The 71,601-nt window shown below is 47.0% G+C and overlaps 1 protein-coding gene across 4 annotated transcripts; it reads right to left on the bottom strand.

Moving 5' to 3' along the window:
* Positions 1 to 32,054: 32,054 nt before the first annotated feature.
* NCAPH (non-SMC condensin I complex subunit H) lies at positions 32,055 to 71,365 on the bottom strand. 4 transcript variants are annotated; one of them, XM_082642657.1, is made up of 18 exons: positions 71,271 to 71,365; positions 62,033 to 62,252; positions 61,777 to 61,867; positions 60,758 to 60,850; positions 60,296 to 60,431; positions 59,689 to 59,813; positions 49,354 to 49,543; positions 48,165 to 48,256; positions 47,194 to 47,417; positions 43,260 to 43,408; positions 42,536 to 42,642; positions 41,834 to 41,956; positions 39,284 to 39,394; positions 37,911 to 38,078; positions 36,829 to 36,942; positions 35,550 to 35,638; positions 35,003 to 35,078; positions 32,055 to 32,546 (listed from the first exon to the last, which is right to left on the bottom strand). In XM_082642657.1, exons 1-18 carry the CDS (start codon positions 71,287 to 71,289, stop codon positions 32,487 to 32,489), a joined length of 2,187 nt encoding a protein of 728 aa, XP_082498783.1. In that variant the 5' UTR covers positions 71,290 to 71,365; the 3' UTR covers positions 32,055 to 32,486. The 4 variants fall into 4 exon arrangements, with proteins under 4 accessions (XP_082498783.1, XP_082498782.1, XP_082498781.1 ...); XM_082642656.1 differs by having other exon boundaries at positions 62,033 to 62,276; positions 71,271 to 71,349; XM_082642655.1 differs by lacking the exon at positions 32,055 to 32,546 and adding an exon at positions 32,597 to 33,274.
* Positions 71,366 to 71,601: the final 236 nt, after the last annotated feature.

Here is a 71,601-nt window from a genome sequence, read left to right as displayed (position 1 = left end):
TCCCCAGGTACGCAGCTAAGTACCCCAAATGGTACTTCCTCTCCCATAGGCTTAAGGGAGGCATGTGCTTTCTGTGATCCAATTTATTTCCGATCGCTACAGCGTACCCTACGGACTGCCTGCTGGACATTACTGTGCACAGGGGAGCACCGGGTCCCTGCCCTGCGTCTGTGCTAAGTCCGGTGCTCTGGCTACAGAGGAAGTGTCCAGCTGGAGGATAGGGGCCTCAGGGAGGTGGGGCCCAGAGTGCATGAGGCTTAAACCGGCAGCGATGGCGGGAAGGCCTGGCCTCGAAGTACACATGCCCACTGGGTCGTTCCATAAGGTTGTTATGGAGGCCACTGCTGTGTGCCCGGCACTGGGCAGCAAGGACACCTGAGACTGGAGCTTGGCCAGCAGGAGGCTGGCCAGGGACCCGATGTAGTGAGGCAGAACCCTCGGCAGAAGCTGCTCTGGAAGGGCAGCCAAGGCGATAGGGCCCAGGAACCAGGGACTCAGATGACAGGGTAGCGGAGGGAACTGCGTTATGGGCTGGGGAGGGGGTGACGAGCCCTCAGGAGCATGGGAATGAAATGAGAGTGAACAGGTACAAAGAGAAGGTGGTCCTGACGTCCTGGAGGGAGGTACTCATGTTACCGCCTCGGGTCCTTGAACTCTGTAATCGATAGAAATTGATGAGGCCAGCAGAGAAATTCAGGCAAGGCTTTATTTACTGAGACTCATGCTGCTGCAGCACGAGGGAGCGAAAGCAAGTAACAGGTGCCCTTGCTCGCTCGTTGAGGGGGTGGGGTGAGCTGGTCTCTTAAATGGGGTGAGGGTGGGGGTGGATTGGTGGGTGGGGCTTGATGAGGTGGGTGGGGCTTAGGTGGTCTGCCCACCCCCTTGGTGGTGCTGTGTGCAGGGATCATGCGCAGTTCCCTGCTTTTGCTCCCCGTACCTCAGAAGAGGCAGTTGAGTTTTGGCCTTTTGCATTGTATTATTCATTATTGCCACAACTGCACGTGTGTGCAGTTATTTTTAGTCCCTTATCGTTTCTTTGTATTCTGTTGCTGGAGGGGGCATTTGTCCAGGTGTAAGTGCTCCAGTGAAGAGTCCCAGGTCACAGCCTGTCTCATCAAGAGGAACACTGACTTGCCTAAGGTCGCAGGGCTCAACAGGACTCCTTGAAGCAGACAGTCCAGATGCCCCCTTAGTCCAACAGTCCACCTAATGGGTTTAATTCTGCAGCCACGTGCGATAATAATATATCCAGCATTTCCTGAACACTTACAATGAGCCGGACACTGAGTCAGCCATGTCCTCACAGTCCTGTGATGTACATATGGTTATTAGCATCTTCCTGTTACAGCTGAGGGCACTGAGGTCAGTGAGGAAAGTGTCCAAGGTCACACAGCTAGGAAATGGAAGATCTGGGATTGCCAGCCATGTAGCTTAGCCTTGTTACTTAGCCTTTCTGAGGTTCAGCGTTCTCAAATGAAAATAAAGATTATAGGAGGGCCTAAGCCTTGGGGATATTGTGAGGGTTCACAAGTTAATAATGTGAAAATTCTAAGAACAGGGACTTCCCTGGTGGTGCAGTGGTTGAGAATCCGCCTGCCAACGCAGGGGACACAGGTTCGATCCCTGGTCCGGGAAGATCCCACATGCCATGGAGCAACTAAGCTCGTGCACCACAACTGCTGAGCCTGCGCTCTAGAGCCCATGAGCCACAACTACTGAGCCCGCACACCTAGACCCTGTGCTCCGCAACAAGAGAAGCCACTGCAATGAGAAGCCCGCGCACCACAACGAAGAGTAGCCCCCACTAGCCGCAACTAGAGAAAGCCCACGCGCAGCAAACAAAGACCCAGTGCAGCCAAAAATAAATTAATAAATAAATTTAAAAAAAATTCTAAGAACAGGCATAGAGATGAGATAGGCTGGGACCTGGGACCCTTTGCTGCAGTACTTGCACCTGGACAAACATCTCCTCAAGCAACAGAGTACAAAGAAACTATAAGGGACTAAAAATAACTGCACACATGCACAGTTGGGGCAATTATGAACAATAAGATGCAAAAAGGCCACAAACCAACTGCCACTTCTGAGGTGCCGGGAGCAAAAGCAGGGTCCTGAGCATGATTCTGGCACACAGTGTTACCAAACTCAGGTTTGGCTGCTCACCCCTTGAAAGCCAGTACTCAAGAGGCAAGTGTTGGTAGAAAGGAAAGTTGCTTTAACCAGAAAGCTGGCAATCTGGGGGGAAGACTGACCCGTGTCCCCAAAACCAACTCTCAAGATTCTGCTCAGCCGTGGTAGTTTTTAAAGGGAAAAGGGGGAAAGAATCTCAGTGAATCATCAAGGCAGGAGGTCAAACTCTGCGTCATTTTCCATTGCATGCAGGCTGGCTGATTTCTCTTGCTTTAGATGTTATCTTGTCTGTGTGGTCTGACTGCAGGATTGCTAAGGGGGCTGCTGGGGGTAGAGAGCTAGTCATCCTTTAACTACTTAATTCTTCATTCCTACTTCTTTTAATCTAAGAAAAGAATCAACAGGTTAGGTGAGGCATTGTGTGCACTGAATAGAGCATAAGTCAGGAATTAGCTTAAATGTTACCTAGTGATCTCATTTTTATAATTAAGGTTTAAGGGGAATAGAAATAGGCAAACGGGAAAGGGGCAAAAGAGCTGCTTACAAATGCCCACTTGCCAGACATTGTTCCATTTCTGTGGGGTTAGGGGCAAAAGTTCATCTTCTGTCATTTCTTCATGCTGACATAGGGCACCATATTCTCAGAGTGGAAGATGTGGACATGGGTCTGTTGCACCTGTCTGTTGACAATTTAAGTTGCCTGCTTACATATACAGGCAGAGCCAACTACAGTTATTTTGATGGCCACAAAAATACAGATTATTATGAGCGGTAATGTTAATTCCATTCTCTTGAGGCCAGTTCTTGGAACTGTGCCAGCAGTGGATTCAGCATTGCTGAGGAGGGAACAGCTCGTGTCATGGCTGTAGCCTGGTCATCATGCAGATAACTTTTTCCCTCTGGTGGCAGTTGTAGCATCTGTAAAACAACTCAGGAATGTGCATCAGACACTGAAAGATTCTGTGACTCTATTGTCCTAATCATTAGCTACTTGAACCCGCTCTTTCGTGACTCAGGGAGGCCTGGGAGACTTCAGCTTTTCTACAAACAAGAGGCAGGGGACAGGGAGGGGCCTTTGTGCTTGGGGGAGGGGTGGTACAGGGTTCTGCTTGGTTCCAACAGCACCACCTAAGCCCCCCCTCTGGCCCCACCCATAGATCCGCCCCTACCCTCGCCCCATTTAAGCTCGCCCCTCACCCTCAGGGAACGAGCAGGGGCACCTGTTACTTGTTTTCACTCCGTCATGCTGCAGCACGAGTTCCCAGTAAAGCCTTGCCTGAATTTCTCGTCTGGCCTCTTATCAATTTCTATTGATTAAAGAGTCCAAGGACCCAGGTAGGTAACAGAATCAAGCCAAACCACGGTTAGCTGTTGTTAGCTATTATGCAGATGCATTTCTGAATTTCAAACACTGACATCACTGAGCCCTTGAAATTGAACTTCAAGGAGGCAGTGCCTGGAGATGGAGCAAAAGGAGGCTTCGGAGGCATGTTTTCCAGCACAGGAGGCTTCCATGACCAACAGGACTATTTATCTGTACCTGAACTCATTTCTTTGCAAGTCTAGTTGACTTGCTTAAAACCAATCAGTGGAGACTTACAGGCTTCCAAGAGTAAGAGGAACTAGATTAGATTACCCTCCTGGATGAAACAACTGAAAAGAAAAAAGACAGAATATATAGAATATGGTTTTTCAAGATGTTGGACAGCAGACAATGAAAGACAGTAACCCCTGAGAAATGGAAAACAAAAGATGTAGCCTTACTGGCCACTAGAGCCAGGCAGTCAAGGGGCAGCCCCTGGGCAGAAGCTGCAAAGACCAGGGCTCCAGACAAGGATACCAGCTCCTTTTTGGGAGATGCGAGTCACCTGGAGAGAGGCAGAGGGAGCGCGCAAAGATGGTGCCCACCTGCCCCCGTCTTTGCAGACTGTTTCTGTTGGCCCCAGGTGTGTGTTATATTAGATGCCCGCCCCTCAGGCCAGAGCTTTAAGATCAGCAAATAAGACTCTTTCACAGCAAGTCTGAGCGCTTTTCAGTCGGCTGCCTCTTCTCTGCCCCTCCGGGCTGGTGAGTCCACACATGCTCCCTTTTAGAACTGTTTCTCTGCTATAACCGTGCAGGGCTTGTGATATAAGTCCCGTGGGCTTTTAAAACTAGATGTTTGGGGGGCTTGTCTCTCAGGGGCAGGTCTTAAAAGTTGGGGCACCAGGTGTGAGGTTCAAGCCCTTTGCTCCTCAGGGAGAAGCTCTGGGTTTTGACCTCCTGCTCGTGGGTCACGGTGTAGGAAGCGGGGTTATCACAAGATTGCGTCCCAGCCTTTCCTTCCGGCTTCCAAGTGAATTTTTTTTCTCATTTATCCTATGTGTAGGAGTTGGGTTTCTCTCAGAAGAAAATGTTTCCTATGTGGCTGCAGATTCAGTGTTTCTATGGGAGGGGGTGAGTTCAGGATCCTCCCACACGGCCATCTTGAACCAGAACCCGTTTGGCATTTTGTTGAAAAGTTAGACATACGCATCATGTCCAGCTATTCCACTCCTCCCTGTTTACTCCAGAGGAGGAAAGCAGATGCCCACACAGAGACTTGTGCAAGAATACTCATAGCAGCTTCATTTGTAATTGCCCCAAATTGGAAATAATTCACAGGTCCATCTACAGGTGAACAGGTAGACACATTAAGGAATATCCACACATGGGAATGATACTGGGCAAAAAAAAAAAAAAAAAACTATTATAAAAGCAACCACAGGGGGCTTCCCTGGTGGCGCAGTGGCTGAGAGTCCGCCTGCCAATGCAGGGGACATGGGTTCGTGCCCCGGTCCAGGAAGATCCCACATGCCGCGGAGTGGCTGGGCCCGTGAGCCATGGCTGCTGAGCCTGTGCGTCCGGAGCCTGTGCTCCGCAACAGGAGAGGCCACAACAGTGAGAGGCCTGCGTACCGCAAAAAAAAAAAAAAAAAAGCAACCACAGGGATGAATCTCTAATAATGGCAAGTGAAAGAAAACAGACAAAAATTTCTAAAAAATGGAAACAAACCTGTGAGGGGTGAGGAGAGGCAGAAGGGAACCTGGGGGAGTAATTGCTATGTTCATGACCTTGATGGTGGTAATAGTTTTACAGGCGTATATGTATGGCAAAATTTGTCAGATTGCACGATATAAATATACACAGTGAACTGTATGTCAATTATACCTCAAAGCTGTTTCTGAAAATCCAACAGTGAGTATTCCTCACCTGAGGGGAAGCTGCAGCCTGGGTAAGAATGAGCCTGCCCTGGGCCACTCCCAGCCAGGGACCGAGGTGGAGAACCCTTGGCCATGGGCCTCAGCTCAGAATGCCATTCCATACACTGCACTGCCACCCTCTGGCCAGGGCCAGGCTTCAGTGCTGGGCAGGCAGGGTGGCCTGACAGGGAGGCCACGGGGCTTAGAAACGTCTACCCAGGGGAACATCTCCTTAAGGATCGTGGGTGCTGCTGTCCTAACCAGGGCCCCAGCTATAGCAGCAAACTCAGGTGCCACAAGGGCCAGGTGGGCAGTGCAGCTGAGTGGGGATGTCAGGTAGGGAGCCAGGGGTGATGGGGGGACTGTGGGGACACTGAGGGCAGCCACTGCTCAGCTCCACACACTTGTTGCCAGAATCAGGGCCCAGTGTTGCCAAGTCTTTTTTTTTTTTTTAAAGAAAAGCTAGAAGTCCAGGTTTATATGGAAAACCTTCCAATGTTTTAATGGCAAATTTATTCACTGCTTGCGCTTGTGCAGACCTATCAAAACATGTCTATGGGCCAGAATCAGCCTGGGGGTTGCCAGTTTGCAACCTCCGAGCAAACGCCTTGGATTTTCTTCCCAGGAGCCAAGCCGTGAGGCAGGAAGCTGTGCTCACTCTTGTAAGACCCAGAGGGGGAGCCCAGGGCCGGGAGAGCAAGACATCCACGTATCTATCAAAATGTTACCCACTTGGGTTCGTTAATCAATAGAAATTGATGAGGCTGGACTAGGAGCTGAGCCAAGGCTTTATTGGGATTCATGCTGCAGCACGAGGGAGTGAAGACAAGTAACGGGAGCCCTTGCTCGCTCCCTGAGAGGGGCTAAAATTGCTTTATAGGGGCCCTTCTCCTTTGGCAATAGTTGGTCTTCAGGAGACCCTTTTTTTCCAGGTTTTAAGAAGAACTTGGTCCCCAGGGTTTATTTGTGAAGGAACTGCCAGTCTTCCCCCAGGTATGTCCCTCGACATTGAACTGGCCTGAGTAGCGAAGGGAGGATTGGATGGGCCTGTGGGTTATTACCGGCACGCAAATCACAGGCAAGCGTTACTTCTTTTACTGTCCTTTTGAGCCCCTTCCCTGAGGCCCTTTCCTTTTGCATCAAGTCCCATGGTGCACCCCTCCCGTAGTGGGTGGCATCACGTAAGCTCTTAACAAGTTTCCATTGTTGGACCTCAGTGGTTAGAACCGTGTTATCCTTTTAATACCAGCCTGTGCTTCCTTCTCATAGCCCTATTTCTCAGCATTTTCTTGTTCTATGGGGAATACTGGGGGAGGCTAGGGAGTTCAGGGGGGCCAATCACTAGGGCCATAACTTGCTCAGGCTTCTGCAGTCAAGCTGCTGTTTTGCAGTTCAAACACCATTTCTCTTCCCGTGGCTCACAAAAGATCCATCCCTCTGATAGTCCCTAGAGTGTATTACTGCCAGCTGGGTCGGGAGCTGCCCTGCTTTTTTTTTTTTTTTTTTTGCGGTACGCGGGCCTCTCACTGTTGTGGCCTCTCCTGTTGCGGAGCACAGGCTCCGGACGCACAGGCTCAGCGGCCATGGCTCACGGGCCCAGCCTCTCCGCGGCATGTGGGATCCTCCTGGACCGGGGTACGAACCTGCGTCCCCTGCATTGGCAGGCGGACTCTCAACCACTGAACCACCAGGGAAGCCCTGCCCTGCTTTTAAAAGTCAAGAATTCAATCTTTGTTTTATGGGAGAATTTTTAGCAGTTAACGTTCCTCTTTCTTTCCAAATGGCAGCATGAGCATGTGGAGCCCATATTTAGAGGCAGTAAAAATACCTGATTTCTTATCCTTCCCTAATTGTAAAGCTGTCATCTCTGCAATTAGTTCGGCCCTCTGGGCCGACGTCTGTGGTGGCAGGTCCTCAGCTTCTATGACTTCATCTAGACTCAGGCATACCCCACCTTTTGGGTTTCCATTTCCATAAAACTCCCATCAGTAAACCATCCGACCTCAGGGCTGTCAAGAGGCTCATCTAGAAGATGAGGAGTAAGTTTGTTCTCTGGTCTCTACACACTGATGCAGTAAGTCTGCACTCCTGACACCTGGAAGCAGAGTTGCTGGGTTCAGGGTTTGGTGCACCTTTAAGGTAAAGTCAGGGTGTCCATCAGGAGGGCCTGATATCTTGTTAACCTTCCCCCTGTCAACCAATGATGTTCTTTGACCTCCAGCACAGATTGTACCTGATGAGGGGTCAACACATCTAGGTGTTGTCCCAGGGTGAGCTTGGGAGACTCATTAACCAACAGGGTTGTGTCTTCTACTGCCCGCAGGCAGCTTGGCCATTCCAGGGCTATTGAATTCAGATGTGATGAAAGGTAAACCACTGGTGTCTGATCCAGTCCCAGCTTTCGGGTCAGGACTCCTAGTGATGTCCCTGACCTCTCGTGAACATACAGGGTGAAGGGCTTGTCCAAATGTGGAAGCCCCCTTGCTGGTGCTGTGCTCAACTCAGTCTTCAGAATCTCAAAGGCCCTCTGGTGGTCCTTATTCCATTGAAGGGGCTCCGTTTCTTTTTCATTTAGAGCCTCATATAGGGGTCTGACTCTAAGGCCATAATTTGGAATCCAGATATGTCAGAACCGAGCCATCCTGAGAAAGCCTCAGAGCTGCCTCCTTGTGGTTAGAGATGGTAATGCACCCATTGCTGTTCTTCAGTCTATGGCCAGGGCTCGTGCCCCTGGGGTCAAAATACTTCCTAAACACTGAACCCGTTGCTGTGAGATCTGAGCCTTGGTTGGAGAGATTTAATATCCCCTTTCTGTCAGAAAATTGAGGACCTTAACAGTATTCTGATATGAATCTTTCTTTGTCTCACTACTTAATAAATCATCAACATATTATAGCAGAGTTCCCTTTTCAAGGCTCACTTCCCTCAGCTCCCTTGCTAACACGTTTCCAAAAAGATGGGGCCTGTCCCTAAAACCCTGTGGCAGCACTGTCCCAGTATATTGGGTAGCCTCCAGGGTGTCAGGGTCCCTCTATTTAAAGGTATTGAGAGTCTAGGGGCTTCCCTGGTGGCGCAGTGGTTGAGAGTCCGCCTGCCGATGCAGGGGACACGGGTTCGTGCCCCGATCCCGGAAGATCCCACATGCCGCGGAGCGGCTGGGCCCGCGAGCCATGGCCGCGGAGCCTGTGTGTCCGGAGCCTGTGCTCCGCAACGGGAGAGGCCACAGCAGTGAGAGGCCCGCGTACAGCAAAAAAAAAAAAAAAAAAAAAAAAGGTATTGAGAGTCTAGATGTGGGGAAATACAGAAAAATGCATCTCTGAGGTCCAACAGAACGACTGAGTGCTGTCTGGCATTTGGGCGAGGAGGGTATATGGGTTTGGTACCAATGGGTGAATAGGGCTGATGGCCTCATTTGCTGCTTGTAAGTCTTGCTTCAACTGATATTCCCTGTTAGGCTTGTGAACGGGGAAAATCGGTCTGTTGCAAGGGGATTGGCAGGGCCTAATGAGTCTGTGTTCTAGGAATTTGCTGAGTAGCGTTGGATCCCCCTCAGAGCCTCAGGCTTTAAAGGATATTGTCATTTTCAGGCGTACCTTTCCCCAGGCCTTAATCTTATTTCTATCGGGGGAACACGTTTTGACCTTCCTGGCACTGAATTATCCCAAATTGCAGGATCTACCTGTTCTCTAATTTCTTGGGGGATGTCTTGGGGAATATTTTGATGACCAGCAGGCGGGTCATCTGGGGCTACTAATAGATGCATTCTCTGTTTGAATTCTCTACCTTCTTGGACTTCACCCTGTCCTAAGACTATACTAGCTCCTAATTTATTTAGCAGATCTCTTCCAAGGAGGGTGACAGGGCATTCTGGCCTTTACAAAGAGGAGTGAATAATAATAATGGACCCGACTCCGCAGAAAAGGGGGCATGTAAATCGCCTTCCGTTTGGCTGTCCATCGACTCTAGCCACAGCACAGTCTTGGTTGGAAAGGGGGCCGGCCGGCCAAGTCAGAGCAGAGCAGGCAGCTCCGGTGTCTACAAGAAATTCACTTCTCCTGTCTGACACATGGAGGGTGACCCAAGGCTCTGCTTTTCTTTATTAGCCTCTTATCCTTCTTGGCCTCCTGTTAAGTCTCGGTGATTATGGACCTTGAAGGCCTCCTCTGCCGAGGTTGACAGTGGGGTTTGGGGCCCAGCCTCAAGCTTTTGTAATTTTCCCCTGGTATCTGCAGCGGACTAGGTGATAGATGCACAGCCGAGAGCCACCTCCCTTCTGCAGACTCAGGGTCTGTACTGGTGTCCTTCCTAAATGCCTCTGTCACCCAGCTCAGGAAGACCGTCAAGTTTTCATCTTTCTTCCTTTGTCACTGCTTGGACCTTCTCATAATTTACAGGCTTCACCATATGCCTTTTCATTCCTTCCGATAGATAAGTAATGTAATGTCTCATCCTGGCCTGGCCTACAAGAGCTTCCTAGCCCCAGTGTGAGTCATACTCTGGGAACGTGTCGCCACCTGCTTGATAGATTTGGTGGTGCGGGTGGGTAGCCAGTAGGCTATCTGTGTGTTCCTCGGCCTTTTTCCGTACATGCTCCTTTTCATCCAGGGTGCAACAGTGGGCCAGAATAACCATGATGTCCTGCCAGGTCAGGGAGAACATCAACCCCAGCCTGATACATTCGTCCCTAAACTTGTCAGGGTTCTCTGAGACCCTGCCAAACCCCTCCTTACAGGTTCCTAGGTCCCCCACCGAAAAGGGGACATGTACTCCAGTCATCTCTCTGTTCTCATCAGTTACCTTCCGGAGCGGGTAAAGGCCTTGTGGGGCAGAAGTGGGCGCTCACTTTGAACCTGATTGGAGCCCCACTGGGGAAAGCACTGGGGGCTCCAACTTTGGGATTTCTGATTTGACAGGGTAAGCTGGGGGTCCCAGGGGCTGAAGATGATGGTGGTGGGGAGGAAACGGGCCTGAGAAGGAGGCTCAGCGTGCCAGGGGGTAGTTGGCAGTTGAAAGAGGGGGGTCCGTGAGAAGGTCTGGCTCTGACTCTTTTGGGGGTGACACAGGAATAGAGGCTACACAGACACGACAGAAATCCCTAGGATTGGGGTCTCAATAAAGTTTCATAAAGGCCTGCACATACGGCACCTCTCCCCATTTTGGGGACTGCTTATAAAATAGGTCCAGTTGTAAAATGATGTTAAAGTGAAGGGATCCGGGGGACTTCGCTGGCGGTCCAGTAGTTAGGACTCCAAGCTTCCACTCTGAGCAGGGGGCCTGGGTTCCATCCCTGGTCGGGGAACTAAGATCCTGCAAGCCATAAGCACAGCCCTAAATAAATAAATTAATTAATTAAAGTTAAGAGATTCATTCTCTGGCCACTTCTCCTGGTCACCCAAGGCATATTGGGGTCAGGCTGTGTTGCAAAAGAAAATCAGCTATTCCTTTTTGAACCGTCTAATTTAAATTGTCCCCATTTGTTAGGAATGCCACACAGAGGAGAATCTCTGGGGATTCCCTGAGTGTTTTCCATGTTAACAAATAAATCTGGGGGCTAACAACTAGAAAACGGGGTGGGGAGGTGTGGATGGGTTGAAGCCTAGCATAAAGACAAAGGGGGTCACAGAATTCCCTCCCCAGAGTTCGTGACACAAACAAGGAGTCTCCAGGATGAAAGGGACGGGAGTGTAGGTATGAGGGCCAGGAGAGAAGTAAGGGGAGGAGGAACAGAAAAGACAGACAGAAAGAAAGAGATTGCTGGTTCAACCTGCCCCCCATGGGTGTCTATTCCAGCACCAGTCTGCGCGCTTCCAGAAAGATCCAGTGAATGAGGGAGCACCCTGTCCACTGCCCACCGGGGTGATCAAGCCTGGCAACCAGCCAGTTGTACGTCGTCTGTGAGACTGCAGCCCACAGGTGGGACCCTCACCCACGAGTATATAAGTCTGTGGGACTTGAACTCACAGGTTTATATAGAAATCTGCTGCTTCAGCCAGTTTTTTAACAGGACTTCTCTTGGCGGCAGAGAAATAAAGGTGAGAGTGCGATGATGATCGGGGTTGCAGCCACTACAAGATTTGAAGGTTGAAGCTCTATCACTCTCAGAAATCTCCCGTCAGGGAGAGCCCGATGGATGGATCAGGGTCTGCACGGTGTGAGGTGAGCCTCTCCCATCTCTGCTTATCACCCGTCAAGGATGGGCCGTTGCCAGTTGAGATTTCCAGAGGCTGGGCTCGAGGATGGGAGTGGCAGTCCAACGAATTTCTTGGTCTTCAGTGTGATTGACCTTGGTGATGGCAGTGGTGATGTGGTGAGGTTTCTGAGTGGCCCACACAGCAGCAGGCGTGAAGGTGGTTTCTTTGAAGTTTCTATCAAGTCATCCAGCCTGGTTTGCAGGGCTTCGGGAAAAGGGCAGTTTTAGTTCTCAGTGATGCCAGGTCAGGAGGGTGGGAGAAAAATTGGAAACGTTAGTTTGGAGAGTTGTAGCCAGATATTGGGGGAAAGTAGAAAAATTAAGAACTTGGTTAGAACTGGCAAAATGTGCAAGGTGGAATCCACAAGGGTGCGCTCTAGTTTTCCATTAAAACAGTGGTCCCCAACCTTTTTAACACCAGAGACCGGTTTCATGGAAGACAGTTTTTCCATGGACTGGGGGATGGGGGAGGATGGTTTTAGGATGATTAAAGCGCATTACATTTGTTGTGCACTTTGTTTCTATTATTATTACATTGTAATATATAATGAGATAATTATACAACTCACCATAAGGCAGAATCAGTGGGAGTCCTGAGCTTGTTTCCACTTGCCACTCACTGATAGGGTTTTTTTTTACAATTTTTTTTTAAATTAATTAATTTTATTTTTGGCTGCATTGGGTCTTCATTGCTGCGCGCAGACTTTCTCTAGTAGTGGCGAGCGGGGGCTACTCTTCATTGTGGTGCACGGGCTTCTCATTGCAGTGGCTTCTCTTTGTTGCAGAGCACGGGCTCTAGGCGCGTGGGCTCAGTAGTTGTGGCTCGCGGGCTCTAGAGCACAGGCTCAGTAGTTGTGGCACACGGGCTTAGTTGCTCCGCGGCATGTGGGATCTTCCCGGACCAGGGCGAGAGCCCGTGTCCCCTGCATTGGCAGGCAGATTCTTGACCATTGCGCCACCAGGGAAGCCCCCACTGATAGGGTTTTGATACGTGTCTGCAAGCGATTTATTATGGTCTCTGCACAGTCAAACCTCTCTGCTAAGGATAATCTGTATTTGCAGCCGCTCCCCAGCGCTAGCACCACCGCCTCAGCTCCACCTCAGATCACCAGGCATTAGATTCTCATAAGGAGGGCGCAACCTAGGTCCCTCGCATGCGCAGTTCACAGTAGGGTTCACGCTCCTATGAGAATCTAATGCGGCCGCTGATCTGACAGGAGGCGGAGCTCAGGCCGTAACGTGCGCGATGCGGAGCAGCTGTAAATACAGATGAAGCTTTGCTGGCTTGCCCGCTGCCACTCACCTCCTTCTGTGTGGCCTGGTTCCTAACAGGCCACGGACCGCTACTGGTCCGTGGCCCGGGGGTTGGTGACCCCTGCATTAAAGCATAAAAATTCCTCTACAGTTACCCCCTTTTGATCCTTCTTTACCCAATGAGCCTGGTCTCGTTAGATTTGGTTTGATTGTTTACATACGTGCAGCAAGAATGATAATTGGCCACATAAGCAGTTTTGAGTTTGCTTTGCTGGAACTTTTCATGAGGAATCTCAGATTAAACTTTTAAAACCCTCTGGTGGCTAGGAAGCCAGTCTAGGAACTCTCCAGCAGATTTCCCTTGCAGTACCTATAGATTTGGATGTAATCCTCCCTTCTCAAGTCCCCAAGGTATCCTGAGGTTCCTGGGCCCCTCAGGAAGGGACCTTCCTTACTCACCTGTAAACAAGGCATCAAGCCAATTTTTCTAAGAGGCCTTTGTAAGCCTTGACTCCACAGTCAACCTTGGTTCCTTAGAACTGTCTGGTCATATCTGATTCTATGCACCATTCTGAAATATGACACTTCACTCAAAACCTTGGTGCTTTAACCAGTGTTTCCAATTATGCCCCGTTAAAAGGAGAACAGCTTTTCAGGAAAGACTATTGCCCTGCGTTTGCAGTGCTTGCATCCGCTTGGGAATCTAAATAACTTGATTTGGGGAGAGAAGAGGGTCCTCACCTAACTTCTTTGCAGTTAACATTTAATGCTTTCGGGTCCTCTGTTTGGCAGGGAGAGTTGGTAATAGTAATACGCTCTTTTTGGAAGATAAGCCTGGACAGCTTGAAAATGTTAGGTACGGGCATGGTATTTAACCCTGGAACTGCACCTTAAAAACCAGCAGAGTAATAGAATGTTCTGTTGCCTGGGTGCCCATTGAAATTTATAAGAAGTTCCAGAAGACACTTGAGGGTGGGCAGGTCTGCTAAGACAGTATAGTCTCATGACTGGGGTGCCCAGGGACCCTTTCACATTTCCTATGAGGTGAAGACTTGTCATAATGACACTAAGATACTGGCTTTTTTTTTTTTAAACCATTCTCAAGTAAACGATGGATTTTTTTTAAAAGATTTTTTTCATGTGGGCCATTTCTTTTAAAGTCTTTATTGAATTTGTTACAATATTGCTTCTGTTTTATGTTTTTTGGCCACGAGGCATGTGGTATCTTAGCTCCCCAACCAGGGATCAAACCCGCACCCTCTGCACTGGAAGACAAAGTCTTAACCACTGGACCGCCAGGGAAAGTCCCCAGCAGTGGATTTTTCTAACGAGTAGAAAGCAAATGCCCATGAGAATCTAGATCCATGTCAGTTTCTTATATATTCATGAATTATAATAAAGATGACTATATACATAAAAAAGAGAACAGATTCTTATTGAACTTATGCAAATAATTATATTGCCATGGAAATAAGAATGTTCAGTAAGAGTTTCTAAGTTCTGGAGGGATCAGGTAGGGAGAAAAGATAAGTGTTTTATTTCTGTTAACAAAAGTATAAGCTAGGACTTCCCTGGTGGCACAGCGGTTAAGACTCTGAGCTCCCGATGCAGGGGGCCTGGGTTTGATCCCTGGTCCGGGAACTAGATCCCACATGCGTGCCACAACTAAGAGTTCACATGGCACAACTAAGGAGCCCGCCTGCTGCAACTAAGGAGCTCATGTGCTGAAACCAAGGAGTCTGCCTGCTGCAACTAAGACCTGATGCAACCAAAAAAAAAAAAAAAATATATATATATATATATATATATATATATATATAAGCTACTAAACTCTTATAAGTTATAGATAGCCTAAGTGAGAGGGATTCCTTATGTCTGAAAAATAGAACTTTAAAGAACCAGCAATGTTCCAAAACAATAACCCTAAACATCCTTGATCAGCTTATTCAGTCCCATGTAATCAGCTCTTGTTCCACTTGATTCTGGCTTAGCAGTTTCTTGATCCCATCAGCTTCTAAATAGCTGATAAAGAGTCTATTTGACAAGAAAATTTGGTTGTTTCTATGACACACAATAAAATTAATAACCAGAAGTATGAATGATAGCATTATACCAGGACATACCATGTGGATGGTAGGGTATTAACAAATTTCTGTGAACTTTATACAACTTCTGAAATAGTTATAGTAATAACGTTTGCACGTACAGATATAACCTAGGAAAGCTGAAAGCATCTCTTCTTATTTAATAATGCCTTTCCATGCAATTTAACGTGTCAAACAAACCTACTTAGTTTAACAGCTCTCCTTTAACAAGGTGAAAGGACAAAGCCTTTGAGATTTTCCAGGAACCCTCTGCGAAATCCCAAAGTTAGCTCAAGGCCAAAAAACTTCATTTCAGATTTTATTTGGGAAGACAAAATTGTGAAAAATGTAAAAACCCTTAGCTCTTTTAAAAGTGAGAAGTCTCGGGTCTCTTTAATAATTGAGTACATGAAAAAGATTAGCATAAAGCGTGGGAAGTTATTCTGAAAAGACATAAGATCTTGGTGTCGTAGGCACGTTACTCGAAAGGTAAAGAAAAGATCTTTTACAATCTCTTATTAAGAGCAGACCAATAATCCAAGAAAACGTTGTCATTCTGACAAGAAGACTAAATTCTAGTTTTGCACCAGCGTACTTTTGCTATTAAGGCTCATTTAAAAAAAAAACTTTTAGTGAAGTATAGTCGATTTACAATGTTGTGTTTAATTTCTGCTGTACAGCAAAGTGATTCAGTTATACATATATATTATTTTCCATATTTTTTCCATTATGGTTTATCACAGAATATTGAATCTAGTTCCCTGTGCTCTACAGTAGGACCTTGTTGTTGTTTATCCCTCCTATTTATAATAGTTTGCATCTGCTAATCCCACACTCTGAATCCTTCCCTCCCCCAGTTCTCCTCCCCCTTGGCAACTACAAGTCTATTCTCTATATTTGTGAGTCTGTTTCTGTTTCATAGATATATTCATTTGTGTTGTATTTTAGATTCCACATATAAGTGATATCATATGGTATTTGTCTTTCTCTTTCTGACTTACTTCACTTAGTATGATAATCTCTAGGTCCATCCATGTTGCAGCAAATGGCATTATTTCATTCTTTTTAATGGCTGAGCAGTATTCCATTGTGTATGTATATACCACATCGTCTTTATCCATTCCTCCGTCGATGGACGTTTAGGTTGTTTCCATGTCTTGGCTATTGTGAATAGTGCTGCTGTGAACATTGGGGTGCATGTATCTTTTCAGATTATAGTTTTGTCTGCATATTTGCCCAGGAGTGGGATTGCTGGATCATATGGCAACTCTATTTTTAGTTTTGTGAGGAACCTCTGTACTGTTTTCGATAGTGGCTGCACCAATTTACATTCCTTCCAACAGTGTAAGAGGGTTCCCTTTTCTCTACACTCTCTCCAGCATTTATTATTTGTAGACTTTTTAATGATGGCCATTCTGACTGGTGTGAGGTGATACCTCATTGTAGTTTTTGTTTGTTTTTTGTTTTTTGCGGTACGTGGGCCTCTCACTGTTGTGGCCTCTCCCATTGCGGAGCACAGGCTCCGGACATGCAGGCTCAGCGGCCATGGCTCACGGACCCAGCCGCTCCGCGGCATGTGGGATCTTCCCAGACCGGGGCACGAACCCGTGTCCCCTGCATTGGCAGGCGGACTCTCAACCACTGCGCCACCAGGGAAGCCCCCTCATTGTAGTTTTGATTTGTATTTCTCTAATAATTAGCGATGGTGAGCATCTTTTCATGTGCCTATTGGCTATCTGTATGTCTTCTTTGGAGAAATGTCTATTTACGTCTTCTGCATATTTTTCAACTGGGTTGTTTGTTTTTTTGTTATTGAATTGTAGGAACTGTTTTTATATTTTGGAAATTAAGCCCTTGTCGTTCACATCATTTGCAAATATTTTCTCCCAGCCTGTAGGTTGTCTTTTCATTTCGTTTATGGTTTCCTTTGCTGTGCAAAAGCTTGTAAATTTGCTTAGGTCCCATTTGTTTGTTTTTGCTTTTATTTCGATTGTTTGGGAGACTCACCTGAGAAAACACTGGTACGATTTATGTCAGAGAATGTTTTGCCTATGTTCTCTTCTAGGAGTTTTATGGTGTTATGTCTTATATTTGTCTTTAAATTAAGGCTCACTTTTTTTTCTCTAGTTGTAGCAAGTGGGGGCTACTCTTCGTTGCGGTGTGCAGGCTTCTCACTGCAGTGGTTTCTCTTGCTGCGGAGCATGGGCTCTAGGCGCATGGGCTTCAGTAGTTGTGGCATGCAGGCTCAGTAGTTGTGGCTCACGGGCCCTAGAGCACAGGCTCAATAGTTGTGGCGCACGAGCTTAGCTGCTCCCTGGCATGTGGGATCTTCCCGGGCCAGGGCTCGAACCTGTGTCCCCTGCATTGGCAGGTGGATTCTTAACCACTGAGCCACCAGGGAAGCCTCCTCATTGTAATTTTGATTTGCATTTCTCTAATAATTAGTGATGGTGAGCATCTTTTCATGTGCCTGTTGGCCATCTTTATGTCATCTTTGGAGAAATATCTCTTTAGGTCTGCTGCCCAATTTTAAAACAATATTTCTTTTATTTATTTGTTTGGCTGTGTTGGGTCTTAGTTGCGGCACATGGGCTTCTCTAGTTGTGGCGTACGGTCTTTCTAGTTGTGGCACACATGCTTTAGAGCATGTGGGCTCAGTAGTTGCAGTGTGCGGGCTTAGTTGCCCCACAGCCTGCGGGATCTTAGTTCCCTGATCAGGGATCAAACCCACGTTCCCTGCATTGGAAGGCAGATTCTTAACCACTGGACCACCAGGGAAGTCCCTTCTGCCCATTTTTTGGTTGGGTTGTTTGTTTTTTTGTTATTGAGTTGTATGAGCTGTTTATTTTGGAAATTAATCCCTTGTTGGTCACATCATTTGAAAATATTTTCTCCCGTTCCATAGGTTGTCTTTTCATTTTGTTTATGATTTCCTTTGCTGTGCAAAAGCTTGTAAGTTTGATTAGGTCCCATTTGTTTATTTTTGCTTTTGATTAGGTCCCATTTGTTTACTTTTGCTTTTACTTCTTTTGCCTTGGGAGACTGACCTAAGAAAACATTGGTGTGATTTATGTCACAGAATGTTTTGCCTATGTTCTCTTCTAGGAGTTTTATGGTGTCATGTCTTACATTTAAGTCCTTAAGCCATTTTGAGCTTATTTTTGTGTATGGTGTGAGGGAGTGTTCTAACTTCACTGATTTACATGCAGCCATCCAGCTTTCCCAACACCACTTTTCAGCTGGGACTTTTTAACAAAAAGACAGATTAGGGCTTCCTTGGTAGCACAGTGGTTGAGAATCTGCCTGCCAATGCAGGGGACATGGGTTCAAGCCCTGGTCCAGGAAGATCCCACATGCCGCGGAGCAACAAAGCCTGTGTGCCACAACTACTGAGCCTGAGCTCTAGAGCCCATGAGCCACAACTACTGAAGCCCACACACCTAGAGCCCTTGCTCCACAGCAAGAGAAGCCAACGCAATGAGAAGCCTGCACACCACAATGAAGAGTAGCCCCTACCCGCCACAACTAGAGAAAGCCCGTGCAAAGCAATGAAGACCCAACGCAGCCAAAAATAAATAACTGAAATAAATGTTTATTTTAAAAAAATGACAGATTAACAAAGAAAAACAAACAGTGTATTAGCCTGCACAGGGGGAAGAAACCCACGTGAAGAGTAACTCAAAGTGGTGGCATAGAACTCTGGGTTATAGAGCATCTTCAACAAAGAACAATCAACTTGTGGAGAAATGACAGGACAAAGGAAAGCCTTCCAAACTGTGGGAAGGTAAACATGTGGGAGGAAATAATGGAGTGAGGTTTGCTTGCAGATTCCTCTGGTACCACCTCTGGGCTGAGAAGAGTCTGTCTCCAGTAAAAGAATTTATAACCTGCCTTTAGGTAAAAGGGAGGATAGAGACAGCTTTTCCGCATTTGATGCCTCTTCATTGCCTTCAGCTCCAAATTATTTTTATGTCAAAAGGCTTATTTTGGAGTGACGTTCTGATTTCCTTCATTGGCTTAATGCTTATTCTATAATAAAACCGTTTTTCTTTTTTTACTACCGTTGTGGAGTGTTACGGGTTGGGAGAAGATTTCACTTTTTATTATATTTTCCCAACACCGCCTCCTCCAAGGCTGCCCCCGAGTTCTTGGGAGGAGCCCCTCCTTGGCCCTCTGACCCCATCCACTGGCTCACGCAGGCCCTGAGCACAGGCTCTGGGCTCCAGAGGTCTGCATGCACTTCAGGGCAGAGTGGCCAGTTGGAAACCAGGGACAGCAGGATTCAGACATACGGAGTCATTCTTGAGAACAAGAGGACAGGACAAAGCAGAAGGAGGCTGGACTGTAGGAGGCCAAGTTGAGGCCATTGCCAGCCTAGCTAGGAGCCCCACCGATTCTCAGTGCCCTGTGGGAGGGGCCAGCCTGGATCAACTGAGCAGAGAGGCACAGGGGCAGGACTACTGAGGGCAGGGCCTGCCTGGTGGGCGCTGCGCACAAGGCTGACTGCATTGTATGCAGGAAAGCAGAGGAGAGACCCTCATTCCAGCGTCACGTGTCCTTTCAGATAACCGTTTAGTTATAACTTGAGCCTGGAGGGCACGGGTCCTTTCAGCCAGTTGTGGATGCTGACGTCACCGGTCTGACATCAGTGTCCCTGGGCCACACTGGGCCCCGCAGTTCCTGAGGCTGAATGAGTCTGAGGCACGAAAGGCATGCTTTTGCCTGGCTGGTACACTGGGGCCATTGTTTTCAATAGATGAAAATCAGGCCAGTTGGAAGAGGTCCATTCAACCCCCGTGTTTACAGATGAAGAGCCGAGGGTCAGAGCGACAGGAAGTGACTTGCCCAGGTCACAGAACGAGCTGGTGGCAGAGCCAGGGCCTGCCTGTGGATCTCAGCCCCCAGGCCCAGGAAACTCCCTCCATTCTGCATCAAGATAACTTTCAGTGTGGCCATCCCAGATGCACATTTGGGTTGCTTCCACCTTTGGGCTATTGTGAATAATGCTGCAGTGAACATGGATGTGCAAATATCTCTTCAAGACCTTGCTTTTAATTCTTTGGGGTACATGCCCAGAAGTGGGATGGCTGGATCATACGGTAGTTCTATTTTTAACTTTCTGAGAAACCACCATACTGTTTTCCACAGCGGCTGCACCGATTTACATTCCCACCAGCAGTGCATAGGGTTCCAGTTTCTCCACCTCCTCGCCAGAACTTATCTTCTGTTTTTTTTTTTTTTGGATAGCAGCGACCCTAATAGTTGTGAGGTGGTCCTCTTTCTGTAAGGACACCAGTCCCATCGGGTTAGGGCCCATCTTAACGGCTTCACCTTAACTTGATGGTTAAGATGCAAAGACCCTCTTTCCAAAGCAGGTCACAGTAACAGATACTGGGGGACTTCAACATCTCTTTTAGGAACACAATTCAACCCATAACACATATATTCATATATACAAAAATATATTGTTTATTTTCTTACATAAATAGTATACTTTTTTTTTTTTTTTTTTGCAGTACGCAGGCCTCTCACTGCTGTGGCCTCTCCCGTTGTGGAGCACAGGCTCCGGACGCGCAGGCTCAGTGGCCACGGCTCACGGGCCCAGCCGCTCCGCGGCATGTGGGATCTTCCTGGACCAGGACACAAACCTGTGTCCCCTGCATTGGCAGGCGGACTCTCAACCACTGTGCCACCAGGGAAGCCTAACAGTATACTTTTTTACAATTTTTTTTTTCACGTAACAGTATGTCTTGGAGCTCTTTCTACCTCAGGATGTTCATTTAAGCTGCTGCATGTTAGTACATGATATGGATGTTGATTTAACAACTTCACCCATGGTAGATAGACATTTAGCTACTTGGATATTTCAAGCAATGCTGTAAAGAACATTCTTTACAAGCCTCTTTGTGCATCTGAGTATGTCTCTAAAAAAAAGATCTAGAAATGTCATTGTTGAGTTGGAGGGTGTGTGTGTTTCTATTATGAAATATCTACTGCCCAGTTGTCCTCCAAAGCGGCTGCACCAGCTTACACTTCCACCAGTCTTGCCACAATCTTGCGAACCCTTGATGGTATTATCTTTCATTCCCTATGGTTTGATCCCTTTGCTGCCTTGATTTGTCTTCCCATGCTGGCCTGCATCTTCTCACCTGCTCTTGGTACGTCCTCTGGGGTGAACTGCCTGTTTGCATCTGTGTCACTGAGGGTGAGACTCTGCTGCATTTAACAGAAAGGACAAGGTCACGGTGGTTTAAACCCATATGTGTTTTGTTTTCACATCAAAAGGATCCTATCATAGGCCTTGGGGGGCTGGCTTGGCAGCTCCAGGGTCACTAGGACCTGGATTCCTTCTGTCTTTCTGTGTCTTCTGCATCCTTAGTATGTGGCTTCCACGCTCAAGGTTGCCTCAGGATCACCTCACACCCACAGTCTAAACTGTGGTTAGGAGGAAACAGAGGACAGGCTCTTTTAAAGAACTTTTCTGTTGGTCCCACTGACAAGACACTGGCCAGAACTGAGTCACGTGACCCACTTATGTGCAGGGAGTCTGGGAAATGTAGTTTTCCAGCTGGGTACACTGTCAGGAAGAGGGGCTGGGTAATGGGTGAATGACAGCCGTCATTGCCCCAGGATCCTGTCCCCTTCTCAAAGAATGAGGAAAGTGGAAAGAGTTGTAGGCGTGTTGGATCAGGGCCTGGCGGTAACGGGGGGTGACAAGGAAGGGGCACTTCCGACAGCACCTCCTTCCTGTCTCAAGAGCAGGGTTCCCTCCGACAGCAGCAATGCTTGCGGGGGCCCCAGCACCCCAGCGATGAGAAGGCCTGCGGGGAGGAGGATGGAGGGGGCAGGAGAGCAGCCCCCGGGACACTCTGCACCCGGAGTCAAGGGGCGTGACTGCTGAGAACAGATAACGTGGTCCCGGGCCCCCAGCCCCGGCAGTGGAAGGCGAGGTTAGGCTAGAGCAGAGGCTGGGAGGGAATGTGGGTGGGGCCCAGCGGGACCGTCGGGGGCCTGAGGCTCTCCCTGGAGTTGGGGTGCATGGCAAGAGTCCTTCGGAGGGAGGCTGGGGAACCAAGGCAGACGGTGGAGGTGTCTGAGGTCCCCCGGGGGCGCCTTCACCAGGAGAGCCTCTGAGGTGGGGGAGGGGTGGGTGGCTCAAGGGGGCACAGGGCCCACAAGGGCTCCTGTCTGGGCCTCGGGACAGGCTTCTCCGAAGCACAAGAGTGTAAGAGGGAGCGGAGGGGAGCCGGGGGAGAGAGGCCGGAAGGGAAACCCAGATGAACGGGCCGGGCAGGTGGAGCTTTCTGCTGGAGCCGTAGTGGAGATTAAAAGGAGAGATGTTCTAGGCTTGAAAAGATGAGGGAAGAGGGTGGGGCAGCTGGAAGAGGGAAGGAGGCTGTGCCTGGGGACGGGGATGGCAAAGGGCTGCGGTGCCCCAGCCAGGTCCGCACCCCTCCCCCAGTGCCTCTGCGCCTGCTGTCGGCCTGGAACACCCTTGGCCAGTCTCTGCCCTGCAAAGGCAGATGGGCATTTCTCTTTATTTATATTGCGTTGGCCAAAAAGTTCATTTGGGTTTTTCCATACCTTTTTGGCCAACCCAACATGTATACTTATATTCACCTATTCTCCGTGGTCAAGAGTAGGTAAACTAATACAAATAAATACTATTTCAAACAAAAGTAGGAAGTGATGGAATAAAATTTATATTTTACCGCAGGACAAGAATATTTAAGCATAACGTATTCCCTGCCCGTACTGGGCCCTCCCTCATCTGCATTGTGCATTAATCAGACCTCCTCAAAGGTGGGAATGCCTGCTTCACCGAAAAGATCAGTGTTTTATTATCCTTCTTCTCATGCCAGCAGTTTAACTCCTTACAAGATACATTTTTCCTTCCTAATCCTGTAAGGGGTCATGGTCACCTACTTCACCTTGTACAGGCAGATCTGGTCTTTAGTGAACATTATGTAAAATGTCAGTGTGCTACTTGATGTACGATCCCTTGTCTTGAAAATGTACACGACTGTGCCTTCGACTTCTAACAGGCGGAACCGTCTTCAAGAGTTTTCTCAAAGACTGTCGCCCAGGTTACAATCCCCAGGTAGGCTCCAGTAAGATTCTCTATTTAGATCGACTGTTGATTAATTTTTTGGCAATAGAAGGAAGGGTTTTAGAAATCCCTAGAGATGAGACCGACCCTGTGTCAGATATTAAGTAACCATCTCTCAGCTCCAAACCCACCGCCTATTCTCTGCCGGGTGATGCTGCGTCGGGTGCTCCGCAAATCACGTTTCTGCCTTGCCAGCCACTCCCTGTCAGTTGATGCCTAGGAGAGGCATGTGAGGGAGACTGCAGGGATGGAGGGAAAGGGACCTGGCCCCTGACCCACCTCCCCACCCTGTGAGGGTCCCCAGCCATCCTTCTTACCCACCCCCAGCAGCGGCTGTTCCTTCCTGAGGCTGCACTTTGCAGATTTTCTAACCCTCAGACCCAGCTTCACCGTGTCCTATGGAAGACACGAGCATCAGCCGAGCAGCACCCCCCCGGGGGGTCAGAGTTTCCACTCTGTGGAGCCCCTCTTCGAAGTCTCTGAGTTTTTCTCTTTGTTCCCCTCCCTGGCTTTCCCAGCTCTTGGGGTGGTTGCTTCTGGGAGTTGCTACTTACCCGATACCTTAGAGTGAGTTCTCTTTTTACCCTTTCAATATCAACAACTCTGTATACCCAGTAAGCAGTTCTTGTTACAAGCAAGTTCCCTGTACATGTATCAGGTTTCTGTCGCCTGACTAGACACTTGCTGTAACAACGCCCATCTCGATTTTCACATAGGAGGTGACTGAGATCCAGAGGCAGGACCATGAATTCAGTGCTCTTATTCATCTGTAAGAACAGAGAGATCGTTTCCCAACTGGGCTTCCTTTTTTTTTTAATGAATTTTTATTGGCATATAGTTGATTTACAATGTTGTGTTAGTTTCTGCTGTACAGCAAAGTGAATCAGTTATACATATATCCCCTTTTTTAGATTCTGTTCCCGTATAGGTCATTACAGAGTATTGAGTAGAGTTCCCTGTGCTATACAGTAGGTCCTTATTAGTTATCTATTTTAAATATAGTAGTGGGTATATGTCCATCCCAGTCTCCCAATTTATCCCTTCTCCTGCTGGGCTTCCATATTGACAAAGTGTAGCAAGGATGCCCACCGTGTAGCTCAGCATGTCCGTCTCAGTGTCCTCCTTTCTTTCCACACTGGCCGCCTCTCCTACTGGCACACGGGGACTTTCCACCTTCACGTCTACAGGTGCCCACTCTCTCCCCACGACCTGTGTTCCTGCCCCAGTGGCTCCTTCGGCAAGAGGGAGGGCAGCTCTGATCCCTCCACCTTGCCCTCCAGGGCAGGGTCCCCCTGTCCTCTGGTTCTGCAATATTTTTAATTCCTGAGGAACTGGCACCAGATCCCACTTGGGCAAACCCAGTTGTAAACGAATTCCATTCATTCTCATCCAGGGAAAAGTATCTCTAGGAAAAAGATTTCTGTTAGGAAAAATAACTCTGGGCTTGGACTCAGAAGATCTGAACAATTTGCCCCAGAGCCTCCTGGCAAGCAGGGAAATTTGGAAGACTGTTCTGTTTCCTTCCTGGGGAAATAAAATAAGCTTGTGAAAGTTTCCAGAAGGAAACTTTCCAGCCAACCATCCCCCCAAAACAAAGGAAGTTTATCTGCATTGGAAATGTGACCCCAACTGCCCACTGCAGCTCCACACAAAGTCTGAAGTGTCATTGCTGAGATGGGGCAGGGATATCATAAACAAGAAGAGACATTTAATCTAGAATGAGCAGGGTTGAGATATCAACCCACTGAGAGAGAGACCCTGCATGGCCTGTGAGAGCTCTGCTACAGAGAGATACAAATGTGATATTGTCCCACTTAATCTGACAAAGAGTTTTTCCCTCCCTGATTTGAGGATTTATTCATGTGAAAATCTTACAAAGGGACACAAATGCAATACCAACCTTTTATTTCATAAATCTTTTTTTTTTTTTTTTGGCTGCATTGGGTCTGCGTTGCTGCGCGCGGGCTTTCTCTAGTTGCAGCGAGCGGGGACTACTCTTGGTTGCGGTGCACGGGCTCCTCATTGCGGTGGCTTCTTTTGTTGTGGAGCACAGGCTCTAGGCACATGGGCTTCAGTAGTTGTGGCACTTGGGCCCTAGAGCGTGTGGGCTTCAGTAGTTGTGGCACGCAGGCTCAGTAGTTGCAGTGCACAGGCTCAGTAGTTGTGGCGCAGGGGCTTAATTGCTCTGCAGCATGTGGGATCTTCCCAGACCAGGGATCGAACCCACATCCCCTGCATTGGCAGGCGGATTCTTAACTACTGCGCCACCAGGGAAATCCCTCGTAAATCATTTTTAATGAAAAAAAAAAAATGTGATGAAGTCAGGGCTGTCGCAAGAATCCAAGGCGAACAGTGTGTTGATGGTGCAGTCCAGAGGAGGGCGGGTTGCTTCTTTAGCCAGATGTCAACAGTGCACCCAGCACATCTGAGGTGCTGATGAGTAAACGGAGACTTCCTCTTTGCTTTGAATCATCACTAGGAAACAGGACTCTGGCCTGGAAACTCGGAGCCTGGAGTCCTAGTCTTACAGAATAGCAAATGTGTAGCAAATTCTAGTAGGAAGCAATGAACTTCCTATTTGCCTCAGCGGGGGATTAAGAAAGAGTATTACAAAAAAAAAAAAAAAAAAAAAGAGTATTACGTCTGTAAAATTATTGGAGAAGGTCCTCTAATAGGTATCATATTATGCTTGTACAACTTCAACTTTCCCCAGACCACCTCTCTACATACTAGGCCTGTGAATTAGGCAAAGAAGGGATGATTATGCTGATTTGACAGTTGAGGAAACTGAGGCACAGAGAGGCTAGGGGTCTGGCCCAGCTTCCCATTGCTGGGTCCTTTTAGAGCTATGATTACACACACACACACACACACACACACACACACACACACACACACGTCTTGTGTTCTATGGTTGTTCACTGATTGTCACATCTTGTTTTTTCGGTTTTACAAAGGGATCACTTATTCATTCAACACATTTGTTTATTTGTTTGTTTATTTATTTTTGGCTGCGTTGGGTCTTCATTGCTACACAGGCTTTCTCTAGTTGCAGAGAGCAGGGGCTACTCTTCGTTGCAGTGTGTGGGCCTCTCATTGCGGTGGCTTCTCTTGTTGTGGAGCATGGGCTCTAGGCACGCGGGCTTAAGTAGTTGTGGCACACGGGCTTAGTTGCTCCACGGCATGTGGGATCCTCCCAGACCAGGGCTCGAACCCGTGTCTCCTGCATTGGCAGGCAGATTCTTAGCCACTGTGCCACCAGGGAAGCCCTCAACACACATTTATTGAGTACTACTATGTACGTTTCTCTTTTTTCTTTCTTTTTTTTTGCGGTACGCGGGCCTCTCACTGTTGTGGCCTCTCCCGTTGCGGAGCACAGGCTCCGGACACGCAGGCTCAGCGGCCATGGCTCACGGGCTCAGCCGCTCCGCGGCATGTGGGACCTTCCCAGACCGGGGCACGAACCTGCGTCCCCTGCATCGGCAGGTGGACTCTCAACCACTGCGCCACCAGGGAAGCCCTCTCTTTTTTCTTGAAGAATAGTTGATTTACAATGTTGTGTTAGTTTCAGGTGTACAGCAAAATGACTTGGAAGATATATATATATTTTATATATATATATATATATACACATGTACACATGTTCTTTTTCAGATTCTTTTCCATTATAGGTTATTACAAGGTATTGAATAGTTTCCAGTGCTATACAGTAGGTCCTTGTTTATTTTATATATAGTAGTGTGTATCTGTTAATTCCAGACTCCTAATTTATCCCTCCCCACTTGCCCCTTTGGTAACCATATGTTTCTTTTTAATGTCTGTGAGTCTATTTCTGTTTTGTCAATAAGTTCATTTGTATCATTTTTTAATTTTAAAAAATATTTATTTGGCTGCGCCAGGTCTTAGTTGCAGCACGTGGGATCTTCGTTGCCATGTGCAGGATCTTTGTTGCAGCATGCAGCATCCTTCAGTTGCAGCATGTGGAATCTTTTTTAGTTTCGGCATGCAAACTCTTAGTTGCAGCATGCATGTGGGATCTAGTTCCCTGACCAGGGATCGAACCTGGGCCCCCTGCGTTGGAAACACCTGAGCCCCCAACCACTGGACCACCAGGAAAATCCCTGTATCATTTTTTAGATTCCTCATGTGATATATAGTTGTCTTTATCTGACTTAATTCACTTAGGATGATAATCTCTAGGTCCATCCATGTTGCTGCAGTGGCATCATTTTATTCTTTTTATGGCTAAGTAATATTCTATTGTATATATATATATATACCACATCTTCTTTATTCATTCATCTGTTGATGGACATTTAGGTTGCTTCCATGTCTTGGCTATTATAAACAGTGCTTCAATGAACACTGGGGTACATGTATCTTTTCGTATTATAGTTTTCTCTGGATATATGCACAGGAGTGAAATTGCTGGATCATATGGTAACGCTATTTTAGTTTTTTAGGGAACCTCCATACTGTTCTCCATAGTGGCTGCACCAATTTACATTCCCACCAACAGTGTAGGAGGGTTCCCTTTTCTCCACACCCTCTGCAGCATTTGTTATTTGTAGACTTTTTAATGATGATGGCCATTCTGACCAACATGAGGTGGTACCTCATTGTAGTTTTAATTTGCATTTCTCTAATAATTAGTGATGGTGAGCATCTTTTCATGTGCCTGTTGGCCACCTGTATGTCTTCATTGGAGAAATGTCTAATTAGGTCTTCTGCCCATTTTTTTTTTTTTTTTTTTGCGCGGTATGCGGGCCTCTCACTGTTGTGGCCTCTCCCATTGCGGAGCACAGGCTCCAGACACGCAGGCTCAGCGGCCATGGCTCACGGCCCCAGCCACTCTGCAGCATGTGGGATCTTCCCAGACCAGGGCACGAACCGGTGTCCCCTGCATCGGCAGGCGGACTCTCAACCACTGTGCCACCAGGGGAGCCCCTGCTCATTTTTTGATTGGGTTGGGTGTTTTGTTGTTATTATTGAGTTGTATTAACTGTTTGTATATTTTGGAAATTAAGCCCTCGTCGGTAGCATTGTTTGCAAATATTTTCGCCCAGTTTGTAGGTTGTCTTTTCATTTTGTTTTTGGTTTCCTTTGGCTGTGCAAAAGCTTGTACATTTGATTAGGTCCCACTTGTTTATTTTTGCTTTTATTTCTATTGCCATGGGAGACTATCCTAAGAAAACATTGGTTCACTTTACATCAGAGAATGTTTTGCCTATGTCCCAAGAGTTTTATGGTGTCATGTCTTATATTTGTCTTTAATCCATTTTGAGTTTATTTTTGTGTGTGGTGTGAGGGTGTGCTCTAATTTCATTTATTTACATTGGCTGTCTAGCTTTCCCAACACCACTTGCTGAAGAGACTGTCTTCTCTCCGTTGTATTTTCTTGCCTCCTTTGACAAAGGTTGACTGTAGGTGTGTGGGTTTATTTCTGGGCTCTCTATTCTGTTCCATTGATCCATATGTCTGTTTTTGTGCCAATACCATGCTGTTTTGCCTACTGTAACTTTGTAGTATTGTCTGAAGTCTGGGAGGGTTATGCCTCCTGCCTTGTTCTTTTTCCTCAGGATTGCTTTGGCAATTCTGGGTCTTTTATGGTTCCATATACATTTTAGAATTACTTATTCTAGTTCTGTGAAAAATGTCATGGGTAATTTGATAGGGATCACTTTAAATCTGTAGATTGTTTTGGGTAGCATGGCCATTTTAACAATATTAATCAGAAGAGATTTTTAATTAAACACAAAACAAAAAAACCCCAACTGCAACTGGAAAATGTACGTGTTGCAAATTTGTGGTTTACTGGCCCAAGGGAGCTGCCCGATTGCACAGCTATGGCTGTGCAAGATGGTGTGTTATTGGCTAAAGGGGCCAGAACTCAGAGTTCTGGTTTAGGGAAAGCAGCTGGGAATTTGAAAGGGAGAAATCCTGGCAGTGTGAGAAGAAAAAAGATAGAAACCTTGAGCATCAGCTGCCTTCCCCAGCTGACAGTTCAACTAGGTGTCTATGGGGGGACACCTGGTGAAGAGAAGCTTACTCTTGGGAGAGCTATGTGGAGCAAGAGCTGTGAGTTTGATGCTCCTCCCCCTGGTGCATTCCCCAACTACTTGCATCTCACCTGGAAAAAAATCTGAAGCTTGATGGACTGGAAGGACAGAGCCCAGAGGGGGTGGAGGAGCTCGAAGATGGGGGAATCTCTATCCTAACAAGGAAGTCACGGAGAGGATGATCCCATCTCTGCCCAGATCCTTGGTCAATCTCCAAATTTTGCAGGCAGAGGGAAGACCTATGGAATCAGGCCCTAAAAGCAACAGTGGGGGCTTCCCTGGTGGTGCAGTGGTTGGGAGTCCACCTGCAGATGCAGGGGACATGGGTTCGTGCCCCGGTCCGGGAAGATCCCACGTGCCGCGGAGCGGCTGGGCCCGGGAGCTATGGCCGCTGAGCCTGTGCGTCTGGAGCCTGTGCTCCACAACGGGAGAGGCCACAACAGTGAGAGGCGTGCATACTGCAAAAAAAAAAAAAAAAAAAAAAAACCATAGTGAGATATCACTTCACACCCACTAGGATGGCTAATAATAAAAAGGACTTGATAACAACTATTGATAAAGATGTGGAGAAACTGGACCACTTATCTGGACACTGCTGGTGGGAATGTAAAAGTGGTGCAGCCAGTTTGGAAAACAGCCTGGCAGTTCCTCAAAGGGTTAAACTGAATTACCATGACCCTGCAATTCCACCTTTATGTATATATCCACAAGAGTTAAAAATATGTCCATACAGAAACGTGCTTGAATGTTTATAGCAGCATTATTCCCAGTAGCCAAAAAGTAGAAACAACCTAAATGTCCAGGAACTGATGGATGAACAAAATGCAGTAGACATACAGTGGAATATTATTCGTCCATAAAAAGGAATGAAGTGCTACAACATAGATGAACCTTGAAGTGAAAGAAGCGAGTCACAAGACCACATATTGGGACTTCCCTGGCGGCGCAGTGGTTAAGACTCTGCCTGCCAGTGCAGGGGACACGGGTTCGAGCCCTGGTCTAGGAAGATCCCACGTGCTGCAGAGCAGCTAAGCCTGTGCACCACAACTACTGAGCCTGCGCTCTAGGGCCTGTGAGCCGCAACTACTGAGCCCGAGTGCCATAACTACTGAAGCCCGTGTGCCTAGAGCCCATGCTCTGCAACAAGAAGCCACCCAATGAGAAGCCCGTGAACCGCAGCAAAGAGTAGCCCCCACTCGCCGCAACTAGAGAAAAGCCCATGTGCTGCAACAAAGACCCGAGGCAGCCAAAAAAAAAAAAAAAGACCACATATTGTGTTATGATTTTATTTATATGAAATGTCCTGAAGAGGCAGATCTGTAGACAGAAAGTAGGTTAATGGTTGCCTTCCCCTCACAACCCCTTATCTTGCTGCCTAGAATATAATGTGATGGCTAGATTCCAGCAGCCACATTGACACACAAGGATGAGGGTTACACATTAGGGATGGCAGAGAGGAAGCTGGAATGCTGGAATGATCCTTGGTCTCTTTATGAGTTCATGGAACCGCCACACTAGCTCTGGACTACCCACCTCCTAATGTACTTTACATGAAATAAACTATCTCACATACCCACTTATTTGGGTTTTTTATTATATGCAGCCAAATGAATTGACACAGCAACCATATAAGTGAGGGAGAAGCTTGCGAGAAGCAGGGTGGAGGGGAGGGGAGTTCATTGAAGAAGCTGTTACCACTCTTGCCAATTTTATCGGCAGCTCGGCCCCTGCCTAGACCCCACTACAGAGAAGTATGCTGGACTGAGAGAAGGAGCAGGCTTGGCTAGTTCTAATCCTGGGAATAAGAGCAAAGCAAGAGGACCAGCGCTCCCCCGGCCTGGGAAAAGATGCTGGAGGCTTCAGCCCCAGCAGGACAGGGTATGAATTTATTTATTTAGCTGCGTCGGGTCTTCATTGTTGTGCGCAGGCTTTCTCTAGTTGCAGTGAGCACGGGCTACTCTTCATTGCAGTGCGCAGGCTTCTCATTGTGGTGCCTTCTCTTGTTGCGGAGCACAGGCTCTAGGCACGTGGGCTTCAGTAGTTGTGGCACGTGGGCTCAGTAGTTGTGGCTCACAGGCTCTAGAACGCAGGCTCAGTAGTTGTGGTGCACGGGCTTTGTTGCTCCGTGGCATGGGGGATCTTCCTGGACCAGGGCTCGAACCCGTGTCCTCTGCATTGGCAGGTGGTTTCTTAACCACTGCGCCACCAGGGAAGTCCAGGACAGGGTATGGATTCTCACTCGGCATCACTGCTTCTCCTACTAAAGCATGCCCACAAGTCTAATCCTCTCAATACAGCAGAGTGGCTAACATTTTGGCCACGACTTGGAAAGCACATTCCTAAGGGGAAGGGCTTGGTTTTTGTTTTGTGTCGTTTCTGGCCTAGGGGCAAGTTCTTTATTATCAGGAGTAATTTCCAATTATATCCGTCACTGCGCTGACCTATCATTCAAGCTCTCTGTTTGCCCAGTGAATGGTGACAGGATGCTGTGGCAGAGACCCAGGGCCTTACAAGGACAGAGTTACCTGGATCAACATCTACAAGTACTGAGCCTGTGACGTGAGCACGTATAGTGTGGCAGCTAATAAAGATCTAGAAGCAGATGTCCTGGTTCAAGGCCAGCCTCTTGACAGCTGTCTGCTCTTATGTGAATTACTTTACCTCTGTGCACCTGTTTCTCCTCTGTAAAATGGGAGCCGTAACAGTTACGTTCCTCACAGGGATGCTAAGGAGGCTGAAAAAAGTCATCCACAGAAGGTACTCAAGTAGCCACTTAATGTTAGCAGTTTTTACTGTAATCACCCTTTAGCAGAATTGATAGGCCCAATGGACCCAATCTTGAAATCCCCACTCTGCTACAAGACAAATCACCTCAGCCCTTAAGCACTTCCTGCCTTATACTGACACATGCGTCTCTTGTCCAGCTAACGAGTCTGCCTCCCCCTTGAGCATAAGGACTAGGTCTGATACTCATGTTGTGGGCACTCAAATAGTTTACCAAGCAAATTATTCCAAATGATTTTATTTTTAAGCATTATATATACATTTATAAGCACACTTATGATGTATTTTATACACATGGATTTGGTAGCTGTTAAAAGACAAGTGCCTACTGGGAAATTCCTTTCTACAAGAATAAAGTATGGAAACAGAGCAATTTAGGAGACAAACTATACATGGATACAAAGAATGGACACAGTTGCCTCATCAAGGATAGTAAGGACCCTCTCCTCCCTCCTAGGTGGTCACCACAGAACAGAAAACTTTAATCAAGGACAGAGCGTCAGGCAGCTGGTTCCCAGACAGTGAAGGAGAGACGGGAAGAGCAGCAGACACACAGCGCGGTCAGCTGTAGCCTCGCCAGCAGCCCACGGCACTGAAGCACCAAGTGCAGGCATCCTGGTCACTGAGGAAGCAAGGGCTTCTCTCCCCGCGGACTCAGTCCCCCTGCCGCACCAGAACGTCTGAAAGATCCTCAGTTCCTTCCAGCTTTAGATTCTGAAGGAAGATCAAACACACGTGAACTCTGGTATCCACAGGATACACGAATCAGAAAACAAACCCTGGAGTAACAAGGTGGTGACTACAAAGAACGAGGTTTGTCCCATGACTATAAGTAAAACTGTCACAGCAAATATAATCTGCATGAAAAAGCTGGTTCCAAAGCCTTGCCAACTGCAGGGGGAAAAAAGCAAGCCTGCTCTGATTTCTGCAACAATCTCCGTCAGCGGTCTAAGAGCTAAGCTCTCGGCCCTGGAAGGAGCTGTGGGAAGTGATGGGGAGGCCACCAGGGGCCATGGCACACGTGTATCAGCCCTGCCATGCACGCCCTTCTCCAGGCCCTTCCCTCACTGCTCGGGAACCTCAACCCTTGGCGATGGCCGTGACGGCCACGCTCTCCCTCCCATCTCTGCACAGGCCTTTTCCCTGCTCCCACTGCCTCCCCGATCCTCCCATCCCCTGGATCCTCCACCAGCCCCAGGCAACCGTCCCCTCAGGGCTAAACAGCCGTCAGAAGCCCTTCCTCACGCAGAAGCCTGACTGCACCAGGACCATCGCTCCCTCGCCTGGCACTGGAGGCGGGCATGGTGTGGTGGCGCACCTCCTCTCCTGCTAAAGATGGACAGCACAAACCTCACCTCCCAGGTGACAGCTGAGGGGGAGCTCGTTACCAGAGCAGTAGATGAAGAGTCCAGATGGGAGTGAAAAACCGGGAGCAGGCAGGCCTAAGAGGGGTCACATTCCGGCACAAGGTGTTGTAAGATTTCTCTTGGTGGCTCTAAGCTCTGAGTTACCCCAGATCCCTGCAGATTATCTGGTAACTGTTGGCCAGCGTTACCAGTCAGATCTTCTCAAATAGCCCAAAGCTCAGCCCAACAGGTCATGGTCTTGGGGCATCTCCTGAGTCTTCAAATGCTGAGCCTGGGGGCCCTTAGAGAGATTTGGTCACAGCAAAGCAAGAGAAGCTGGCTCTGCCACTGGGGGAGGCGGGGTGGTGCCAGAGCCAGAGCACACGGGCCTCAGTGAAGCCTGGAGTCACTCATGCTTTCAGCCGCGTGTCTGCTTGGCCCCAGTCTACCGGGAACCGAGCAGAGGTGCTAAAGCTGCTCTCTCACAGCAGAGACATGCGGCCCAGGGCAGCACTGATCCTCCAGCTGCTGCGACTGAGTGATGTCACTAACGCTTAGAATTTGGACTCAGGGTAAGTTTCTGAGCTTTGGTGGCACCCGACATTTTAGGGGACTGCGCGGGCTAGGGGAACACACCCAGTGGCAGAGTCCACCAGCACCTACGCCCACTAGGATGCTGTGAGATTCCAATGGCACTCAGAAAAGTTTAGCAGGGACTACCCTGGTGGCACAGTAGTTAAGAATCTGCCTGCCAAGGCAGGGGACACGCGTTCAAGCCCTGGTCTGGGAAGATCCCACATGCCACGGAGCAACTAAGCCTGTGTGTCGAAACTACTGAGCCTGTGAGCCACAACTACTGAGCCCGTGCGCCACAACTCCTGAAACCCGCACGCCTAGAGCCCACGCTCTGCAACAAGAGAAGAAACCACAATGAGTAGCCCACGCACCGCAATGAAGAGCAGCCCCCACGTGCGCAACTAGAGAAAGCCCGCGTGCAGCAACGAAGGCCCAATGCAGCCGAAAGTACAAATAGAAAATAAATAAATTTATAACAACAACAACAAACAGCTTGGCAGCGTTCCTTGGAACGCGTCCAGCCCCAGCACTGGTGATGCTCCGGCACGAGCTACCGCCCAGCCCCCAGTCCTGGGGACACGAAAGGACACCAAGCCTCAAGCAGCGCCGAACGCACAGGCGTGCTGGCTGCCTCGCTGGGGTGCCTCCCGGGAAGCGTCCACCGGGCCCTGAGAAGATGCGTCTCGCCTGCTCCCCAGGGACGGCCCCACAGCCGCTCGGCCGTCGGCTGGCCCGGCACGCTGTCACGGTCAGCACTCCTGCCGCCTCCCTCCTGCGAAAGACATCTCTAGTCCCGAGACGCCGTCACGGCCCACGGCGGCTCGGCCCTGCGGGCGCTGCCTCTACGTCTCTGCTCTCCCCCCGAGTCTGTTTCCATCCAGCCTCATCTCTCCCCTCTTTTCTCCGCCACGCTGCCCGCGTGTCCTGACGTTGGCACTGGCAGGAGTTGGCCTTTAAAGCCTTTGACACCCAGTGATGCAAAAGCACCTTATGTTTCAAGTTGGGAACTGAAAGATCACAATTTCAGCATCTAAAATTTTCCCATTTGGGTCCTCCTCATAATTTTCATTTCTAATCATACCTGTTGGCCTTTTTCTAAGTTATTGTTAGGTGTCTGGTTAATCCTCTGGGTTGAAGGTACTACATAAGTTGCTGTATCTTAGATGTCCTATGAGGCCGCCCATGAATAATAAAAAGCTCCAGGAGGCTGACACAGAGAATACGTCTACGCTTACCAGATTTACCCACCTTTTCATTGGCTAAATGTAGGAGACATGCAAAGGCCAGAGGTATGGAGAGGTTCTGAGCCATGAGGGGAGGCAGGCTGTAAAACAAAGAGGCTAGTAAGTATTTAGCTTCACTGCAATTCCAGGAACAAAGGCTCTTTCATCAAGTATGAATACACATGGTCAGTGAATAAGCTAATGAGAAATAAAGAAACAATTCAGATGCCTTTTAGAAGCAGGTTTTTCCAGTTTCTTATTTGGAAATAAAATATTTCCTGTTCCATTCCAGCCACTGGTGCAGAAAAATGCCTTTTTAAAGGTGGGCTACATTAACTCATTTATCAATGCAGAGAAGAAACAAAAACTGTGAGAAGTGTGAAAATGGCAGGTTGTGTGCAGAGGGGTCTGTCATACCAACATCCTGGGCTGGCGCTCCCTCAGCTGGGGCTCGGAGGAGGAGGGGGCTTGGGGGAAGAGGGGGAGGGGGAGGAGGAAGTGGGGGAGGGGGAGAAGGGAGGGGAGGGGGAGAGGGGAGGGGAGGGGGAGGGGAGGGGTCTGTTGGCAGGCACCTCTTCTGCAGGTCCTTTGTGAGCCCACTGAGCTTCTTGTCAGCCACCTGTACTGGGTCCCCTGCTTCTCCATTTTCTCTGTGGTTTGCCTGACAGAAGAAAGGACACTTAGAGATCAGACTAGGCCCAGTTCACTTTTGAGAGAGCAACATAAGCTTATAAAGCTGTATCTCTAAAAAGAAAAGCCTACATCAGAATGAAACCAAAACAATTTCTTCGGTACATTTTGAAGAAAAAGGATCCATAGAGGGACCCAGTACCTCAGCCCTAGACCCTAACACTGACATCGACGGGGGTCAGGGGTGGGCGGGTGGACAGGACTGGGTGATAATATAGATGAAACATTGATAATGGGCACTGAAGTGGTCATTGACTATACTATTTTCTCTCTACTTTTGAATATTGTCATAATAAAGAGTTGTTTGTTTAAATAAACCTATATTAACCAGAATCCCTGGAGGACAGCGTATTATGAGTCATTTAAATTCAAAGGTTAAACAGAACCCTCTTCCTACTTCTTAAAAAGTACATTTCTCTTATATTTGCACCCCATCCCACTTTAATTGATAAAACCTTATGAATATGACTGAAGCTTTATCTGACATCCAAGACTATACAGCTCAGGGTCCTTAATCAAATCATGCATTTTCACTTCTCAACCAGCAGGGGAAGATATAATAGAATGTGTTGAGTTTGGAAAGCTCAGAACATTGTCTGAGCAGAAGTCTAGGAGATGGAAGGATTCTAGTTAACCAGAGTTCCATTTAGTTGGAACAAGTTAATCAGCATCATATATATACATATATATGTATACATAATATATATAACTACTTTCCTACTTTCCCAAATCAGAATTGTTAGATCAAAGAGCTTAAACATTTTAGGGTACCTGAGATGTTAGAAGCTGCTTTCCAAAAGGGTTATTTATCAACTTAATTTGCACCAGCAGCAAATAAGCACTCCAGTTCTTCCTCTAACTCCATCCTGAAAAATGTTGTTTAATTGCTAAAGCTGTTATTTTAAAGCTGCATAAAGATGCCGTCATTTGTAGTTTTTGATTACGGGCAAGGTTGAGAAATGTCCCATACACTAGTTTACCATCTGCATCACCTTTTGTGTGACCTGCCTGTTCATATACCTGGTTCATTTCAGGGGTGCAATGTCTTTCTTGTATTTCTGAATGAATGCTTTCCACGTTAGCGCTACTGATCTAGGAGCTCAGACACGAGCCGCACCCTCCTCCCTGCTGGGCACCTACAGAATGAGTGGCACCCGTTACCTCTGCATCCGCCTGCTTGGGGGTCTCCGTCAGCAAACTCCACATGCTCTGCTTCAACCTCTTCATGTCCATCTTTTTGGCAGCCTTAGCATACTGAATTTCAATTTTATTTACCTGAAATAGGTATGTGACGAGTAAAAATAAGCATAAGAAAGAAGCATTTACCACCAGCTCTTTGTAAAAAGAAAGTCTGGAGTTCAAATAATGAAAAAATCTAGTTTATACCACAAAGTTACAGAGCTTTCTTTGGATATACACAGAGTCCCTCATTTCAATCTAATTTATTTTTGATCAAGTACAGTCTTTGTTAAGGATATCCTGGAATTCCAGTGTAAGAGATAAGTGAATCAAATATATATGAAAGCACCAAGCCTGTCACTTGGTAGGGAATAGATGCCTGATGTATGATAATTTAATATGAGTTGAATCTGGCCTAGATTTTCCAGAGCCAAATAGCTAGCCTTACCCAACCAGCAGAGAAACCCATTTTCTCTGCCTGCAACCTTCATTCACATAGTTTGCTTGTGTGACTGGCTCACCCCTAGTCATATGGCTTATCACAATCTTTGGAGAGATGGCTAGTTCCACACAAACACAATTAGCATAATTAGTCCAGTAGCGCAGTGGTTAAGAATCCGCCTGCCAATGCAGGGGACACGCGTTTGATCCCAGGTCCAGCAAGATCCCACATGCCGCAGAGCAACTAAGCTCGTGCACCATAACTACTGAGCCTGCACTCTAGAGCCCGCGAGCCACAACTACTGAAGCCCACACGCCTAGAGCCCGTGCTCCACAACAAGAGAAGCCACCGCAGTGAGAAGCCCACGCACCGCAACGAAGAGTAGCCCCCGCTCGCCGCAACTAGAGAAAGCCCGCGCGCAGCAACAAAGACCCAATGCAGCCATAAATAAATAAATACATAAATAAATGAACGAATGAATGAATCAGCCACTTAGAGAGCAATGGGTTAAAATCGAGAAGGAAAAAAATCAAGCTCAGACCAATGTGACTCTCATGAAAGATACAAATCAAACAGATCTCAGGCAAACAATATCAGATACAATTCTTGGCTTCCTCTTTACCTTCTGGGGCTCAGCTACCAGATTTGACTCCCCGTAAGTGGTGATATCTAATCCCTGGACTTCAGGCGCGTCATCGTTGTCTTGTGTTGTCGTAGGTGGATGGCCAGAATGGTCAAAGGTCCCAACTGGTCCCACAAATAAGTCATCTTCATAATCGCTGTCAGCAGCCTGAGCAAGGAAATAGCTCTTCAAATTCGGCAGAGCTGTTTGAGGGGCTTAGAAATATCCTTGAAACAGATTCCGTACACGGCAAGAGGAGCGCACCTGAGAGTTCGTGGCATTGAGTCAAACCTAGACTGGACTTCTCGTTCCTCTAGTCATCTTCCTGTTGCACATACACCCTACTAGAGAGGCATCTGTGAACTAAGCCCTCTGGAGTGAGAGCCGAAAGGAATTCAGTCATCACAACAGCCAGTGTCCCTCTGCTCCTAATGGATTGAGGGTTTCCTTTTACAGAAAGCACTCCTGAAACACCAGAGACGTGACCTGTCGGCTGGCCACAAGCAGGGGTCCTGCTGGGAGCCAGTGAGAAAGTCATCCTTGGACTGAGCCCAGCAGGAACAGGCCAGGTCTCTGGGGTGGGGCCCAGGAACTGGGTAACAGGCTCTCTGGGTGACTCCTAGGCCTACTGAGCTTGAGGAGCACTGGGCGAGAGGCCAGTCTGGATTTTTACTAAAATGTAACAACCTAATTCTCTTCCAAGCAAGAAAATAAGGTGAATAAGCTATTCTTCCAACTCTTTCCCTTCTCCTCACTTGCAGGGACACAGATGGAGCCTAATATTCCCCCCCTTTCTGTTATATTTCCATCTGCTATCTCATTCATAGAGTCATAGAAGGGATTTTGAGATTATTTAGTCTAACTAAGATCTAAAGATGGGGAGTAGTTTGTACAAGTTCACAATGTGAGAACCAAAATCAGAGCTACAAACCTGGTCCCCTGAGATCCACCCCCTACACTTTCTGTTTCCCCATTAGGACACCGTCTTCACATGTCTATGTGCTATGTCTCCCCAGCCAAAAAATATTAGCTCGTTAAGAGTAAGAAGAGTGTTTCTTTTCCTTTGAAATCCCAAAAGAGCCAAGATAAGTGCTTTGTACAGGCTCAAGACTCCATCCGCATGTTGACGGTTTACTGGAGTATGTCCCCTTTTTTCCTGTGTACAGAGCTTAGAGTAAGGCAGGCCAAGGTTCTGGCTGTTGCCTCAGCTCTGCTCAGTTCTCTGATGCCTGGGGCGGGGCAAGCATCCACAAACCCCCACCTGATTCAGAATTTCCTATAGTCATCTGCCACACAGGAAAGGACAAGAAGGGAAGCAGGAGGGAAACACCCTGCTGCTTAGAAGACAGGACAGAGCTCTTGCCCCCATTTACCTGTAATCCAGGGCAGAAGTTGGAGGTGTCGTTAAGGTTGTTGTAATCATAGTCTTCAATTTCTTCACAGTGCTCGGTCCCTGCCCTCTGGCCTTGGGCCATCTTAAGTAACTAGAATGAAGGAAAAAACAACTGCAGAAAGCAATTTCTAGAAAAGCAGCTAGTAAACTAGGTTAGGGAGATAACCTTAGTTCCTATGATCATGTCCCAGAACATTAGGGTTATAAGGGCCCTGAGAGGTCATCTAATCCAGCCAACTTCCAACTAACCACACAACTCCACTCTAGAGCAAGCCCAGTGCAGCAGGGCTCCGAGCCACCTTCCATCCCAAATACACCAGAGCAGCAGGTTTGCAATTAGGTCTGCACACAACTTTATTTGAAAAAGTGTTCCTTCACTAAAAACAAAGCTACCTACAACTATCTGAAAAGAAGTCCACTTGTTGCTGCTTGAAGAATTCTGACAGAAAACTCAATCACTACTTTAATTCGCAGGCAGCTGGTCCCATTCCTGGGCCACCACTGTTCCCCACACAGCTACAGGGACAAACCCGAGCTCCGCTCCCTGCCACCACATCTGCGGCTCTTGTTCCGCCTTTGAGGGCCTCACAGAACAAGTCTGCCTCCTCTTTTGGAAGTGCCTGTCGACCAGAGCCCTTCAGATTTGCAGGCCCTTCGGCCACTGATCCTCATCCGGGGTGTGTGTCTTTGGGGTGAAGGAAATGGAATTAAACGTGTGTACAGTTTACAGAAGCACACTGAATATTTTAATATAAATATATACTCCAAAAGTAGCCCCCCCAAGCCCCTCAGTGGTTTTGTATTACAAATCCAAAAATAAACAATAGATATTTATTAAGAAATGCCCACTTTCTTCCACTTTCCTTCATATGACACAATTTCTAGATCCCTCTCCATTTAGAATTATACTGTCCTCTGGACACACTCTAAATTGTCCATAGTCTACAAGAAATATTTCAGGAAGGGTATGTGACCCCCTCATGTACTGGCTAGTTGCTATTAGAATCACCCTTTAAGATATTAAGCTGGATGGGTGGTTAACCTGTAGAGTCTCTAGCCAGACTGAGTGTTTAATAGTCCAGTGTTTACTTTCCAGTGTTTAATAGCCTTTGTCCTAGTGTAGCTCTACTGGAAGGACGAGGTGAGGAATCTCGGGATCCTGCTGCCTGGCTGCCCTACTACACATGCAGGGAAATTTGTCCCTGTGGATAATCAGAAGCAGGAGTTCTTTCCTCTATAAGAAACAATTATGGGAAAAAAACCACAGAAAACTCCTGGAGTGCAAGGATCAAATGACTTTGTTCTGCAGCCTTCACATCTGAATATGCAAATCACCACTCAGCCACATTCTTCAATGTTCATAGTAAGGGCCTGAGGAAGGAGAGGGTGGCTTGTGGCCATGGAAGGCAGCTGGAGTTGGGCCGGGCTTGGAGGAAGCGTCCTCCCTCTCCCTTCGGCTCCTCAGCAGCCTGGCTCCGCTCCTCCGCCCCAGGGCTCTGTTTTCTGATTAAGCAGCTGCTGGCATCGAACCAAGGAGCCACGACCACAGTTACTACCTACTGCTGCAACCCTGTAACTTTCTGCATTTTTTTTCCTTTTTAAAATTGAGGTATAATTGACATGTAACAGTCAATTAGTTCTTTCTGCATTTTTAAGAGTAGTTTTGCTAAGTGAACAGTATTGATTATAAAGAAAATTATGAGTGTTGGATTATAAAAACAGAATGTGAGATATCAGTGAATTGAGGGAACTGTATACACATCATTAAGCCTTGTGGAGAAACAGGCAAAATAAGGAAGAGGAGACTGTAGACTGTTTGTATACTTGACACCACAAGATTAAAACAACCAGGAATGCAAATGAATAGAGGGTCCAGATAAAACAGAACTTAGCCTGACCCACTGCCTGGTTACCCTGGCAACGGGAACACCCTCTTCCTGCTTAGCATCACCAGAGAGGCCACAGGCAAATGAAGTGAATAGCAACTGGGGTGCACACTGGCTGGTCTAGAGAGCTCACCTGAGCAGTCACACGAGAGCAGGCAGGCTGTTCAGTGCTAGGGACCCCCCGAGGACTGGCACCTACGTCGCCCTGCATGTCACAGTGGGCTCACGTCTACACCTTGATCATGGGGAGGCAATGTGGGCTAGGGAAAGCACCTGGCTAGTAAATCCACAACTACCACGAGAAGGTGAAAGAATCAAGAAATAACTAACAGCTTGTGAAAGCCTTGACAAAAGGTTGTTTATCCCCCTTGCATTTCGGCAAGTAGGCCAGAGTGTCCAGCAGTCCAACCAGCTGAGGTATTTCCAAGTCTTGGGTGTGCATCTGTCCTGTGAGTTTTTCCCTCCGGCTCTGCCTTACCCATGCGATCTCCCAGTGACTCCCCTGGGCTAACATGAATTCCTCCTCACGCGTTCTCCTTCTCCTGAAGGGCACTGACAGTCACACTACCCGCCACTTGATACCTCTGATGCTAAGAACAGGTTCAACAACAACATGACCTCAGGGAACCTAAGAACAGCCTTACCCTGGTGCTTGGTTTGAGATGCAGCTGGACAAGATTTTCAGTCTCATAGTGGAAATCTGTAGGAAGAGTTGTAGCTCTCCAACTCTGGTTCTCCAAAGTGGATTTGGCCAGAATAGTAGCAGCCTATTAATTAAAAAAAAAAAAAAAGGTAGTTTTTAGGCATCTTTAATAAAAAGCGTATATATACTTTTTTTTTTTTTTTTTTTTTAGAAGGAGCTTGGGAAGGGTGTGAGCAGCACTAATCTTCCTACTTCTGTGTAAAGCAGTGATTCTGTTAGACCTTATTCATATTGATTCTCTCTGCCACTGAGTTTGGGACTATTTCTTAATTCCTCCAGGGATTGAGGGAGAATGAAGCCATCCATTTACTCTAAGAGTTAAATTTATAATGAATTTTTAAAAACCACATCTAGGGCTTCCCTGGTGGCGCAGTGGTTGAGAGTCCGCCTGCCGAAGCAGGGAACACGGGTTCGTGCCCCGGTCCGGGAAGATCCCACATGCCGCGGAGCGGCTGGGCCCGTAAGTCATGGCCGATGGGCCTGCACGTCCGGAGCCTGTGCTCCACAACAGGAGAGGCCACAGCAGTGAGAGGCCCGCGTACCGAAAAAAAAAAAAAAAAAAAAAAAAAACACATCTAAAAGGGAAAGAGGAGTGCAAAGAGTAACTTAAGAAAGCACAAATGATAATAAATCCACCACAAACCTTTGTTTTTCGAAAATATACATCAAAGTCAATATCGTCGTCAAAGTCGATTTCAAAATCCTTCTTTGTGCTCTTCTTTCTGTTCTCTGACTGCGAGGTAGTATCTTCTGCAGAAATGAACACAGATGTCAACGCTGCTCACTTCTGTGGCCTAGTTACTCATCTTGCAAGATCACTTGACAGCCTTACCAACCACAAGGCAGCATTTGTGTCTGAGCATCATAACAGCACGAGGAAAGGCAAATCATACACCTAATATTTATCGCTATAATTTGCAGTTTTGACAAGAAAACAATACTAAACAGATACGCTAATTAATCACTTCTTTTCAAAGAGAATGCAAACCTTTAACCCTGGCACAGCACTTCAGAGGGCTGCGGAGGGCTGCCGGTGCAGTACGCGTGTGGCCCTCTGGGGCCTGGGGGCGCGTTCCCACCTCTAGCCACTGTCTGAAGTCACACGGGTGCTGGGGGAGGACAAAGTCACCAGCCAGCTCCCCTGACTCTGGGCACTCCCTCTCCCCACTCACAGGCTTCGGTCTTAACTGATCCCTCATCCCAGGCCAGGCCAACTGACTGTCCGACCAGGAGGCTGCTATCCGTGTGTTCCTACAGCTTGTCAGGAGGTACAAGACAGTGACTGGCATTTCCCTTCCTAGGCTGAACTGCTGACTGGCTGGCCATCTGCACTCTCTCTTCTTAGAGTTCCGTCTAGAAGTACATACGTTTGTGCCGGAGTCTAAAGCGCCAGTGATCCGGGCCAGCCCACATCGACATGGTTCGGGGGCTAAAGTAGGAATACTCTCCAGGTTTCATGGATAGAAGGGGACACAAGCTCCAAATGTCTCCATCCCCGAGGGGAGTCATTTCTTCTCTGCAACACATGTGAAATCATGTTTTAACATGTACAGCCATGCACATGTTGATATATACAAGACAACTGTGTATTTACACGTAAAGCAGCATATGACGCAGCTGCAGACTCTACCTACCTTTCCACAAATGGGCAACATTTCTAAGAGTAAGTCCAGCATAAATACTTCATCATTAATAAGCCATTCGTTTTTACTTAACCAGTGCTTTTGCTTCTCTTCATTTTATAATACGATCGTATCTATGTAAGTACTTTAGATGTTTCAAAGTGCTTCATAAAATGAAGTTTACCCATTTGAGAGACAAGAAAACAGAGAGAAATTGAGTTTTTATATAAGACTGCACAGCTAGTAAAAGCCAGAGCTGGGAGCTGGACACCATCCCCTGAGTCCCAGCCTCAGGGTCTTTCCACACGCAAGGCTTCCTGCCACATGACGTGGTAACCGCGTTCCTTCTTCACCATGCTTCCATGAATGAGGGCTCCACTAACGCTGCCGTAGCCCCTACTGGAAGTGAAAAACATGTTATGGGGGCCCCCCTTATAATCTATCATGACTGGGGGCCCCCCTTATAATCTGTCTGTTAAACCATCTAGCTTTATTCTTTGCTGCGTGTGACGTGCCTAACTGGCCTGTCCAGCATGGCAATTTTGGGTTGGTTTTTCACCCCCGCTGCAAGGTACTAGAATGTGTGAGGTAGCTTTCACCTAAAGGCCCCTGCCAGGTCAGAAAGCCTATTAGTGCGCTGTACTGCCCTCTAAAGGTAATGGCAGTGAGGAAACCTCACACAGCGAGGACCTTTTCACCTGTATTGAGCCATATGTAAAAATCTCCTTTACATCAAGCCTATGTAATAAGCTAAAAAAGCTTTAAAAGAAGGAATTTGCCTTTATCTACAGAATCTTTTTTAAAAAACCAGTAAACTGTATTTGTATATTTACTGTGTGATGAAAACTTAATTTTTAAAATTAAACTATACTAGGGACTTCCCTGGTGGCGCAGTGGTTAAGACTCCTCGCTCCCAGTGCAGGGGGCCCGGGTTCGATCCCTGGTCAGGGAACGAGATCCCGCATGCCCGAATTAAGAGCCCGCGTGCCGCAACTACGACTCAGAGCAGCCAAATTATTAATTTAAAAATTAAATTAGGGCCTCCCTGGTGGCGCAAGTGGTTGAGAGTCCGCCTGCCGATGCGGGGGATACGGGTTCGTGCCCCGGTCTGGGAGGATCCCATATGCCGCGGAGCGGCTGGGCCCGTGAGCCATGGCCGCTGGGCCTGCGCGTCCGGAGCCTGTGCTCCGCAACGGGGGAGGCCACAACAGTGAGAGGCCCGCATACCGCAAAAAGAAAAAAAAAAAAAAAAAAAAATTAAATTAAAATATACTTAAAAATCCCCACTTCTAGTCTGTAACTACCTAGCCTGTGTTGTTAAGTAATAACTGTACTGCGTTGTACTGCATTTCCCCCAGAGGGAGAAAGAAGACAGCTTCAGGAGCATCCCCACTCAATTCTCAGATACTCTCCTGTTAGAGCGCTGGCGATTGGGAGGGCAATTTATTGGGAACTTACAGGCAAAGCTCTAAAGAGCTTGGCTCCCATCTTCTGAGAGTCTGTGGGCCAGAACCAGACTGAGGCCCTTGGGGCTTGAACTCTAGCCTTTTAATAATTCTTTCAATACACAATGCTATGTGGCAGGCACCCTGCTGGTCCCAACGCCCCCACTCACCAGCTAACTTAATCCACAGCCCACCCCTCCACCAGGCTTCTCTCTGCCTCTGGAGGGAGTCTTTGTTTCTTCTACCCACCCCCACAACCACAAGTCCCCTCCTTCAACGTAACACCAGCTCAGTCATGCTGCACTACTACCCACGGTTTAAAGGTCTCCCCAGTTAAGCGCTCCGGGGTGGACCCTTCCATCCACAGCTCATTACACGCAGCCAGGATTGGCCAAGGGTGCTGGGCAACTCCCAGCTCCACCCCATTTCCTACCCTCTCTGAGCCTGTTTCCTCACCTGTAAAATGGGGATAACAGGACCTAATTATAGGGTTGTTGTAAGGATTAAGTGATTGTACTTTATATATTATATAAATTATGTGAACTAACTCAGGTCAGGCACCTGGCAGAGTGTCTGGCACGAAGTCAGGATAATAAGGAGCTCAGTAGACAGCAGGCACTACTATTATCATCTCGTCCCAACCGTTCACGTTATGGGTGAGAAAACAAAGACCCCAAAGATGATGCCACTTGTCCCACATCTCACAGCCATCCATGGCAGGGTCAGGCTTCACTCAGTGCAAACACCTGCTGAGCTCCCGGGAAGCTCCCTATCCTTATGCCACGGTAAGGATTTCAAGATGGACAAAACCCTAGACTAGAACCTAAGTCCCCTGCCCCTAATGTGCTCGCTCAGTAGGATGGAGTCTAAGATTTTGTTCTGTCTGGAACTGGGGAGAGAAATGGAGACATTTGTTCAAAATTTGTTCAAAATAACCATCTATGGTTATACGGTTATAACAAAATAACAAAATGGAAGTGACTAAAGTCCTTCACTACACCAGTTCCTCAGATGTCACCTCATTGTTTAGCAAAAGTGATAGCTCTTCTCTGACATTTGAAAATGGTATTAAAAGAGCTCATCCCTCCAACCTGCCTACCATTTCCCACTTCTTAGAAGATAGGATGGGAAAAGGGACAAAATCACAGGTCTGGTAATAGTAAAAATCAGGAGAGGAGGGTTCTAAAAGGGCCTAGGGGGGTAACTTTTCCTTGAGGTCCAAACTTTCAGCCCCTTGACTTCTACTCAGATCTGGAGAGGCATTATCAATCTAATCATTCCCCCCATGGGCAGACAGAGTGAGCTCAACAAAGCAATCTCATCCTGGAGACACTCAAGCAACGCTCTTGAAGGGATCTTTGTCTCGGTGGGAAATTACACTGGACAACTTCTAAAGTTTCGCACACACTGAACCAGCTTGCCTGTCCCCACTCCCAGGTTTGCCAAGCTGCTGCTACAGGCACAGGGTTATCAGAGGGTCTGTTTGTTCTAGTCTCGTGGAATCTGCTACACCCAGGCCCATTCAAGACCTTTATAGAGGCCCTCGGCACTGCAGGATTGTGGGATCCTGCTTCCAGATCATATTCAAAATTAAAATAATACTAATCTATTAAGTACATATAATAAAGGCCAACAAAGTTCAGATTGTCTTAGGACGCTTATTAGACTAATCAAAAATCTAAATTACTAGAGACCAATTCTACCATCTCCCACACCCCATATGCTCATTTTTACCTGCTTTTTTAGTTTTCCTTGCTTTGCTCATCCCCGGTCTACCTATCTAATGACCAACACTGCCCAGACCCATCTTTGCCCTTTAGGCAGGGGCCACTTTTTTCTGGTAATCAACACATAAGCCTGTTTTCTGTCTGTAACTGATATGGAGTGATTCAGCCAAAAGCCAGACCATGTGCAGAGTGTCAAAAGGGAGCACCCTCCATGCTACCAAAATGGAGGTGGTGAGGACAGCCACCAATGGAGTAGCTACTATAACCCAGCACTTTATGTATTTTAGTTCTATGCTTATGGACTCCTGCAGTGTCAGGTTTACGACCAATAAGTGGCTGAGCTGACATTCACAGGCAGATTGATTCCACGGTGAGTCAGAATGGCTCAGCCTGTGTGACAGCACAGCACAGAAGCCCAGCCAATCACAGAGACAAGATCAGCCTGTCCCAGCAGGAGATCTGGGAAAACTCCTACGGGAACATTTCCCGTGGCCCTGCGCGCCTTACTGGCAGCTCTGAACGTGGCAGGGCTCCTTCCAGCTCCCGAACTTGGTGTGGTCCCCAGCTGCCGTGTGGTCCCCAGCTGTGGCGTAGTCCGGTTCATCATTGGCACCAAAGTCGTCCTCCAAGGCCCGAACAGGGAAGTCCCCGCAGTCGCTCTCCTCCACCTCGGCATTGATGTCAAACACCTGATCGTTCTTCTTAAACTTGTCCATCAGGGCCGACACCGACTGGAAGGGACAAAGAGAGCCCCCAGTTCTCTGCATTCCCATCACCACCCCCGCCACTGCTGGAGGACTGCCGCCCCCTCCCCGGAGCCAGTGTTCTCACGACAGCAAAGCGCTGAGGAAGTTTATATTGTGCGGCACAGGATGAAGCTGTATTGTCATTAGGCACATTTTGTAAAACATGGAACAGGAATCTGCATCCTTTAACTACATGTTTAGAGAAGACAGTTTTCCATGGAAACCATTTATTTTGGAGCTTGTAGTAAGTAGGCTAAAGGGGGCCAGGCTAAAAATACACAGAGGAAAGCTTTACACATGATAGTTTCTCAGGAAACTCTGTGCCAAGGGACTCAACCCTGAAGAGGAGGAAATTCCTCGAGCTTGACAGCAGCCTAAGAGACCAGAGGCCACTGGGACAACCATGTCTGAGAGTAAATCTGATAAAAATCATGCACCCAGTAACGGAAGGACTGCCTTACCCTGGGGAAGCAGACACGAAGTTGATCCCGGTACTCTAATCCCAGCTGGCTAGTGGGCCTGCTGCAGTACACAACACCACTCCCACCCCTGCCCCAGGGCTTAGTCCCTACGGAGGAGCCAAAGGAAATATTTTCTGTACTGCTGGCTAAATAAAAACGATGCCACAGTTTTGGTTCCCATTGGGCAGAACTAATCTTAGGCCATCTCACTGAAACCACGAGCTGTTGGAGAAATGCCCAGAGCCCTCAGAAGTCCAGAAATTGACCACACCTCATTATGTGTTTCACTGTCCCATTTAGTGAACTGGAACCCCGCCAGGGAAGGGCAGATCTGACGATCTTCCACACACTGCTGCAGGGGCGCTGGGAGGACAGGAAGATCACAAAGAGGGTTCAGAGCAGGATGGAGACACGCCTCACCCCCTCAAGATGACCAGAGCAGCACCATGGAGGGAGGGGCATGGCCACCTCCTGTTTCTCGGGAAGAGGCTGGCCGGCAGCCGATCTGTTCGCAGACCACTCTCCTGGGAGAGGGCGTGCACTCAGGCACATGCCCACACTAGAGGCAGGCTCCACACTGGCATCCCAGGAATTAGGAAAACACTAGAGCAGAAACCTGAAGCACAGACTTTGACTCTGAAATAGACTCTGTGCCCTATGCTAGAGTTGGGAAATCAAAAACCCATCCTTAAAGCATAGTAAGTGCACAGCCAATTGTGCAATGCCACTTATTCTAGTCCCAAATTAAACTAGGTACAGATTACCTACCTCAGTTGAGTGCATACACCTGGACAACTGTTAGTACAAAATAGTTATACTCGGCAAATTTTAGACAAGAACAAACAGGAGGAGAATGGGCCCCATAACATCTGCATAGCCCTGCAGAGGGGAGGAACAATTTCATGTAACACACGAAAATCATTCCACAGGAGAACAGCGCCTGGCCCTCCCACCACCCTGGGCCTGTCCTCAGAGGATCTCCCAGAGGGGGGCGTGGGAGGCGGGTAAATCACTGCCAAGCCAGTATGAGGGACTGACAACAGGACAGATCTGTTCTCAGACCACCACGGAGGATTCTGAAAACAGCTCACAAGGCCCTCTTCTCCTCAGGATCCCCTGGGTCAGTAACAGGCCTCTGGCTCAACAAGTCTCTTAAAGCCCCTCTCCCAAGTCCAAAACTCTGACACTCCAGGGTGACTGTGAGAACTGACTGCTAGCAGGGCACCTGAAGGACGTGGCACATACAGACCACGAGCACTGGCTACTACTGTTGAAGACTCCATGCTGCACACAGGCCGAAAACTTAGTTTCTCCCCAAAAAATGCCCACTTTGTCATTCCAGAGGAACCTTCTGGGCAGATAAGCAACAGAAGAGCATGATGGGCTTACTACACCCGTGGTTATATAGAAGCTTCTCTGATGACTGAACTGCTCTGCTAAAAGGCATCACGTGGACCTACCTTTTAAATCGGTCATTTCCACCCAACCTAAATCCGGCAAGTCGAGAGGTTCTCCAGTGGAGAGAGTCTGGACATCAGAAGGGAAGAGCAGCTCACTTCTATAGTCGTGGCAGTGGAGGGCGGAGAGAAACACCCCTGCTGTACTGCACTCGTCAAACGAGGCTGCCGTCTTCTGGAACATGGGATCAATCTGAGCACAAAAACAGAGGAAACCCAGAATTATGGGATGTAGGCCAAGGAAAGAGAAAATCTCATTCACTGGACCCTGCTCATTCGCAGCTGCATATACTGGATTGAAATGTCTCTGCACATGCCTTTCTAACTGATCAGGTAAAATCCCATCCCAGTTCAAAAGGAGGGCTGTACGTGGTCAGATGGATAAATGTACACAGTAAATGGTGACAAGCTTATACTGTGTCAATCTGTTTGGGCAGAAGACTTAAATAGACATTTCTCCAAAGAAGACATATAGATGGCCAACAAGCACATGAAAAGATGCTCAACATCTAATTATTAGAGAAATGCAAATCAAAACTACAGTGAAGTATCACCTCACACCAGTTAGAATGGGCATCATCAGAAAATCTACAAACAACAAATGCTGGAGAGGGTGTGGAGAAAAGGGAACCCTCTTGCACTGTTGGTGGGAATGTAAATTGATACAGCCACTATGGAGAACAGAATGGAGGTTCCTTAAAAAACTAAAAATAGAACTACCACTTGACCCAGCAACCCGGAGAAAACCATAATTCAAAAAGAGACATACACCCCAATGTTCAATGCAGCACTATTTACAATAGCCAGGTCATGGAAGCAACCTAAATGCCCATCAACAGACAAATGGATAAAGAAGATGTGGTACACATATACAATGGAATATTACTCAGCCATAAAAAGGAAGGAAACTGTGCAATCTGCAGAGACGTGGATCGACCTACAGATTGCCATACAGAATGAAGTCAGAAAGAGAAAAATATTGTATACCAGCACTTATATGTGGAATCTAGAAAAATGATATAGATGAACTTATTTGCAAAGCAGAAATAGAGACACAAATGTAGAGAACAGAAGTATGGATACTGGGGGGGAAGTGGGTGTGGGATGAATTGGGAGATTGGGATTGACATATATACACTATTGATACTATGTATAAAATAGATAACTAGGGCTTCCCTGGTGGTGCAGTGGTTGAGAGTCCACCTGCCGATGCAGGGGACACGGGTTTGTGCCCCGGTCTGGGAAGATCCCACATGCTGTGGAGCGGCTAGGCCCGTGAGCCACGGCCACTGAACCTGCGCATCCGGAGCCTGTGCTCCACAACGGGAGAGGCCACAACAGTGAGAGGCCCGCGTACCGCAAAAAAAAAAAAAAAAAAAACAACTAATGAGAACATACTATACAGCACAGGGAACTCTACTCAATGCTCTGTGGTGACCTAAATGGGGAGGAAATCCATAAAAGAGGGGATATATGTATACGTATAGCTGATTCACTTTGCTGTACAGCAGAAACTAACACAACATTGTAAAGCAACTATACTCCAATAAAAATTAATTTTAAAAAAATCTGGTTATTTACAATATACCTGGACAGTATCCTTCTGCTGGTCTCTTTCCACAGTCACAGTTTTTAAACGTCTATCTCTAGTAGAATGCTACCACAACAAATTCCGCTGACTTAAAAAGCCTGTGTGATGGATGTGTTCACATAATCCCATCACTCCTCTGAACAGAAATATTTTCAAAGATTTGGAAGAACACGAGTAAGAGATCCGGGCAAAGGACAGGCAGAGTCAGCAGGGTTAGATGTCCAGGTTAAACATGGGAGAGGTTGTCAGAAGACCCCCAAGGCTGGGGTCAAGGAGCAGGAGTGGCATAACCATGCGTCACCAAGCCCCAAAGGAGAACAGGGCAAGGCACATGCATGTGTGGCAAGAGGGCAGAAGCCACCTGGGACTCTACAGGAGGCCCGGTGACAGGGAAAATGGTCAGGTACCAGGTTCACAGGCCTTCCTCATGTCTCAGGATGTGGCTACTATGGAGAGGGTCCCTTAATTCTGAGGACAGGTGTTGCTCTCTGGCTCTTCTCCGGCCCCCTTAACCCTGAGCCCAACCTCACCAGAACTGAGAGTCTTCTCTCGCCTCCCGATAAGCTAGTCCCAGAGCAGCACATACGGCACCTCCACGTTCTCCCTGTCTCCTTACCCCTCACCCGGCCAGTTACGTGGCCTGGTGGGTTTCCCTCCCAGCGTGTCTCTACCACCTACCACTTCTTCCCACCCCCAGAGCCACCAATATAACCCTCGCCTGAGTTAACCCGTCTCTGGTCTCTCCTACTTCTTTCCCTAAAAATACCAGTGGTGCTATTCCCAGTCCCTTCCTCAGATGCTCACCAGAGCAACGGTGTCCCACCTGGACCCCAACACCCCTGGAGGTCTCATGTAGTTAATGAAACTCAGCCTTTCAAAGAGTCAGCACGGAAACTGTACACTGACCCACATTAAAGCTGAAACGCTAAGATAACTTTCCTCACTTTTGCCTAGAATCAGATCATGTCAGTGTGAGAACAGTGGTTCTTCCACGTAAATTAGATTTGACTTACATCTTTGAGTGATTTGTGGGAAAATGAATTATTGCCGACTGTACAGTCTGGATAAATGAACTTTTTGAAACAAGGATCTCAGCAAGGAAGAGAAACAGTAAGAGAAGGCCTTGGTAGACAGCAGACTACATGACAAAGTCTAGGGTTGTTTCAGCCGTATGAGAAAATCCACAGCTCTAGCCCAGCTTGCACACTGTCCAGCTTCCTAAGGAACCAGAACTTTTCCTGCTTCGTGACCTTTGCTTACGCCTCTGCCTAGAATCACCTTCTTGTCACCACCTGACAAACACCTACCCTCCCTTCACAGCCCAGTTCAAGTCTCACCTCTTCCGGAAACTCTGACCTCCACCCACTCTGGTCTCCTGAGTATGTGCCTTGACTTTCCTTATACTGTGTCTATTTGTGCCCTTCTGGTCTAAAGGACTGGAGCATAATCAGGCTGGAATCCCTGTGACAGCAAGAATTCTGCACACAGCAGAGAGCTGTGTCCAAAACAGATCAGCTCATATACAAACAAGCGTTCTCAGCTGGTCCAGACACACCCACAGAACACCTGCTGTCTAATCTCCCGCCATTGCCAAGAGAATGCAGGTTCAATGAATAGCTGAAACTTCAGATTTTAAGTTTGTGCCCACCCCCCCCCGTTCTTTTTTAGCTTCCAAACTTTCAGTTATTCTACGTTTACCACAGATCACAGAGCAAACAAAGCTTCCCAGGATCGGGGTTCTCGGTGCTTCTTTAAGATTCTGTTGTCTTCACTTGCATAAACAGACCAAAGCCCGACAGCCGCAGGCCTGAAGGGAGCAGCACTGCTGCTCTTTCGTCCTCTCTTTAGAACAATGGGAGAGGCCAGTGCAAGCCTCCTCAGGCTCCCTAGAATTGGGTCTACCTGGGAAGACACAAGATGGTAGGAAAAGACCATTTCCAACCATGCTGCTGAATTGAACATTTCAGTGTAGAACCAAAAGCACAAGCGAGAATGATGGTGAAGTAAATATTCAGATTACCTGGGAAGGTGAAAAAACAAGGAGAATTGGGGAAGGGAAGGTTAGGTGGGAGAGGATTTTACGGCTCGCCTTCAGATGTGTACAACATAGTACCATGGATAAAGCACTCTGACGAATACTGACCCGCTAACACAAAACTCAGGGATATCTGTTTTTAGTTTGACAAAGTGAGATTCGGAGACCTTCCCCAGGCCACACAACTAAGACAGTAAAATCAGGACCTGAACTTTACATGGTCTGCCTCCAATGCTGACCCACAGATAGAAAAAAAGAATACAACTCCCCCCCTAAAAAGCCTGGCCCCCTCACCTCTACCCCGGCTCTTGGGCCTCGGCCTCGGGGCCCTGCCCCAGCCATCCCCATCGGCACACAGTCCTCACCCCAGCACGGGCTGGAGAACCGTCCTGCCCGGACCCCATCAGCCAGAGTGAACGCAGCCAGGCCCCTCACTCCCAGCCACCACACGCTCAGCCTCACCACTACCATCTGCCTGAGACGATGTCCTCTCAAGGGGGTGGAAACTGGTTCCTGGGGGAAGGTGAGAAATAGCTTAGAAATTATAATAATTTGTGCCTCTCCAACCTTGACCTTACCTGGCAAAATTGTATTCCTTTGGAATTAATTTCAAGGAAGAGGGATAGGAACAAAACTAAAAAGGCTCAGTGGTGTGTGTGTGTGTGGGGGGGGTCATGACGAAAGCCTGGGAAGCACTGCTCTAAGGAAACACGGTATTGCCCGAGGACACCGTCTCCCCAGCACAGCTGCTTCCTCTCCCGCAGCTCTCACACCGCTGGCCTAGACGTCAGATAGGAGATTTCCTTGCTCCTCATCGCAGCTTCCAGACTATTCTCCTTCCCAGTTCCTACAACCCTCACCTTTGAATGTAACATCAGACTCTACCACCCTGTTGCAATCACCTTCTAGTCCCCAGGTCACAACCCTACCCCCTTCCTAGAAGATTTTAATATTAGCTCTGACTCACTCCTGTTCTCCAACTTTACCGCTGTCGTGGTTTCCGGTAATGTCACTATCCCTGTAGACCCACCCGATATTCTGGCCTCTCAGTCCTTGATATCCTCTCCTTCAGTGGTCTTGTGCTTCATCCTGAGAACCCCAGGACTCATGGGATCCTAGCATGGCCCCCCGCCTCCTCTGCCTGTTGCTCCCTGGCCTGTTTTCTGAATTGAATCACTAACCAGGACTACAACCTCTCTGTATGCTCAATTCCAAGTGCCCCTCTCTGACAACCACCTCTTGTCTTTCCAGACTACACCTTCTCGTCTCCAACGCCAAGAAGCCTTTGGTCCCATCAGGCCCTACAGTCTACTGGTCACATGGCTTTACACTGTCCTTCACACACCTCTTTTCCCAGCTAAAATTCCACAAGCAATGATCACAACCACCCCCTTGCACACACTCTCAGCTCCAGCGCCCCTTTCAGCTGTGTCACATTCACTCAGCTAAACACAATCCTTTGTTAAATCTAACTTTCTGCCTACTCCATGCTTGCACCCACACAGCCAGTCATGGCTGGAGAAAGACACAAAGTCATGGGACTTCCCTGGTGGTCCAGTGGTTAAGAACCCACCTTCCAATACAGGGGACGCAGGTTCCATCCCTGGTCGGGGAACTAAGATCCCACATGCTGCGGGGCAACTAAGCCTGCGTGCCACAATTACTGAGCCCATGTGTTTTGGAGCCTGTGCGCCACAACTAGAGAGAAGCCCATGCATCACAATGAAGAGCCTGTGCACCTCAACGAAAGACCCGCATGCTGCAACAAAGGTCCCATGTACCGCAACAAAAACCCGAAAGAGCCAAAAAAAAAGAAAAAAAAAAAAAGACAAAAAGTCATGCTGACTGACCTCACTGTACATCCATCCTCCAGTGCCCTCAGGGAAACCCTAAGTGTTGTCTAGCCATCAAACTACATTTCCCTAGTCCCTCCACTCTCCCATCCTCCTAGATGACTCCCTACTACCTTATCCTCTCTTCAAACCTCCAACACTTTTCTCCTCTATACTCACTGTCAGTTGAAGATCTGGCTTATTTCACTGATGGGGTGGGGGTGGGGGGGTGGAAGGGGAAGCACAACCAGAAGAGAATATCCAGAATGCTCCCATGTGCACACACTCAAGCCCCACCTCTCATCAGCCACCGTGCTCCTCAGACAAGCCCCATCCAATCCGTCCAATCCTTGCCCTTCTCACCTGCTCAAACACCACCCTAGCATTTCTCCTTCCTTTTCTGCGTCATCAATAATTCCTTCTCCACTAGACTGTTGCCATCAACAAGTAAACATGCTGTTAATTCTCCCATTTAAAAAAACAAACAACAACAAAAAGGCATTTTTCACAGAACTAGAGCAAATAATTATAAAATTTGTATGGAAACACAAAAGACCCCAAATAGCCAAAACAATCCTGAGAAAGAAGAACAGAGCTGGAGGATTCATACTCCCAAACTTCAGACTATACTACAAAGCTACAGTAATCTAAACAGTATGGTATTGGCACAAAAAACAGACACATAGATCAGTGGAACAGGATAGAAAGCCCAGAAATAAACCCACACACTTATGGTCAATTAATCTATGACAAAGGAGGCAACAATAAACAATAGGGAAAAAAATGACCTCTTCAATAAGTGGTGGTGGGAAAACTGGACAGCTACATACTAAAGAATGAAGTTAGAACGCTCTCTAACACCGTACACAAAAATAAACACAAAATGGATTAAAGACATAAATGTAAGACTGGAAACCATGAAACTCCTAGAAGAATACACAGCCAGAACACTCTTTGACATAAATTGTAGCAGTTATTTTTTTGGATCTGTCTCCTAAGGCAAAGGAAACAAAAGCAAAAATAAACAAATGAGACCTAATTAAACTCAAAAGCTTTTGCACAGCAAAGGAAACCATTGACAAAATGAAAAGACAACCTACTTGACTGGGAGGAAATAACTGCAAATGATATGACCGATAAGGGGTTAATATCCAAAATATATAAACAGCTCATAAAACTCAATATCAAAAAAACCAAACAACCCAATCAAAAAATGGGCAGAATGGGCTTCCCTGATGGTGCAGTGGTTGAGAGTCCGCCTGCCAATGCAGGGGACACGGGTTTGTGCCCCGGTCTGGGAAGATCCCACATGCCGCAGAGCGGCTGGGCCTGTGAGCCACGGCTGCTGGGCCTGCGCGTCTGGAGCCTGTGCTCCGCAACGGGAGAGGCCACAACAGTGAGAGGCCCGCGTACCGCAAAAAAAAAAAAAAAAAAAAAAAAAGGGCAGAAGATGTAAACAGACATTTTTCCAAAGAAGACACACAGATAGCAAACAGACACATGAAAAGATGTTCAACGTTGCTAATCATCAGAGAAATGCAAATCAAAACTAAAATGAGATATCACCTCACACCTGTCAGAATGGGTATCATTAAAAAAGACGATAGGGCTTCCCTGGTGGTGCAGTGGTTTAGAGTCCGCCTGCTGATGCAGGGGACATGGGTTCGTGCCCCGGTCCGGGAAGATCCCACATGCCTTGGAGCGGCTGGGCCCATAAGCCATGGCCGCTGACCCTGCGTGTCTGGAGCCTGTGTTCCGCAATGGGAGAGGCCACAACAGTGAGAGGCCAGTGTACCGCAAAAAAAAAAAAAAAAAAAAAAAAAGACAATAAACAGGGACTTCCCTGGTGGCGCAGTGGTTAAGAATCTGCCTGCCAATGCAGGGGACACGGGTTCAAGCCCTGGTCCGGGAATATCCTACATGCCGCAGAGCAACTAAGTCCGTGCGCCAGAACTACTGAAGCCCGCGCGCCTAGAGCTCATGCTCCGCAACAAGAGAAGGCACTGCAATGAGAGGCCCTTGCACTGCAATGAAGAGTAGCCCCCACTCACTGCAACTAGAGAAAGCCTGTGCGCAGCAAGAAAGACCCAATGCAGCCAAAAAAAAAAAAAAAAAAAAAAAAGACCACAAATAACAAATGCTGATAAGGATGTGGAGAAAAGGAAACCCTTGTATATAGTTGGTGAGAATGTAAATTAGTGCAGCCACTATGGAGGGTTTCCAAAACACTAAAAACAAAACTACCATTTGATCCAGCAATTCCACTCCTGGGTATATATCTGAAGAAAATGAAAACACTGATTTGAAAAGATACATGCATCCCAATGTTCATAGAGACATTATTTACAAGAGCCGAGATATAGAAGCAACTTAAGTATCCGTCAACAGATGAATGGATAAAGAAGATGCTGTGTATATGTGTGTGTGTGTATGTACACGCACACACACACACACACACAATGGAATACCACTTAGCCATAAAAAAAAAAAGATGTTTTGCTGTTTGCAACAGCATGGCTAGACCTCGACATGGCTGGAGGTTATTATGCTTAGTGAAATAAGCCAGACAGAGAAAGACAAATACTGTATGTTATCACTTATATGTGAAATCTAAAAAATAAAACAAAGGAATGTATATAACAAAATAGAAACAGACTCAAAGATATAGAGAACCAACTAGTGTTTACCAGTGGGGAGAGGGAAAGGGAAGGGGCAAGATAGGGGTAGGGGATTAAGAGGTACAAGTTACTATGTATAAAATAAATAAGCTACAAGAATATATTATACAGCACAGGGAATAGAGCCAATATTTTATAACTTTAAATGAAGTATAATCTATAAAAATTTTGAATCACTACGTTGTACACCTGAAACTAATATAACATTGTAACTAAATTACACCTCTAAAATAATTTTTAGAAATTAAAAAAGAATATACTGTGCAAATATTCCCATGTCAATAAATACTACATCATTCTTTAAAAAAACCACAAAAACTCAGGACCTTACTTTCCCCTCCATTTGCCATTCCATTACCCTGCCCCAATTTATAGCAGAACTCTTCTAAAAAACGGCCTCCCTTCCCATGTATTTCCCCCTGCCCAATTCATTTTGAAAAATTGCAAACCTACAAGAATGTTGAAATAGTAATATGAATCTCTGTGTAACTTTTACCTAGATTTCCCAACAGGTAACATTTTTCATATTTGCTTTCTCCCTGTACTCCCATATTTGTAAAGCAAATACGAAACATGTTACCTGTTGGGAACAGGTAACAGGTAACATGGCTCTATTCCCTGTGCTGTACAATCTATTCTTGTAGCTCATTTATTTTACACACAGTAACTTCCAACCTTCTTGGAGGTAGATATTGCAAGACTTTGCCTCTCTGGCAGTTAGTAAGCTACTGCCACTCAGCTCCAAGCCTACCTTCTACCCTTTGCTCCGTGATGCTGGGTTGGAGGCCACACTTCAGCTGTGCCAGCAGCTCCCTATTGGGCTCCACCAAAAGGGGGCACAAGAGGGAGATGGCAGGGCTGGAGGAAGGAGAAGGGACCCACTTCTTTCTGCAGGATTCCTGTTCCTGGGAGTGTCACCCAGCAGTGATTCACCACCCCAGCAGCAGCAGGTCCTACCTGGGCAGTAGCTGAATTTAACTTGTACTCTTTCTGTACACTCCCAGAACCAACCTCGCTGGGTGCCAATAACAGACACCAGCACCAGTGGGCATTCCCTCCTCAGACGTCTGGGTCCTGGGCCCCCAAGCCCCTCCTCCAAACTCAGGGACACCAGTACCAGCCAAGCAGCACCCCTTCCTTGGAGGTCTGAGCTGCAGCTCCCCAGGGCCCCTTCGCCAAGCTCACCATGGCCTCAGGCTGCCGTATTTGACACGGTTGACCACTCCATCCTCCCTAAAACACTCATTTCAATACCACACTCTCCTGGTCTCCCCCCACCTACTGGACGTTTCTTATTCAGCTCTGAACTGTTAAGACAGGGGTATCCGGGCCCAGTCCTTTTTCCACATACACTTATTCCCTTGGTGATCAATTCCAGTCTCGTGACCTTAATTACTAAGGTAAGAGAAAGAAAGAGAAAGGTAAGAGAAAGAAATAATCTAGTCCATGGCTGGTGGGAGAGTAAGTTGGTATAACCTTTTCGTGAGGGCAATGGAAATTTCATGTCTCAGAATTTTCTTACAAATATACTCCCAGAAGAATGCAAACAGGTACAAGAATGTTCACTGAAATTGTTTTTAATAGCAAATTTTTTTTTTTAATTGTAGCAATATCTGTTTGCTTTAAATTAACTGCTAATTTACAAAGAGGCCTCTGGTACCATTCCTTTAAGTAGATTCCTCAGGATTTGCTAAATCACGTAAGGTTGTTTGGAGCATGGACTCTGGAGCCAGACCACTTAGGTTCAAATCCCAGTTTACTTACTAATTACGTCATCTTGGACAAGTTACTCCACAGCCCTGAACCTCAATTACCTCTTCATAAAATGCAGCAAGGATGTTGTAGGGACAGAATGGGCTAACACAGGTCACGGGCCCTGGGCAGCACGGTGTGCCTGGTAGACACACAATAAATGTCAGCTGTCATCACCACTGCTGCACGTACTACAGAAGAACATTAAGATTTTCATCAATTGGTTTTCTCAGTAATTTGCCATCTCGTTCTACTCAATCATTCTGAAATATTGAGGGAAAAGCAGGGACCCACCCCTGCCAGTCTTCGCTGTAAAGCTAAAGGATGACAATGCAGAGACACCAGTTGAATATTTTACTCCCTGGAGGCCTGAACAAGCACATAGCATCAAGTTTCTGCCACTGAGCCTCTGAATTAGTCAGAGACTACACTTGGCACACAGTTTCTCACCTCACACTTTCGATCTGCTTCGGAGACGTTGAGGTTGTTTATATTCGGCTCGATGGTTTTGTACAAGTGCTTCTTCCTTGGCTTTGGAGCCTTCTTGGTTGTTCCTGTTTCGGTTGCACTTCCGTCTACAAGGAGTAAGACGGTGCATTGCAGGGGCTGCTTTGGAGCATGTAACTGAACTTATCAATTCAAGTTCTTCAAAACTCTAGAGAGTGATCATAATTAAAACACATGCCATCGCCTCAAAGCAGCAGGCACGTCTAATCTGCAGCTTAGGGAGAAACCAAACTACTAGATTAAGTATTTGGTTTCTGATACAAGTCAATTTCCAAAGACCCCCCCCCCCAAATCAGAAGCTCCCTAGTTGGTGATGTTTACTCAATCTTGTCTAAATAAAATCTAAAAGCTTTTATAAGGTCCTTCTCTTTTCCAAAGAAAAACAAATCTAGTGTTTGAGTATCTTCTCAAATATAATTCTGAAAACATCCATGTCTACAACAGAGTGAGAGAAGTGATTTCTTGTGACTTCATTTCAGTATGTTACTCAAATAACTACCTGCTACACCCTTTAAAAAAGCCCCTTACATCCAGATCCCAACCCATGTACCTGCACCATGGCCCTCTTCTTCCGGAGATGGTGCATCCTTGCCCAGCCCACCAAGGACTTTGTATACATCAGCATGGACGGCATCTACGCGCACAGCATAGATCTTGGTGCTGGCATCCAGAGTGCCGGCAGCCACCTAGTCAAACAAGCAGAGCTGTACTCATGGTGATCATAAAAAAAGAGCAGCTGAACAGGCAAAACAAAGCAATCTGCATAAAACATGTACTTGCCCTTAAGAAAAAAATGACAAAGATCCTCCTAACACAGGGAATAAAAAAAACATAACAGAAAGATATTTTCTCTACATTTCATCAGTTAAGGAAAGAAAGTAAAGTAGCTAATAAAATGTCTTAAACAAGGAAGGCTCTCATGTATCTGTAGAATTCAATTATTGTGCTATGCTAAGGGTTAGCAATCACTAGCATTAATTCAGATGCAAGAGAAGGTGAACATCCTTCTTACTTTAAAGTTGGTCGGTTCGGCATCTTTCTGTTTAAGAATCTCTGACATAAAATCGATCAAGTGCAAGCCAAAAGCATTCTTGGTGGTGATTTTCTGAAAACAGAAAGTTTTAGAATGGTTTGTTATTTATAGCCTATGCTCACATAAACAATGCTACCCTGTCATGGGAAGCTCAGCTTTTTTTTTTTTTTTTTTCCTTTTGCGGTATGTGGGCCTCTCACTGTTGTGGCCTCTCCCGTTGCGGAGCACAGGCTCCGGATGCGCAGGCCCAGCGGCCGTGGCTCACGGGCCCAGCCGCTCCGCGGCATATGGGATCCTCCCAGACCGGGGCACGAACCCGTATCCCCTGCATCGGCAGGCGGACTCTCAACCACTGCGCCACCAGGGAGGCCCGGAAGCTCAGCTTTTAAACAGGAATATCCCACATCTCAGCACAGATATCCATTCCCACAAACATCTGGTGACACAGCTAAATCCATGTGTGTACTTCCTCATTCTCACGGTCTGGAGTGTCAGCACACAATTCCTGAGTGTTCCTGTGTGCAGGTCCTGTCCTCAGCACTGACACAGAGGGGCTCAGTGACCCTCAGAACAACTCTCAGGCAGGGACTATTCTCATTCCCATTTACAGAGGAGGACCACCCTGCAGCACAGTGGCTGAGTGACTTGCCAAGGCCACACAGCTTTGTAAGTGACAGGATTCCAACTCAGGCTGGATCTAGGGCTCACAGTTAGCCCACAACCCTACTATCTATCACTATCTAGCTCCAGAACTACACTATTAACCCCTAGTGTGCTGCCTTGTGACACACCGCAGGGGGCAGGCAACTTGTCAGAGGGGCACCAAAGGTCTATAAGAAACAGTAAAACCACACTGAAAACACCAGCACGGAGAAGAGTCACTAGAGAATAAAAGTGCACAATCAACTGATCACGCATTCTCTACAGAATCAAGAAGACTAGATTTCTTCTCTGATCAAACTGCAAAATCTTCACTGATTAAACCGGCAGATACTCACATTTTCAGCAGACAGTTTGATACAGGTGGAGTAATGCTCAGTAATCTGTGTGTTTGTAAACTTAGGAATCGTAGCTGAAACATCAACATTCCTAAAGGAAAGAAAAACAAAAACAAAAAACAACTCTGGCAAGGATCAACGACACTGGATCTTTTCAAAATCCAGACCCAGAATCCACAAGGTATTGTGGTGATGCAAACTCACGTAACCCACGTCAAGGTGGCCACCACAACAAGGCAGCCCAGCGCCCACTCACCTACTGGAGGGGGAGGCCAGCAAATGAGGCGAGTCTGTGCTGAACTGCAGGTCAAAGACCCTGGAGCGCCTCCGCTGCAGCCGCTCCTTCTCGTCGTCATTCTGAGGAAAGTCTTCAAGGACTGGGGTGCCAGGAGTATTGAGAGGGGCCTTCCTGGGCAGGGCCATGGAGAACACCTGCTCTGAGGGTGAGGAGGTGCTGTGGTGGCATCCACGGGTCCCTGAAGGAGAGTTCTTCATTGTGGCTGACAGCAGTGAAACAAAACACTTGCTCAGGAAACCTTCAGCAAGACATTTCCTATGTCTAAACAGGGGCTGGGACCTGTCCCAGGGTGGAAGTTCACAGCACATTTCCCACCAAGATCTTTTCCAACTCTAATATTCTATGGCTAGAACCTCTGTAGTTCGGGTTTCTTGGGAGGTGATGGGTTTCTGATGCTTCCTGCCAATCTGGACAAATATCCACTATGCAGCTACTGTAAACCTAAAGCACTATATGGGATATAACACTGGGTAAGAAAAAGTCACTTCCTCTGATAAGCTCACAAACCAGCAGAACAACAGATATATATAACCATGATGACAGGCAAGAGAGAAAAGATAAGATGCTGACATAAGGGTGAGGGATGGGCTATCATGTCAGACAGACTAGGTTCTAATCCCAGCAGGGAGACAGAATAAGCAACACAAATATGTAAACTAAATAGAATATTCCAAAGAACTGCCCACAGATTACTCGCTAACTGCAAAGGGAAAAATGTCTTTTACAACGAAAGATCTAGCAGTCACCACGTTAACCAAACAATCAGACGTAGCCTCTCTAAAAATGAGACAACTTGAAGCTTACTCATCTCCTTACGGGACAAAATATGAAATTCAGAGCATCATCTGTAAAATACTTTTGCCAAATATGCTTAACCTAAACTTAACCAAGACTTTAAATCTAACTTCCAGTTTATAAGAAATATAAGGGCTAGAGGAACAAGTTAAATGATATCAAAAGAAAATATTTAGACAAATCCAGAATATGGGACAGTTAGCTCTTAAAAAAGTCAATGTCAAAAAGAAAAGAAAAAAAGAAAAAAAATGTAGGGGATTCTTCTTGAGCAAAAGAAACCAAAGAGTCATACAAACCAAAAACAATGTCTGAACTTTCAGCCAATCCTTGGTCAAACAAAAAAATTAACTATAAACAACATTTTGGGGATAAACAGCGAAATCTGGAATATAGTCTGGATATCAGGGAACATTAGGGAATTGATTTTTATTTTCTTAGGTGTGATAATGATATAATGGTATGTAGAAGAATATCCTTACTTTTGGAAGATGCATAGGAAACAACTTAGGGGTGATAATGACATGGTGTGTGCAACTTTCAAATGAATCAGTCAAAACATTGTGTGTGTGTGTGTGTGTGTGTGTGTGTGTGTGTGACAGAGAGGAAAAATATGGCAAAATGTTAACAATTGGGTTTAAGTTGTGAGTGTGAGGCTATTTACTAAGTCTTTCAATGTCCCTGTATGTTTGAACACTTTCATAATAAGAAGTTAGAAAATGGATGGCATGTTAGATGGAGATAAAAGCCATGGGGAAAAGTAAAGCATGGAAGGGGAATAAAGAGGGCTGGGGAATGGAGGTGGGAGGTCATTTTTAATATAGTGGTCAAGGAAACGTTTCAGCAAGAAGGTAACATCGGAATCAAGACCGTGCAGATATTTGCAGGAAGCTACATGGAAGCAGGGGAAACAGCAAGTACAGAGACAGGAACATGCCCGGCACGTCTGAGGGGCCAGTGTGGCGGAAGCAGTGAGAGGGAAGCACGGAAGTGAGAGAGGTCACAGGGTGTCAGACTTGCGGGGCCTGGTAGGGCAGGAGCACCAATCAGTCAGAATAAGGGAGGGACAACCGGTAGGGGTGTATGAGCCTTACTTATGGGCCACTGTAAAGACTTGGGCTTTCACGAGCAGTGAGAAGGGAAGTGATTGGAAGGTGGTGAGAAGAGGAATAAAGTGATCTAACTTATGCTTCACGAAGATCCCTATGGCTGTTACATTGAAAACTGAAAGGACAAGCAGGAAGACCAATTAGAAGGCAACTACCAACAACCAGGATAAGAGATGGTGGTGGTTCACACCAGAGAGGGGGCAGTGGAGGTGGTAGGCAGTGGTCAGACACCGGATATAGTCTCAAGGTAGAGCCAACGTGATTTCCTGACGGATTAAATGTGGGGCATGAGAAAAAACGGAAGAATGAAGGATAACGACAGCACTACCCTGAACAACTGAGGAAATGGAGTCGCCAGGACCTGAGAGAGGAAGACTACAGGAGACGCATATTTGTGGGGAAAGGAGGCAAGGTCAGGGCTCAGTTTGGGGCCTGCTGGATTTGAGATACTTTACTAGTCATCCAACTGGGGTAGAGAGCCAGATATTTAAGTCTAGAGTTGAGGGGAAAGTTCTGGGCTGGATATATGAACGTGGATGTTGTAAGCATAGAGAGGGTATTCAAAGCCGTAAGACTAGATGAGAAGACCAAAAAATGAGGACAGATAGAAAAAAGCAGATGGCTGAGTCCTAGAATACGTCAAAAGTTTAAAGAGAAGGAAACAAGGAATCAGTGAAGAGATGGGGAATGTGTAACTCGTGAAGGAGAGAGTGGCAGTCCACAAGTAGGTGAAGAAAATATTTCAGGGGAGGAAGGAGTAATGAACTATGTCAAATGCAGCTGACAGGTCAAATGAGATGAGGACGGAGAATTGATCATTAGATTTAGCAACCTAGAGGCTATTGACAAGAGCAGTTTTCCTTGAGTGCAGGGTGACAGAGAAAGTCAAACAGGCACAGATTCAAGAGAAGATAGGAGGGACAAAAAAAGAGAGAAGATGGGAGAAGATAAATTGGAGAGAGAAAATGGAGACGGTTTTCAAGGACTCATGCTGTAAAGGAAGAAGAGAAATGGGAGGAAGGCAGTTGAAAGGTAAGTGAGGTCAAGAAACTAATTTTAAAATAAAAAAAACCCCAGCTTGGTAGAAAAAAATGAAGCAGACTGTATTAGTCTCCTACTGCTGCTATAACAAATTACCACACACTTAACGGTACATAGAACATAAATGTATTCTCTTGCAGTTCATGAGTCAGAAGTCTAAAATCAAGGTGTCAGCAGGACTGCATTTTCTCTAGAGGCTTTACGGAAGAATCTGTTTCTTTGCCTTTTTCAGGTTCTAGAGGCCACCTACAATCCTTGGCTTATGGTCCCTTCCTTCCATCACTCCAACCTCTTGCTTCTGTCATCACCTCTCCTTCTCTGACTTTGGCCCCCCTGCATCCCTCTTATAAGGACCACTGTGATGACATTGGGCCTGTCCAGATAATCCAGGCTAATCTCCCCATCTCAAGATCCTTAACTTAATCAACTCCACAACAGAAATCATACCAAGCATCTTTTCCAACCACAACGCTATGAGATTAGAAATCAATTACGGGGAAAAAACTGTCAAAAACACAAACACATGGAGACTAAACAATATGTTACTAAACGAACCTTCAAGTTGCGAACTTTCAAAGATGCCAACGTGCATCTGGTTCCAGCAAGGAACAAGAACCTGTGCCATCAATGTCAGGTGTGAGTGAAATTGCAGCTTGCCCTTTGACTCCTATTGCTGACGATCCTTCAGCTCTACCATCTCCCACCTCCTCTCCCTCCTCCGGTCAGTAACTCTTCTTGCCTGTTCACTCGATGCCAGCCCTGTATGCCAGCTGTTGGACTGTACTACTATACTTTTCAAGTAAGAAAAGACTAAAAATGTTTGTTTTTTTTTTTTTATAAATTTATTTATTTATTTACTTATTCTTTTGGCTGTGTTGGGTCTTCATTTCTGTGCGAGGGCTTTCTCTAGTTGCGTCTAGCGGGGACCACTCTTCCTCACGGTGCGCGGGCCTCTCACTGCCGCAGCCTCTCTTGCTGCGGAGCACAGGCTCCAGACACGCAGGCTCAGTAGCTGTGGCTCACGGGCCCAGTTGCTACGCGGCATGTGGGACCTTCCCAGAGCAGGGCTCAAACCCGTGTCCCCTGCATTGGCAGGCAGATTCTCAACCACTGCGCCACCAGGGAAGCCCTAAAAATGTTTTATTTCTTGTTTTCTTTATGTATTATTTGTGTGAAAAGTATTAGAAACGTATTACAGTACAGTACTATATAGCCGATTATGTTGGTTGGGTACCTAGGCTAACTTTGTTGGACTTTCGAACGCGCTCTCAGAACGGAACTCGTTCATATGTAGGGGACTTACTGTAGTTTCCTTTTGCTGCTGGGACAAATTACCACAAATTTAGTGGTTTAAAACAACACGAATTTATTCTCTTACGGTTCTGGATTCTAGAGTCTGAAATGTGTATCCCAATGTTTCTGGGATATTGTCAAGGTATTCGTAGGGCTGGTTCCTTCCTGAGGCTCTGAGGGCAGAACGCCTTTTCTGGCTTCTAGGGGTGCGTTTCTTACATTTCTTATCTTGTAAGAAATAGGCCCCTTCCTTCATCTTCCCAGCCAACAGCTTAGTATCTTCAAATCTCTCACTGTTTCTGTCTTCACACTACCTTCTCCCTCTCTGAATGTTGTAGCAGTGTTATTTGTAATAGTCAAATAGTGGAAACAATCCAAATACCCATCAACCGGTGAATGGACAAACAAAATGTGGTTTATCCATAAGACTGAATACTATTCAGCAATAAAAAGAAATAAGTTATTAAAAAAAATGGATCACTGAGGAAATAAAAAAATACCTAGAGACAAATGACAATGAAAACATGACAATCCAAAACCTATGGGACACAGCAAAAGCAGTTCTAAGAGGGAAGTTTGCGGCAATACGATCTTACCTCAGGAAACAAGAAAAATCTCAAACAACCTAACCTTACACCTAAAGCAACTAGAAAAAGAAGAACAAACAAAACTTAAAGTTAGTAGAAGGAAAGAAATCATAAAGATCAGAGCAGAAATAAATGAAATAGAGTCAAAGAAAACAAGAGCAAAGATCAATAAAACTAAAAGCTGGTTCTTTGAGAAGATAAACAAAACCGATAAACCTTTAGCCAGACTCATCAAGAAAAAAAGGGAGAGGACTCAAATCAATAAAATCAGAAGCGAAAAAGGAGAAGTTACAACAGACACCACAGAAATACAAAGGATCATAAGAGACTACTACAAGCAATTATACGCCAATAAAATGGACAACCTAGAAGAAATGGACAAATGCTTAGAAAGGTACAACCTTCCAAGTCTGAACCAGGAAGAAATAGAAAATATGAACAGACCAATCACAAGTAATGAAATTGAAACTGTGATTTAAAAACTTCCAACAAACAAAAGTCCAGGACTAGATGGCTTCACAGGCAAATTCTATCAAACATTTAGAGAAGAGTTAGCACCTCTCCTTCTCAAACTATTCCAAAAAACTGCAGAGGAAGGAACACTCCCAAGCTCATTCTGAAAGGCCACCATCACCCTGATACCAAACCAGAACTCAGCCATAAAAAAGAATGAAATAATGGCATTTGCAGTGACATGGATGGACCTAGAGATTGTCATACTGAGCGAAGTAAGTCATACAGAGAAAGACAAATATCGTATGATATCGCTTATATGTGGAATCTAAAAATATGGTACAAATGAACCTACTTACAGAACAGAAATAGTCACAGATGTAGAAAACAAATTTATGGTTACCAAGGGTGAAATGTGGGGGAGAGGGATAAACTGGGAGATTGGGAATGACATATACACACTACTATATATAAAATAGATAACTAATAAGAACCTACTGTATAGCACAGGGAACTCTACTCAACACTCTGTAATGACCTACATAGGAACAGAATCTAAAAAAGAGTGGATATATGTATATGTATAACTGATTCACTTTGCTGTACAGCATAAACTAACACAACATTGTAAATCAACCATACTACAATAAAATTTAATTTAAAAAATGTTAAAAAAAAACATCTACAAAGTCCCTTTTACCATGTAAAACAACATACTCACAGGTTCCAGATAGCTTTGAGAGGGCCGTTATTCACAGAGATCATGCAGAAGAAAGGGTAAAAGTTGCTGAACAATGTACTCAAGCAGGTAAAGGGGCTGCCTTGCTGAGAGCAAAGAGTCCATCCATAGCAAAAGGAAAGAAGACTGAGAACACAGGCAAAGATGCAGGTAGGGGAGAAGGTGCACTGGTGGACTTGCGGATATCTTTTTTTTTTTTTTTTTTTTTTTTTTTTTTTTGCGGTACGCGGGCTTCTCACTGTTGTGGTCTCTCCCGTTGCGGAGCACAGGCTCCGGACGCGCAGGCTCAGCGGCCATGGCTCACGGGCCCAGCCGCTCTGCGGCATGTGGGATCTTCCTGGACCGGGGCACGAACCCGTGTCCCCTGCATCGGCAGGCAGACTCTCAACCGCTGCGCCACCAGGGAAGCCCGCGGATATCTTTGGATTGCTTTTATTTTCTTAGTAAAATAGGAAGCCTCTAGGCACTTCCCTGGTTGTCCAGTGGGTAAGACTCCACGCTCCCAATGCAGGGGGCCGGAGTTTGATACCTGGACAGGGAACTAGCCCTCATGCATGCCACGACTAAGAAGTCCACATGCTGCAACTAAGACCCGGAGCAGCCAAAACAAACAAACAAATAAATAAATAATTTTTTTTTAAATTAAAGGAAGCAGATAAAAACCAAAAACTCAGCAGGTAAGGGTGAGGGCTGGGGAGGAGGTACTGGAGATTTCAGGAGAGAAAGGAAGATACGAAATCATCATCTAGAAGGAGAGTGGATGAACCAGGGGATACAGCATGAATGCTGGGCAGCTTTAGGGTCCCCTTGAGACCACTGGGTGCAAGCCGAGTAGGCACAGTTGGGATTAACCAGAGTTGTGATTTTGTCAAAGCAAGTGTAAGGAGGCAAGAAGAGGGCAAGGGGTTTTGGGCACATGAAAGGGAGTGATTACACCAAATGACCACTGAATGAAAGCTAAGTAAGGAGGGGAACAAGGGCACAGAGGTGAGAGACAGTGAGAAGTAGAAGAATACAGGTCTGCTGGGTCAGAGGATTGTTGGAGTCGGGGAACAAGAGGGAGTAAGCTGGAAAGACAGGAGTGATTGAGAGGCGGGGTGCACTGAGATGACAGAGGGGCGCAGCTGTTGGTAACGACAAGGTCTAGGGTGAGACCACGGTGGTGAGTGGCTGTGGCCTATGAGAGTAGGCCACGAAACAAGACCCTTGGAAGGGAGAGATGAAGGAACTGAGAGACCTGGGGGAGAGTCTCCAGATTTAAGAATCAGAAGGCTTGGTTTCAAACTCCAGCTCCTTCACTTACTAACTGGAGAAATTTTAAGTAAGTGCTCTAAGGGTTTGCTCCTTCATCCTCCAAAGGAGAATAAGAATGTACATCTCAGCTGGTTCAGAATTGGTGATATGAAAAAAATATGCATAATATAACACACATTTTATAGGAACACATTAAAAATAGTGACACACAACAAACACTACAAGGTTGCCCATGTAAGGGGAAGGGAAAGAATGAAGAGTGGGGATAAAAGAGAATTAAAAATACAAGAACAACTTCACATGTTTCCCTGATAGCTTCCCACCAGCTAAAGAGTATGATTAACATAACTCTCAGCTGAGGTCAAAACAAACAAAAAAGAAGAAAGTAAAAATAGGAAGGAGGCAAGAGACATTTTTAGAGACTGAATCAAGAGGACTTGTGACTACTTGAATGTGGGCACTGCAACCAATGTAACGAAGGGAGTTGGACCTTGGGATAAGAGAAAAACAGAAAGAGAAAGCACTAAAGGAGGAATTTGTCTAAGAGGAGAACTCAAAATGGGAATTAGAGGCACGCCTTATTTCTCAGAATTGTCTTTCCCTGATTTCTCTCCTTCCCTTTACCATTATACATTCATTCATTCAGCAGATGGTTACTGAACTCAAAAACACTTTCGGTGTCCACTTCCTCAACTCCTACTCATTTTTCAACCCCTCTGATCTGGCTCCCACGCCCACCACCACAGCTTCATGTTGCCAAACCCATTCGTCACTTTTCGGGCTTCATCCCTCTTGAGAGTCAACAGCAGTTGAAACAGCTGACAACACTCTGCTTCTTGAAACACTCTTGGCTTCTACAACACCACTCTTTTCTGCGTTTTTCTAGCTCTTCCTTCTCTAACCAGCTTCTAAATATTGATCTCAACTATCTTCTCTACAGGGTCTTCCTAGTGTTCTCACCTGTTCCCATGGTTTTGCCATCTATATGATGATGATGACCAAATTTACTTCTCAGTCCACAGGCCACTTCCCTGAGCAGCCCATATCACTGCCCTGAGTGTCAAGCTCTTACCCACGTGATTATTGACCCTTTCACCTGACTCAGGTAAGTCACTTACCACGTCCAAAATGTAACTAAATTTCCAAACCTCTTACCAAGACCTACAAAGGCCCTGACTACCTGCCCGACCTCATTCACTGTTCAGTTACAAAATCCTGGTCCTCGCCCAGGTCAGCCTCTTTCTCTTTTGCCCGTTTTTTGTACTTGCTCCTTCTGCCTGAACACGTTCCCCAGAATCTGCTTAGAGATCTTCCCTGACTCCCTAATCTAAAGGGACCCTCCCCCGACTCTGCTTTTCTCAATCTGAGTACTCAGCCTCATCTGTAATTATTTCGTTTCCTGTCTGTCTCCCGAACTAAAACACATGCTCTAAGAGGGTGGGATCTTATCTGTTTTGTTCTTTGCTATATCTAGGCATGACACAGGTTCTGGCCCGAAGCGGGCACTCAATACCAGTTGAATGAATGTAGAAATAAATGCATGCGTATTAAGCATACAGCAGTAACCACAATACTTCCATAGCCCTGAACTAACGTGCATTCCAGGAAAACCTCCTTTTAAAGGAAGAGACACCGCGCAAAGTGTAGGAGCCCAGGGGGCAAGGCGTCCCACATCCGGCTCACAGCTGCAAGAGCGGCGCGGGCCGAAGCCGTGTCCTGATTGGCCGAACGCACCCGCCCGCCCACCCTGCGCCGGCCCTCCTCTCCCCCAGCCCGCCTGCTTCTACTCTAGCCGGCGGAGAACAAGGCCAACGACAAGGCCGGGAATAGCCGCTCTCCCGGCTCAGGCCAGCCCGCCAGCCCCGCCACCCGGAGCACCTCTTCGCACCGGGCCCTTCCCGCCACGCCTCCCACCCACTCAGCCTTACTGGGCCAGGGAGGTCCCATCTTGTCCTCCGCGTTTCCAGAGTTGGTTTTAAATGGCGCGCCGAGACGCCTGAGCGCAATAACGGCCGTGATGACGCCACCGTGGGCGGGGCCAGAGGCGCGCCTGCGCAGACCGCCTGGGTCCTCCGCGCCGAAAGGGTCGTGCCGCGCCGCGTGGAAGTAAGACGTCAGGGATTGAGCGCTCCGAGCTCGGGTCCTGGGAGTGGACTGTAATGGATCCATGGACCCCCCACCCCGCCACCTCCCCGGAAATAGTATGAAAACTCCCTCCTTTGGCGCGCTAGACGCGGAACTGGGCGCTAGGACCCACCC

This window comes from Mesoplodon mirus (genome assembly GCF_964341445.2).
Source record: "Mesoplodon mirus genome assembly, chromosome: 14".
NCBI lineage: Eukaryota > Metazoa > Chordata > Mammalia > Artiodactyla > Ziphiidae > Mesoplodon > Mesoplodon mirus.
This window is presented reverse-complemented; position numbering and strand designations above follow the sequence as displayed.

Excerpts from the sequence above, each read along its gene's own strand:
- NCAPH (XM_082642654.1), bottom strand. Across the intron at positions 43,409-47,193 it reads TGCCACGTTCAGAGCTGCCA|AGAAGAAATGACTCCCCTCG; the intron begins GTAAGGCGCGCA and ends CATGTGTTGCAG. Across the intron at positions 36,943-37,910 it reads TGGTAGCTGAGCCCCAGAAG|GTAAATAAAATTGAAATTCA; the intron begins GTAAAGAGGAAG and ends TACCTATTTCAG.